Source organism: Gossypium arboreum, chromosome 10 (assembly GCF_025698485.1).
Source record: "Gossypium arboreum isolate Shixiya-1 chromosome 10, ASM2569848v2, whole genome shotgun sequence".
Taxonomy (NCBI): domain Eukaryota; kingdom Viridiplantae; phylum Streptophyta; class Magnoliopsida; order Malvales; family Malvaceae; genus Gossypium; species Gossypium arboreum.
Window position 1 is genome coordinate 20455537 of NC_069079.1, and position 72089 is coordinate 20527625.

The 72089-nt window shown below is 31.1% G+C and overlaps 2 protein-coding genes and 1 pseudogene across 5 annotated transcripts; 1 reads left to right on the forward strand and 2 right to left on the reverse strand.

Moving 5' to 3' along the window:
- The first annotated feature begins 46047 nt into the window (after positions 1 to 46047).
- On the forward strand, positions 46048 to 50307 carry LOC108489001 (U-box domain-containing protein 5-like). 4 transcript variants are annotated; one of them, XM_017793240.2, is made up of 6 exons: positions 46048 to 46890; positions 47325 to 47387; positions 47504 to 47689; positions 47812 to 47919; positions 48010 to 49169; positions 49295 to 50307. In XM_017793240.2, exons 2-6 carry the CDS (start codon positions 47340 to 47342, stop codon positions 50067 to 50069), a joined length of 2277 nt encoding a protein of 758 aa, XP_017648729.1. In that variant the 5' UTR covers positions 46048 to 46890; positions 47325 to 47339; the 3' UTR covers positions 50070 to 50307. The 4 variants fall into 4 exon arrangements, with proteins under 4 accessions (XP_017648729.1, XP_052875710.1, XP_052875709.1 ...); XM_053019750.1 differs by having other exon boundaries at positions 46049 to 46890; positions 47568 to 47689; XM_053019749.1 differs by lacking the exon at positions 46048 to 46890 and adding an exon at positions 47123 to 47207.
- Positions 50308 to 51301: 994 nt separating this feature from the next.
- LOC108489002 (tubby-like F-box protein 2) lies at positions 51302 to 54668 on the reverse strand. Its single transcript, XM_017793242.2, has 5 exons — positions 54112 to 54668; positions 53510 to 53893; positions 52821 to 52908; positions 52389 to 52518; positions 51302 to 52306 (listed from the first exon to the last, which is right to left on the reverse strand). The coding sequence occupies exons 2-5, from the start codon at positions 53852 to 53854 to the stop codon at positions 51640 to 51642; spliced, it is 1230 nt and encodes a 409-aa protein (XP_017648731.1). The 5' UTR covers positions 53855 to 53893; positions 54112 to 54668; the 3' UTR covers positions 51302 to 51639.
- Positions 54669 to 55957: 1289 nt separating this feature from the next.
- LOC108489003 (proton pump-interactor 1-like) lies at positions 55958 to 58901 on the reverse strand (annotated as a pseudogene).
- Between the last annotated feature and the right edge of the window lie 13188 nt (positions 58902 to 72089).

The window sequence follows — 72089 nt, forward strand, 5'->3', positions numbered from 1 at the left end:
CTCTGTTTAATGTGCACAGGTAATCCCCAGACCTAAACGGATCGGGCAGCGGAGGACTCGATGGTGACCACAGTTTTTGGACTTTTACGATTTATAATTTATGATTTATGGTTTTAATTACCGTGGTTTATTTGGATGTAATTTGGGGACTTTTTGGGACTTTTGCTTAAATTTTGTTTTTACTTATTTTTGTGGATTTATAACTGCTAGACGTAGGAAAACTAGGTTTTCAAAAAGGCAAGTTTTCTCTAAACCCACAATTTACTCAAAATGATTTTAAAAGCTTCCGCAATGAATTATGTTTAAAACAATCGATTAAATGGGTAACAATTTTGAAATTAATGAGAGATAAGAAGGGTAATTAAACGGAAATGGATTTATCATAGAAAATTAGTTTTCAAACACCTATCATGTGACATTTCCAGATTCGGCCATAACATTTGGGCTGGGTTTGGGGTGTTACACTACATGTATTACTACTTTTCAGATATACTCTTTGGTTATTTCTAAATCTCGATACCTCATTAGGATAAGAAAAAGACAAAATTTATATGTCCATATGGTACGTTTGCTTACTGAAGAATGCCTTTCTGATTATGTAATGCTCCTGTAACTTTTCAGCGTTGTATATTAGCCATCTTTGATGAACTCGTAGAAGACATCATGGAGGTATTCATGGACGACTTCTCGGTATTCGATGATTATTTCCATTTATGTCTTACGAATTTAAAATGTGTTCTAATGAGATGTAAGGAAACGAAACTTGTGCTTAATTGGAAAAAGTGTCACTTTATGGTTAAATAAGAAATTGTTTTGGGCCATAAAATTTCTAGTAAAGGGATCAAGGTCAATACAGCAAAAATTGAAACCATCGAAAAATTACCTCCTCATAACTCAGCTAAAGCTATCAGAAGTTTCCTATGACATGCTGGGTTCTATAGGAGATTTATTAAAGATTTTTCTAAAATAGCTAAGCCTTTAACTAATTTGCTATAAAAATATGTGTCATTTAATTTCAATCAAGAATGTTTAAAGGCGTTTAATGTTCTTAAGGAAATTTTAATTAATGTCTCGATTATGGTTGCACTTGATTGGAATTTACCCTTTGAATTAATGTCTGATGCGAGTGATTTTGTAGTAGGTGCAATACTTGGACAGTGAAGAGACAAGCATTTTCAGCCAATTTATTATGCTAACAAAACTTTGATAAACACACAAAAGAATTACACCACTATAGAAAAGGAATTGCTAGGTGTGGTTTTTGCATTTTGTAACATCCCGAAATAGGGCCTAAATGGAATAGTGGTTGCGAAACCATAAATTCGAGGTAGAAAAATTTATTTTATTATTATTTTGAGGTTCATGATATGATTGCATGATTGTGTGAAAATTTCGTGATGAAATTCTATGCATAAAGTGCTTAAGTTGAGATTAGGGACTAAATCGAATAATTTACAAAACTTGCATTCTAGAAGTTTTTAGTATGAAATTGCTTTGGAATATTAATTAGGAGGGTTTAAATAAAAATTTGACCAATTTCTAAGTTCATGGACAAAATAGGACATGGATGGAATTTTTGAAAGTTTAATAAGGAAGGGCATTTTGGTCATTTGGATATTAAATGAAATAAAAAGGGAAAAATAACACAAAATTCATCATCTTCTTCATTAGCACGAAATTTCAAGGGTTCTCCATAGCTAGGGTTTGTTTCAAGCTTTCAAGCTCCATAGTAAGTGATTCCAAGCCCCGTTTTTAATGTTCTTTATGTTTTCGGAGTCCCGGTAGCTCGATAAAGCTTATGCTAGCAATAATTTAAGTTAGGGTTCATATTTGGAAAAATACATATAGGTGAAAAGTGTTTATTTTGGTGTTTTATGATAGAATATGAGGTTTTAAATTATGTTAGACAACTTGTGCTACTCGGTTTTAAGTGAAAACGAGTAAAAGGGCTTAATCGGTAAAAATACCTAATAGTCATAAGTACATGTTAGAGTGTGAATTTGATGTTGTCATAGAAGGGAAAAATGATCAGCATGTCATAAAACATAAGCAAATAGGATGAAGTTTAAATTACGAGCCTTGGGGCAAAAGTGCAAATATGTGAAAGTTTAGGGGTAAAAATGTAATTTTTCCAAAGTTTGGGTCAAGGACTGTTTTGATAAATTTGAATATTAAATAAGTTAAATTTTCTATTATAGATCAAGAAGAGCAAAATTCGGGAGTAGATCGGGGAAAAGAAAAAGTAAAGGACTAAATTGTAAAGTTTAGTCACATTTTGTATCAAGGTAAGTTTACAGTAAATAAATGCAATATTCTTTTATTTTACATTATTATTGTCAATTTCCAACATTTATATACTTATTTTTTTGAGAATATTTAAAGTCGAATTAAAGGCGAAGTGACAGAGAAAAAGCATTAGGAAGCCCCGTTTGAACCTTAGGAATGTTAGGATATTGGGGTTGACAGGACAGGACAGGACAAAAATGAGCCATGTAAGTCCATATCAGATATATGGCTTTGGAGACAGGAATGAGCCATGTAAGCCCATATTAGATATATATATATGGCATTGGAGACAGGAATAATTCATGTAAGTCCATGTCGAAGACATGGCATTGGCAGGATATTGATAGATAGGAACGACCCTAGTATCCTTAGTATTCTGAGTGGTTCAACGGGTCATTGTACATGTTAAATTACAGTGAATTATTAGCAAAAAGGGAAGGTAAATTATATTTATGAATAGTGAAAGGTCAGGTAAGAAAGAAGGTAAGTGAGTAAAGAAGAAGGTAGAAAATGAGAATGTAAAGAAAGTTTATGAGGCTAGGTGACATTATGTATATTTATTCATTATGTTGAATGTTGTAATTTATTTGCTTGTAAGCTTACTAAGCCTAGTTCTTACTCTCTTTAATTTATTTTTCTTATAGTTTTTATCAAGCCACTCGGGGATCGAAGGAAACGTCGGAGACCCGATTACACTATCGAAGAAATCACATTGGTATAATTAGACGTTTCGTTTTGTGTATGGCATGTATAGGAACTTGGTTTCTTTTGATATGATATGATCAATGAATGATGTGTAAATACTTGCTAGTGATTAGCTAATAGAATGGCTGATGATATACATGTTTAATAGTATGTATGATTAAGTAGTAACTATCACATGAAAACTATGAAAAATGTGAAAGTAACTTAAAAACGGATTCAAGTATCAGAAATAACGTGACTTTGAAAAATCACAAAAAAAAATTGTAGAGACATGGTTTGATGGTGAATAATATATGAAATTAAATCTCATTGTGTCTATTTTCATATGGAATAATCAAAACAGGTAAAGGTTTTGTATTTTATAAGATATCTGAGTTTTAGTGAAATAGGACCAGAGCGATTTCTAGATCCCCTATTCCAACTTTGGAAATTCACCATAAATTTTAAAAAAATAATTAGGTGGTTTACTTTATATGGTTAGAATCCTTATTGAATCTAGTTTTAATAGAAACAAACGGTATAGTGATATGAATTTTGTACAGGGAGAAAAGTGGTTCGTAGTAAGTAGAGGTTAGTGCAGTCGAATTCTGAAACAGGGGTAACTTTAACTAATAAATTGTACTAATTGGTTAAGTAAAAAAATTCTAGAAAAAAATTATTAGATATATATATATATGACTCTAGTTTCAAGAAAAATTTACGGATCTTAATTTCTAGTTTTGAAACTCGAGAAACGAATTTTTAAGCAACCATGACGCAGAAAAACAGTTTATTCCGAAAATTAAAATAAGTGGTTTAGAGTTGTTTGAAAGGTAAGATAAGTTTAGTAACACCTCAAGCTTGACTCCGGTGACGGTTTCAGGCATGGGGGCGTTACACATTTGATAAATTTAGACCTTATTTAATATTTTCTAAAGTTGCTGTGTACAGTAACTACTCCGTTCTTTGCTACCTTCTTACTAAATCAGATGTAAAACCTCGACTTATAAGGTGGATTTTATTGTTGTAAGAATTCTATTTGGAGATTAAAGATAAGAAAGGAGCTGAAAATCTTGCAGCAGACCACCTCTCAAGGCTCGAGAATCCCCATCTTGAGAAACTTAATGAAAATGAGATAAATGGCTCATTTCCTGAAGAATGACTCTTTGTAGTAACTAATTCTAAAGGCTCTTGGTTTGCAAATTTTGCGAATTAGTTGGTTGCTAACGCCTTACCACAAGGTTTGACTCATCATCAAAAGAAGTGATTCTTTGCTGATATGAAAAATTATTTTTGGGAGGATCCTTTTCTTTTTCGTGTGTGTGCATATCATGTAATTAGAAGGTGTTTTACGATACCAGAAGTGAATAAAATTTTGGACAATTGTTATTTAGGACTGATAGGAGGACATTACAATTGGGATTAGGATAGCACATAAAGTATTCAAATCAGGTTTCTATTGGCCAAACTATTTAAAGATGTTAACAGGTATATTTCTTCTTGGGATAGATTCTAAAGGACAGGTAATATTTCCAAACATGATGAAATCCCTCAAACTTACATGCTTTCTTGTGAAATTTTTAACATTTGGGGTATTGATCTTATGGGACCGTTTCTTAGTTCTTATGGTAATAAATACATACTGGTAGTGGTAGACTATGTGTCGAAATGGATTGAAGCTCAAGCTTTACCAACAAATGATGCTAGGGTGGTAGTTAGATATCATAAGAAATTGATATCTCATTTGGAACACCTCGAGCAATCATTAGTGATAGAGGTCTACATTTTTGTAACGCTCAATTTGATAAGATCCTTAAGAAATACGGTGTACATCATAGAATAACTACCTCTTACCACCCTCAAACTAGTGGGCTAGTTGAAGTATCAAACCGAGAATTGAAACGCATCCTAGAAAAGATTGTAGAGATAAATAGGAAGGATTGTGCATTAAAATTAGATGATGTTTTATGGGCTTATAGGACTGTGTATTAAACACCCATAGGAGAGTCTCCCTATAGACTTGTTTATGGGAAGGGTTGTCACTTACCACTAGAACTCAAACATAAAGTATTTTAGGCAATAAAAATTTTGAATTATAATCCTAAACTTGTAGGTGAAAAGAGACTGTTTCAACTAAATGAGTTAGATGAATGGCGAGTAAATTCTTACGAGAGCTCAAGATTGTACAAAGAAACAACAAAGCGGTGCCATGAAGCTCGTTTAAAGCAGCCCAAACAATTCATAGTTGGAGATCGAGTGCTTTTATATAACCCAAAACCCCGATCTTTTCCCCCCGGTGTAAATAACCACCCTCTTCCTAAGCCACGGTCACCCACAGCAGCCCCATTGTCACACACGACCTTAGTTCTACCGTCGTCCTTCCCTTTGCAACTGTCCTTTCTAATTTGTTAGAACCCTAACTCCGATCACCACTGTCATAACTCATCTCCGCCTCCATCGACCATACCTACCCCAACCACCGTTCGATCCTTTCCATTTTTTCTTTTGTTATTATTTTATTATTATTTTATTTATTTTATTTTATTATTTTATTATTGCTGTTATTTTATTATATTATTATTATTAAATTTAGTTATTACTTTATTGTTATTAGCCATAGAGATAGTAGTATGTATAGTGTTCTTATTTTTACTATTCTACATGTTTGGCTTATTATAGTTTAGACTTTTATCTTTTATTTATTTATTAATTCTTTCTTACCGTTAAAGTTGTGTTAGAATTGATTTGTTGTGAGATACATTGAAATTGGTTTACTGTCATATTTTTCTACATATACTTTCTTACTCTGCTTGGATACTGAAATAGTTGTTTTGTATCATTATTTCAGGTACATCATGACAAACACGATAGGAAAATCTAAGGTTCCTATTCCCACTTCGAAAAAGCATAAAACATCGGGCTCGACTTCATCCTCAGCCTATCATTTAACAAGACATCCGTGTCCCAATCATTCTTGGTCCACATGAGAACCAATATCATCATCTGAAGGCGTAACCATTGGGTTTAGGTCGTTGCCTAGATTGGGAGGCATTAGAGGCGATCCATTTGGCTGACCAGGTTAGGGCCTTCGTTGACATATCTCCATGGGACCGATTTTTCACCATCGTCGAGTCGACTTATTCAGAGCTCACACAGGAGTTATGTTCTACATTCTTCCTTTAGCATGCAATGTCACAGTGGGATGAGTCGCATACTATATCATTTAGACTCAAAGGTGTGACATGCTATTTGAGCGTCCCGAGCTTTGGAGCTGCCTTTGGACTCTATTTCGAAAAGTTCATGAGTATCGAAGAGTTCCCCACATTATACTGTGACATCCATCAGTCACCTTCTATCTATTGGATTAATATTGCTATGACTGCGACACCATACAACCCAAGTTAGTCGAAGACAACTTCTCTACCTTCGGTACTGTACTACATCCATGTCATTTTGGCGCACAAGTTGATCGGTCGAAGGGAGAGCATCGGGGTTGTCAGTACTTATGATTTATACTTTCTTTAGAACATGGCAATGTGACACCCATTTGATCTTGCATACTTCACCACCTTATCTTTTCGCCACTATTCTAACTGCAGTTAGAAGGGTTCTATCTGTTTAGGGCCTTACGTGACTCGCCTAGCGAGGTATTTTCACCTCATTGATACTCCAGAGCAAACACCTTCTTTTACACTGGTTGGACAAATGATCCCACAGGGATTATCAACATATATTGTCTCTTTTTGATCCTCAGGATAAGCACGAGGAGTTTCTAAATGATGATCCTCCTCGCCATGTGGACCTACCTCATTCATCTCCGTCCCCAATTCACCCTATCGATGCTCTTATTGTTACACTCGAGGACTTCTCCGACTGGTTTGACCATTTTGAGCAGCGATGCTTTGATCGGTTCAATAGCATTGAGGCTTATTTGCATCAGGTTTGTTAGCATCTCAATATCTCTCATCCTGATCATGCACCTCACAATCCCGACACTTCTCACGGCACCGATCCATGACATGATTTCACTTTCTGTCTATTTATTTTAATTTTAATTTTCAGTTGTGCTTTTATTTTTAGTTGTTTTTATGTTATTTGTAATACTTCTTAATTTTTATTTTTATTTTTATTTTTATTTTGAATCTTGTTGTTATTTTATTATTTTTATGGTTGTTTTTATTCAAGTTTGTAATCTCTTTATCTTCTTAATTATTTTTGTTTATCTTCTTATTAGTTTGCTTAGAAACATGCACTACATTTAGATTTGCCCACAATTCAGGGCAATTTCAGTTCTCTCCCTCTCTTTTGATGTTGTGCTTATATTTGTGCTTATTCTATCCTCAATGTATATCTTAAGTTTGTGGAGGTTGTTTATATATTTGCAATAAAATCCCTGAATTAGTTGTTGTGTTTAAGTACTTTTCTCATACCCTCCATTAGAGTGAATTTTTTTTTATTTGGAATTCTTATTGATGTTGTTTTAGATTAATTTGTGGATTTTTATGCATTGGTTTATTTATACTTTAAGACAAGAGAGAGTCAAGCATGATAAGTTGTTTTTCAAAAATAAATATTTCAGGTTGTCTCCCTGAATTAAATTATTATCTTGAAATTTTGAAATTACAAATTTGACATCAAAACCATAATTTTTTGTGAGCTTTTGAGCCTATATAGCATATATTTTATTTCGTGCTCATTTTATTTTTTGGTTGTGAGTATGTTAACTTGATTTGTTATTCTAGAAATTGCTTCGATTATGCATGTTGAGACCACATTATTGATTTGATATACTGAGATGATAAAGGCAGGTAAATTTAACCTACTTAACTTGTAAAAAGCTTACCTATTGAATTAACAATTAGTAAACCCCGTTAATCCTAACATATTTTTTTTCTAACCCGTTAATGTTAACCCATAACTTGTATCAATATTGCAAATTATACCTTTTATTAACTCCCTTTTTGTTGAGATTTGATTTGGTTAGTTTCCTCATTATGTTTCATTTTTTTGAATTGCTTAATTTATTTTTTTATTATTGATTGTTCTAAAAAAGGAAAAACATAAAAAAATTTAATTCAGCTTGAATAAATAATGTCATATTAATGATGATTCACTTAACTAACTAAAATCACGACAAAGGCAAGCGCACCTATCTAATAGCAGTATAGTTATGGTGAGTCGAGAATATCGTATTCACAACGACTAAAAGTACTAGTAATTACTATTTTCTATTATCTAGCCCATAAATTGAAGGAATTGTGTTAATCTAAAATTATCTAAACTAATTATTAAGACGCAACAGAGAATTAAGTAAGAAAATATTCGAATGAACCAATGAGAGAGACAATACCCAAGAAAAAATCCACCTAGACTTCACTTATTATTCTGAATTTGAATTAAACGATTTATTCACTTGCCTTGATCTGTAGAAATTCCTAAATTATATTAATATCTCTTTCGAAAGTAAAAAATAACTGACCTAGGTTGGTTAATTGAAATTTCTTTCTAATTAAAACCCCTATTGTCGCATTAACTCGATCTATGGATTCCCCTATTAGATTTGACTCTAATCCGGTAGATTTATGCTGTCCTATTTTCTAGGATTGTATGCAACTCCACTCAATTATGCCAGATCTACTTTTAAACAGGGACTTTTGCTCCACTGAAATAAGCACATCAATCATGAATGAATATCCTAAAAACATGAAAACATGGAATAAGTACACATAATTGAGATCAAGAAATCAAGTATTTATAATGTAATTCAGAAATTAAATAACAAGATTCATCATAGGTTTCATCTTTCCTAGGTATTTAGGGAATTTAATTCATAATTTGGAAGGAAAACATCTCAAAATTAGGAAAACAACAAAACATAAAGAAACTCAAAAACTTCTAAAGAAGTTTACTGGAGATCTTCAATCTTGAAGGAGATCCTGCTTCTTAGTTGAATCCGTTGATGTTCTTCAAGTAAATTCTTTGTTCTTCTCTGCGTGCCCCCTTGGATCTCCTTCTAGTATGTGTCTATAGACTTTAGAATGCTCAGAAACCCTAAAAATTGGCTTTTTTCGTGTGTTTGGGAAACAAGGAGCGATATCGACATGGGCTGGCACATAAGCATGTGACCAGCCCGTGTAGCTCACACGGGAGTGTACTCAGCCCGTGTGGGAATGCCCAGGCCGTGTGGTTCCTAAAAATAGCTCGTTTTGTCATATTTTGGCCTATTTTCCTCTCCTTTTGCTCCCTTATGCTCTCCTAAGTATAGAAACATGAAATTAAAGGATTAGAAGCATCAAATTCACTAAATTAAATAAAAAGTCATCCAAAAACCTATCAAGAATGAGATTAAAACATGTTACTTTTATGGCTTATCACATATTCTGTTGAAAAAAGCTCGTTTCCATTTGGGAGTATTCTTGTTGATGTAGTTTCTTTCAATTCAGTAATTGATTGTTTTTCTAGTTTGGTAACTTATCAACTCGATCTCGAATATAACCAACTTTTTTTTACCTTTCTCATACCCTTAACCTAAGCCCCATTACAACCTTTTATAGACCTCTTGATTTGTGTGTCATCTCATTTTATAGTGATGGAGATTTCAATATCAAGCAAGCTTATAGTAATAGCATTTCTTGTTCAATTATTGAGTACATATTATTTCAAACTTAAACACCTTGAGTGATTTGAGAGATCTTCAGTGCAGATGTCAATTCCTGTGGATTTTTAATTTAAGGAAATTATTTAGATAAAGGGAGACACCTATGGTTTTACGCTTTAAAAATTTCGGCTTGGATTGCTTGAATCTTCAGTGTCCTTTTGGTTGAGTTTCCAATGCATGATTATTTGCAAATTATCTTGAAATATTATTGATGGAATGACAAGTTGGGAAAAGTTAGCTTGAATATGTGTTGAAAATTTTTCTTGAGGACAAGCAAACGCTTAAGTGTATGGATATTTGATAAATGCCAAAAGTAACATGTTTTAGCCTCATTCTTAATGCATTTTTGGATGGTTATTCGATGTAAAATGGTGAATTTTATGCTCCTAATCCTTCAAATTCATGTTTCTAAAAACAAGCGAAAATCAGAAAATTGAAGCGAAGTACAAGGGCCACACGAGCTGGACTCTCCCACACGAGCTGGGCACACAACCGTGTTAGCCATACGGGCTGCAACACAGGCATGTGCCAAACCATGTCAATATCACAAATTGTACTCCAAACATGCAAAAAAACACAACTTTTAGGTTTTCCAGCATTTTAAGACCTATATATGACAAAGATAAGAAGATGGGAGTGAGCCATCATAGGTTACTCAAGAAAATAACTCAAAGAACACCATTAAAGCCGACTCTGAAGCATATTTCCATCGAGATTGAAGATCTCCTTTTGATTTCTTTGAAGTTTATTATGAGTTTCTTTATTTCTTGTGGTTATATAGTCTTTGAGATGTTTTTATTTGCTATCATGAACTAATTTTCCAAATGCCTAGGAAGATCAACCCTAGAATGGATTATGTTATTTGATTTCCATTTTTACACAATAAATACTTGAATCTTGTTCTCAATTATGTGTGCTTAATTCTTGGTTTAATATTTCTAGACTATTAATCCATGTTTGATGTGCTTAAATCAGAAGAGGAATAAACGATATTTAAAAGTAGATCTAGCATAACTGAGTGGAGTTGCATGCAATCTTAGAAATAGGACGACATAAATCTACCAGATTAGGGTCAAATCTAATAGGGGATCCATAGATAGAGTTAATGTGGCAATAAGGGTTTTAATTAGAAAGAAATTTCAATTAATCAACCTCAATTGCTCTTAGTCTTGATGAGAGATATTAGCATAATTTAGGGATTTCTACGGATCAAGATACAAAGTGAAGAAATTGCATAATTTAGATTGATAGTGACAAGTGAAGTTTAGGTGGATTCTTTCCTGCGTATTGTCTCGCTTCTTGGTTGTTAATCATTTATTTTCCTGATTTGTTATTTGTCGTGTTCTTTAGTTAATTAATTTAATTAATTTTAGTTTTAATCAATCACCCCAGTTTGTTGATTAAATAATAGAAAGACAATAATTACTAGTACTTTTAGTCCTAGTGGGAACGATATCTTTGCTCACCATAACTATACTATTAATTGATAGGTGGACTTGTCTTTGTCAAATTTTTAGTTGATTTCATGGACATAAATGTGTGATACAAGTGCGCAAGTTCTAGAGATTTTCACTTAGCCATTTTCGTAAGAAAAGCATAAGCCTTCAAAATAATTTTTCTAGTACAAACCAGACTTTGAATAAAATGATAAAAAAAATATTGATGCACTTGGTTTTATCATGAAAATCTAAGTTCTTTGTCATAATAGTAGTTTATTTATTGTCAGAAAAGATCTTTGTTGCTTTAAATTGCTTCTTATTGAAACATAAAAGAAGTCTCGTTAGTCTAGAAGTCCAGTCAAATCTAGAGTGTCATAGTGGTCACTGAAGTGACTTACTCAAACAATCATTCAATTATGCACATTAAAACATAAAAATTAATCAAAATTCAATTTAATATTGAAATTAAAAATTCAAAAAAATTACTTGAAATCTAAATTTTATCCTTTCGTCCAAAATTTCTAAAATAAACTATTCAAAAATTTTCGTTGAACTAATCTTGAATTGGTGTAAAATCCAATACCAAAAATTTCGAGCATTGCAATTCTCCTCTCCATATAAAAAATATTCCTCGAAATTTTACTCCATTTATCCAAAACCTTTAATAAAAGTAAAATTATAAATAAGAGTTTTTTAAACATTTAATGATTTGTTTAAAAGTATCTGTAAAATATTTAAGAGTTTAAAACGTCTTGAAAAACTTTAAAAAATACTAAATTTTAAAAACGTTATGCAACAAACTTTTAACGATCAGAAATATAATCGTTAGACATCTCGAATCTATTCAGAAATAAGGTAAAGTAGCATTAGAGTCTCACATAGTTCAAATCATCAAAATTCAAGGTTCCTAATTGGCATGTACACAAGTCTCTTTATCTACACGAATTTGATTTAGAGCTATAATTGGCCAAACCTCAAGCTCTAATACCAAAATTTGTAACACTCCAAATCTAACCTAAAAGTTTGGTCAAATCCGAATCATCACAGTGATCATCGAATCAACCAACTCGAACAATCAATCAATTATACACATTAAAACATAAAAACTAATCAAAATTCAAATTACTCTCAAAATTAAAATTCAAATAAATTCATGACCAATAAAAATACTAAAAATGATTCGATCAAGCTGATCCAATTCAAAGGCCATAATAAATATGGACTTAAGTTTTTCTCAAGGCCCAATCATGATATCCAAATCCAAGCAGTTAAAGTCAAACTCAACTTATTCGTTCAAGACTTTATCACAAAAAAAAAATTCAAGAAGAAGAGTTAAAGCTTCAAGACGATGGATTTTGGAGTACAATACGAAGCAAGGATGAATTAGAAGGGACCAATTTTGTTCGTAGGCCTAAAATCTCCATCTATGATGACAAGACCATGTGGAAGATGTTAACAACCTTAGGCGTCACACTTCAAGGACCCCAATCAAGCCCACACGCTTAGCCATGTTATAATCAGTCAACTTGTGGTGCATTTTTTTGAAGGAATTTAGGCATTTCTAGATCCATATGTCTTCATAGTGATTGAATATATGTCTCTTAACTTCGCAATGCACTTTGAATCACTCGATTTCGAGTTCAAGAGCTCAAGTTATGGTCGTTTTAATGAATATTGTGTGATCAAAATTTCTAGACGAGATTATTATGGAACTTACGAGTTTTGGGTTTTTTATTTGAGTTTAAATCATATTCGGTTCGAGTTTCGTGATTAATTTTATATACGAGTAGACCTACTCATGGGCTGGGCTACTCGATTCAAAGGCCCACCCAAAAAGTGGGAGGGTTTCGGTAAAAATATAGGCCCGAAAAATAGGCTTGGGAAAAAAATAATGCATGTTTAAAAAACAGGTCGGGCCTCATGTAAGGCTTTTTTGGTCCCGAGCTCGGCTCGGTCTGACCTGAATATGCAAAAAAATTATTATTATTTTACTGTTTTGTTGCTATTTTCTTGTTGTTTTTCACTATTTTGCTATCATTTCATTATTATGCTGCTATTATTTTGTTGTTATAGCATAACTCTTGTTTTATTGTTAATTTTCTTACTATTTTAAAGGTATTTGCTTGTTAAGTTGCACCTATCTTAGTGTTATTTAAGTATACATATTTTTTAAATTTATTTTCAATTTGTTGGGAAACCTTTATTTTAATATTTTTAGTATTTTTGATGTATTTTTTAAAAATTTATATAAAAATAATATAAAAATTAATCTGACGGTCGAGCTTAGGAAAAATTTTAGGTCCATTTTTCAAGTCAAGCTTGGCCCAAGTCTAGCAAACGGGGCTAAAATTTTGGTTAGACCAGGCCCGGCCCATGAGCACCTCTATATACAAGCTCAATATTGTATTTATTAAGTTTTATTATTTATTTATTACGAGTTTTGGATAATTTTTAAGTATTTTAAGTTATTTAGAAGTTTTATGTCAATAAGAAAGTTTAGCTTTGAAACTACTTCTTGTTTAGGGTAATTAGAGTTTTAATATACTTAAGAGCTTTATTTAGATGTATTTAGCTAGTTTATATAAAGGTCTCTTCATTGTACACAAATCAATTCATGATTATTCAACAACTTCTCTTTGAGTTTTTCTTTTCAAGAATTTTTCTTGAGTTTTCTTGCCAAGTTTTCTTTCTTGGAGGGGAAATTAGAGCCGTTTGAAGGGGGTTGTGGATCCATTTTATTTCCAAGGCTCCTTAGGATATCTACATGCCACATTTCATCTTTTTCATCTATCTTCTTTATTGTTCTGTTTTATTTATCTTAATTATTATTTTAATTGTTTTCTTTATTTTTTTTATTTGACTTGGATTCGTTTATTTTTTAGTGTCAAAATTTAAGTTGTTTTAAATGTCTGGAACCCTAAGTCAAATCCGCAACTTAGACAAACTTACGATCCTCTTTCGCACTCATCCTCTCTCATCCCTATCAAAAAAATCTAAATTCTAACCCTCCATCCAAAATTTTTGAAATAACTTATTCAAAAAAATTTATCAAACTAATCTTAAATTGAAGCAAAATTTGATAATAATAAAAATTCAAGGTGTTACATTCACAAGCTACAAAAGGTGTTGCAACATTCTTTGCCTTTGATATTGGCAAGGCCGCCACTTGTTGCTTTTTTGAATTCCACACAGTTGCTCCATTGCTACTTGCTCAATCACTATCTATAACGCTAGTTATTTGAATTTTGATATTCGGTTGTTTTTTAACATATCTCAAAATTTTCTTTAAAGTTCTAAGGTGAAGCTTGCTGCATAAATCTTGACACAACTTTAACAGAGAAAGCATTGTCTAACCTTATAAGGGACAATTAGTTTATATTACTAACATGATTTCCGCAATTTGTGATATTTACCGTTTCAACACCATTGTCACAACACAACTTCTTACTAATATTCATGAATGTCGCTGTGGCTTTATAATTCACCATATTAAACTTATTCAAAAGATCCACCCAAATCAAACATCTCAAAGCATTCACTTTGTTTTGCAGCTTCTTCAAAGCAAATGGGATCTGAAACATGTAAAGCAACGGTGCAAGAATGTGTACTTTCTTTCCATTCAGCCTGTCTTCTAGAGCTATATATTGGTCTTGAACCTGCAGCCTTATTAGCCTTTTGGGCCTCCTAAGATTTCGTTAAGATTCAAAAGCCTATAGGGTTGGGTATTGTCCACTCCTTCCAGTGTTCATTCTTCATTATCACATGACCCAGCTTTGACTTTCCATTTCTCTGGAGGGATATCCCTTTTCTGAAGTAACTTGGCTTGTAACTTAGCTACTACAGAATAAGAGTAAAGCTGCTTATTTTTAACAAGCTACGTCTAGTTCATGAATGTCAGCTTGTTCTCCACCGTGTTGCATGGATTCTGGATAGGATTTCGGACATGGTTTGCTATGTATTTGACAAAATTTACATTAATTTTGAGGCCCAAACCTCAAAATATAATTTTAACGAACAGTGAAATGTTCAAAGAAATAAGTTTAAAATACTAGAGCTATATTAGGAAAAAAAAAATGAAGAACCCATATGTTATAGCCCATCGAAAGAGGTAGAAATGGAGCAGGTCTAATGGCCAATTATGACCATAATGGTTTATATCTCCAAATTCCCAACAATTAGTAGTCGTTCCCTTTAGCCAAAATAGTGACTTCTAGGAGTTCATGAATGCATATTCGTCGAAGTTATTTATAATATTAATATTGGAGTATTCGTATTCTGGTCTTTGGCAGTTACAAAACGTTGCTTCTGACTTTTCTTTATATATAAATATATTTTCATGTATCGGTATTTGTGATTCATGTTAAATGCGTATCTGAATATAGATATTGGAGACACTTGTTGTAGGTTGCAAAATCTAGAAAAGTTAGAGAGGGATTTGCCGTGCGTATAGGTAAAATTGGATCAACGTCCATGAGTTGCTATCAACATTCAACTTGCATGTTGGCTTTGTCCCGACGTGTAATAGGCAGTGGTTAGTATGTTTTTTGCGTGTCAAAGGACGCGTGTGTTTTGGGGTTTGGTGATGGTTTAGTATGAGGTGTGATAGCATTTGACAAGAAATAGAAGCATTGGAAATCCCTAGTAAAAACCATTTTCAACCATTCAGTTCATACCCACTGAATAAGACACTGAAAGCAAAGCTCAAGTAATTCGGGACGAAATGAGATGGTACTCTCTTATGCCCACAAGAACTCGTTCATTTGACTTAGCTTCTCTGTTTCTGTACTTCATTCTTCGGCTGATGAGGAAACATTTCATAAGCTTCTCATTACTTTAATATGGTATTTGAGTTTTTTTTTGTCTAACTTCATGGTTTTCGATTCTCACATATATATATATATGTATATTATCCTTTCGCTCAAACGAGTATATTCTTGGATCTTCATGTAGCTCTAACTATTTATCTTTTTCAATTAAAACAACACTAACTCTTAGTCACCAAAGCCAATCAATTTGTTTTCTTTATTGCCAGCCAATCATTGACTTCTAGCTATCCGTTCAAAGTGACAAGGTTCATGCTTGATTAACTTTGTAGTGGGTTGAGGGGCTTTGCTTGATGGATATTAAACCACATCTTGGATTCGGTTTTACGCTTTATCATTATAGTGTTCTCAGTTGGAAACTCTTACCCTTTTTTACCATCAATTGTTTGTATTTTTTTTTCATCATCATCAATTTAATATTGTTGTTCTATCAACCATCAAAATTGCGGGAACATAATAATCTAATCTTTTATCCTAATTTGGAATTATTTTAGATTATTATTTTTATTTTTATTTTAAATGTAATTATCTATATTTCTCTCTATAAAGGTTTAATCAATAGCAGGATGATTTAAATCAAACATTTTAAAGTCTAAAATATCATTTCATTGTAATCTTTTAATATAAAACCGGTATATTTATTTACTTTCACTGTTAAATTTATGATTTGACAGTGAAATGTTAAAAATGGACTGTTAGATTATATGTTCTCCAAATAAATACATATATAAATGCTAATCAAGTGTAAAATATAGAAAAATGTTGTTTTTTTACAAAAATATTATCGGGTTAGGTTGGTTTTTTGAAAATTTATAGGACTAGGCAAAAAAAAATTGCTTTCAGCTAGAAGCTTTTTTCATAACGGCTACTCCATCCAATAGCTATTTTTTTTCCTATTTAAGCCCCTTATTCCATTCAAATCTCAATTCATCTCTCTCTCACATTCTCAAATCTCTCTTAAATTTCTCTCAATTCTCTCTTAATTTTTCACTCAATTTTTGTTCTTCTCTAACTCTTTTTTATTATTAAATTTGTATTAAGGTTTTTTAAATTAATTTTTGTATTACAATTTATTTTGTATTTATTGAAATTAGTAATGAAAAATCTCTAATTCATTTGGATAATAAGTACTTTCATTGATTAATTACAAATGGTAAGAAAAAAAGTTTATATTTAATCTAATTTAATTTAAATATTTTCTCGTTATCTTTGAAATTTAATATTTTGTATGCTTTTTTATATACATAGTTGGAAGATAAGATTTTGGAGACATATATTCGTGATCTACCCACTCCTCCATTGTCTTTAATTGAATCATACTTGAGAGATACGGGATTTCTGCACATGGTCCGTATGGGTAGGGGTAGGGGTGTAAATTGGACCCCTTCACTTGTAAGCACGTTGGTGGGAAGATGGAGACTCGAGACACACACATTCCATTTTATACGTGGCGAGTGTACTATCATACTCGAGGACGTGTAGTTACAGCTCGGGTTACCGGTGGATGGACTAGTAGTGATTGGGTCAGTTGTCGTAGCCGTTTGGAGAGATGTATGCGAGCAACTTTTAAAGAAGGTTTCAGACATGATTTATGGAGCCAAGATAGATATGAATTGGTTGAAAAGAAATTTTGGTGGGCTCAATGCAGAACCGAGTGAAGTTGAAAGAGAACAACACGCTCGGGTATACATCCTTATGATCATCGGAGTTCTCCTAATACTTGATAAATCTCAAAATCTTGTCCATTTAACGTGGCTGCTAAAACTTGTAGACTTTAGAGAAGCAAGCTAACTTAGCTGGGGGTCAGTCATGTTGGCAATGTTGTATCGGGAGATGTGTCAAGTGACACAACCACAGAAAATTAAAATCAGTGGTTACATGCTACTACTGCAATCATGGGCATGGTACTAGTTGCCATTTTTACGTCCTCTAGCTGACTACCCTTATACATTCTCACTCTAACAAAGTAAAATTCATTAGATATTGTATTTAACATAGTAAAATTATTTATATTTTAAATTATTGTGTTAACATATTATTTCAATAGGTGGAACCATAGGCAGAGTTATGTGGGACTACTGAAGGAGCTTCAAGATATACGGCTTCTATTAGATCAACGATTGAAGGCGGAGGTATGTATTTTTTAATTTGAATTATATAATATTAACGTAATTTATTTAAAAATTAATAGTATAGATATAATTAAAATTTTATTATTTTAATATAGTTTGAATGGACGTCATACTCCGATCCGAGAATTCAAAAATGCATCTCATTTAAATTCTTGGTAAATCTCAGCATCGAGCACGTGAATATGCCATTGGTAGTGTATGCTACAGTGGAGATGCACGAATTAGATAGAGTTATGTGGAAATTCAGGTTTAGGCAAACGATTTCGTTGGCACCCTAAGACATCGAAGATCTACTCCATATTAACTTGCGAGGGAGAACTGATAAAAATTGGCCTACATTCCACGCGAAATATATCAACATTTGGAACCATAGGTATGACTTTTTACCAAATCGTGAACCCACTATCGCTCGGGAGTTAGCCTATGATTCAAAGTACATGTCGTGGTTTAGACACCATGGCAAGTCATATCTACTAGCGGAAGAGGCAATGGGGGCCTAGGCATCCAAAGTCTGGTGTAGTTGCCGAGATGGGTCTATTATCTACACCAATGCAAGAATAGGCATCGATGGCCACACCACCCCCTAGTCAGTATGGCTTGACTTATTTTGGTGCTTTCATTAACCCTGTCATTTTTACACAAGCACCACATCTTGCATCACATTTTTTTGTTTCTACATCAGGTCCATGTATTATTTTTGGACCACCACCACTGTCCCCAACTTATTACATGTCGATGCTATCGACGTTTCAGACGGCTATGATTTTGACGACTATTTATAGGTTGTTTATGTTTGGGGCAACAGCTGAAAGTTTGACTATTCTACCAACAGTGCATGGGACATAATACGGTTATACACTTACGTCGATGGTGTCGTAAACACTTTCGGAATCATTATTCTACCAAGGTGGACCATCTTCGTAACTACATGTTCCTAGATTAGAGGATACACGATTGCAACCGAGGAGCACTCTGCAATCAACCACGGAGGAAGGCAAAGAAGATGAGAGGTTGAGACCACAACATGTACCCAAGGTAGAGGTGACGATGAAGACGAGGAGGCTGGTATACAACTTGAACGAAGAAGAAATTCAGCTAACAACCGACGACCACTTGTTGTGGCACATATTCTGCTCGACGATATGAATTTTTTTCTGTATTTCTCATGTAATTTTTAATTGTGGTACCGATATTGGATATAAAATGTTTTTAAATAAATATTATTTTTGAATCAAAATTGGTATTCGTTGTCATTTTACATTGTTAAACCAAGTTTAATTCAGTTTGCATGAGAAAAATGGAATAAAGTTGTATATTGTACTGTTCTGTATAGTATAATAAAAACTTATATTTACAAATTACAAAAAAAAAATTGAGTTTGAATGAAAGAAATCAACATATAGATTTCAGTTAAAAAATTAATAAATCAGTTAATGAAATGTTGTCCTTATAGTATCTCGTCGGTGTGGACATGATGGCATTCTATGCCTCGGGTTCCTAAAAAACCCGCATAACCTCGATTGGCTTGTCTTCTCTCGAATATCCATTTTTTCATGTATCCGAGTAAATTTCGATCGACCTTTTGGTTTGCAATATAATGAACTATTGGGTAACAACCTGAATGGAGTGTTCGATATCAGCAACAACATACATTCATTTGGAATCTATGGAAATTCATATCTCCACACGTTATACATGTGCTATAGTTTGTACACTTCATCCACAGAGCTCATGTGATCAAAATGTACGAAGGAACATGCTGAGAGGTTCACATTATGCATGTGGGTCGGAGGTAAGTAAGCCTTGAACTGTAGATCTTCTTCAACATCTTAGCCCGGACCTTCAACGTCTTAACCTCCATATTCTGGTTCAGTTGGAACTAGCTCTGGTTCAAATGGAATTGGCTCTGGTTCAAAAAATATTGCAATTTCTAAACCATCAACCCTATGCTCCCGAATTGGACCAGCATCGGATTTAGTGTCCTCTTCATTCTCAACCCTACCAGCATCTACAGGGTTGGATGTCCTCTCATCGGTGGACGTCGTTAGAAGTATATCGTCCCTTCTTGTATATTTGTCGAAACAACCAAAACCACCTATTGATTGCCATTTGCTGGAATTTGATGTCATTCTCCTATAAGTGTTCCAAACATTGAACATCGACTATTCGAAGTTCAAATCAAAACCATTAAGTGTCATATCGGGGTCTAGTATTCTATGTTACCACAAAACCCTGACTGGTGGAGGTTTTTCTTATTACGGTTGAAATCTAGGGCTGAAACTGATGAGTGTCTTCCCATTAATGATTCTGGGATATCATAATAGGAACTTTCTAACAAAGCAGTGAACCCACCGCACAACTGTGTCGTTCGACTCTCAATTTGTACTTCCATTCCGGCCTCTCGAATTGGAACATATTTCAACTTCCGACTTTCTTCATCTGTGTTTGCAAACTCCGCATATAACTCGATTATTAGTGATCCACTAACAATATGTGTTTGTACCATCACCTTCATCCCCATTGCACGTTTGATATCGAAAACGTCATATTTGACGAGGTCGACCAAAGCATAAAATCTATATTTCAATAACAATACTCTCATATGGTTTAATCTGACAAATTTTCACCTAATTCTTGCATGCAACTCCGAAAATTGTATGTTAGGGTTGAAAGTCAATCGTGTTGTATTCTTCAATAAAAAACGACCCTATTTTTGGTGTCACGACTCCACCATCATAATAAACAACATTAATTCATTCACTCATTTTCAATGAAATAACTTGTTTCACATGGTCAAGAAAAAAACATTATGCAAAAAAATAGAGTTGTAATTATATATGAACAACAAAAATCGAACCTTACTTGATGCAATTACATGTTTACTCCAAATTATGTCTTACGAAATGAAACGCCTTGCGAACTTCCTCTTCTTGCATTCTTCTTGCAATTTTGTTTACTCGAAATTGTCTTATGGCACTCAATGCTGAAAGCCATCCTTTCATAGGCTCAGGGTGAGTGGCAATTGATTCATAAAATTTTTATGGGTGAGTAGGAAGTTTGCACGCGTTGAATTTGGTAGAAGGAAAACACTCCACGTAGGGCGCATTTTCAGTAACATGTCAAAAATATTCACTGAAACCCACCTTACATGGAGCGTTTTCTCACTACCACTTTCAACTCTTATAATTTCTTACTCACCCATCAGATATCCTAGGATTCTCGAGATAATATTTTCTGAAAATTTTTGATCGAGCTCAACCTGTCGTAAGTTACGAGTGATCAAAACTCAGTTGTATTCAGAAAATCGAAAAAAATTACAAAAGTAAAAGTTAATCGAATCGAGTAGTTTATGTTTCAATTTTGAATCGAATTAAATTTTACAATTCGAATATACAACTGGTGTAAATATGATTGTTGTAAATACCCTTATGGTACCTGTCATTTTTGAAAATTACACCAACTTAGGCTCTAAATAATTTCAAATTTTTAAAAATAATGGTTCGTTTGTTTACATGTAAAAAGTTTTACGGAAAATATTTTCTACATTTTCCTGTATTTGTTTTATAGAAAATAGTTTGATCAACCGAAAATGATTTACAAGTCAAAGTAAAATAAGCCATTTTTCCTGTAAAATGACTTACCATCTTGAAAAGCGTAAGTCATTTTTTGGAAAAGAGCTCATTTATAGATAATTTTATTTTTATGTAAAAATTAACTTAAATCAAGCTTAATATTATTATATTGATAATAATTTTATTTTTATTTTAAAAATATTTAAAATACTATATTTTTCAATACTATTAAACATACATATTTAATTATTTATATTTAGTCATATAATAAATTATTAATATAATAAATATAATTTATTATTTGAATAAATTATTTAATATTTTAATTTTATTTTAATAATAAATTTTAAAAATAATAATTTTAAACAATATTATTCACATAGTATTGAAAATATTCAATATTAATATTTTAATAATAAATATTTATTACAATTATAAATATATTAATAATAAATATTTTGTAGTATAAAGGTTAAAATATGTCATAAGTCTATGTACACTTCACAAATTTGTAATTTAGTCTTTGTACTTTTATTTTCAAGAATTTAGTCCCTTTACTTTTCAAAATTGAAAATCAAGTTCAATTGTTGACATCGTTAATTTTTTTCTCAATTTTGTTGATGTCACATTTTCAAATAAAAATACTCACTTAGTAGTCATGTAATTAAAAAATGACGTTGCAATGAATTTGAATTTAACATAATATTTTTAATATATGCAAAAACAATGTAAACTATAAAATTATAGATAAAAATAAATTCAATTAAACAATGAAAAATAAGAAAATCTCAAATGTATGTTTGTTTAATTGAAAACAACTTTTATAAAATATTTTAAAGAAATCTACCAAACAACAGAAAATATTTTACACAGATTCATCTAAACACCAGAAAATATTAACTTTTCCAAAAAAGTAAATCATTTTCCAAAAATCATTTTTCAAAAGTCATTTTTTGTGAAACAAACGGAGCCTAATATTAACTTTTTAACTCAAAAAATTATAAAAAAATCTAAAGATAATATAAAAATTTAAAAATAAAAAAATCCTAAACTCATAAACCCTAAAACCACAAAATCTTAAGCTTACCTTAACTAAAATCAAAATCCTAATCTTAAAATAAAATAACCCTAGTAGAAGGAAAACGCTTCCAGCACTTTATTGCTACATTTGCTGGAAATGCTTCCAGTGGGAAGTATTTTTTTTTTTTCAGCCTAATCCTATAATTTTTCAAATAATCGGCTTAATCCAATGTTGATCATGGTTTAAATAACTATTCAACCAGCTGGCAATGGTTGACCGTTTAGAGCATTAATTCAATTCTTACAATATTGAAAAATCACATCTATAAAAATATTATGTGTTGCTTGATAAATTGAAAAATAAAATATTAAAAAATTAAATATTAAAAATTAAGTATTAAATTTAAATTATAAAATATATTCGGTCTATCGTAAGAATATAATCAGAATGTAAATTTTAAATTATCAACATTTTATTTTTTATCGTTATTTTTATAAATATTTTACCTTAAAGAAATTTCAATTTTAAATGTAAAGTTTTTAAAAGATAATATAATATTATAAAAAATACATTAAGTGATAAGTAACTTATTATTTACTTTCATTGTTCACACTTTTTTTTAAAAATATGATCTTTTAATTTTTATTATGAATTATCAAATGTATTTAAAAATTAAATCATTAAAAATATTAATTTTAAATTGACTTACTTTTTTTCTAACTACTTATCAAAGTCTTACTCTTTCTTAAAAGAATATTTTCTTTTTAAAATTATTTTTTATAAAATTCAATTTATTACCTTTTAATTTATAATATATAATATGGAAATAATTTGCATTAAGATAATTCTAAAATATATAATTTTAGAAATAAATTAAATAATATTACATCATCAATTTTAAAAACATATAAATATTATTATACATATATAACATATCCATCCATGTATAATACATTTTTTAATTTAATTTAACTTTTATTAATACTTAAAAACAATATATTTTAAAATAATATTAATATAAATTATTCTTATATAATATTATTTAAGAGGATACATCATATTATGTGAACCTTCTAAAGCGTCACGTTTAATTAAATCTGATCACTTGCATAATGTATAAGGTTTTATGTTATTATCTGTTTTCACTATACTTAAATTTAATTATAAAAATATTAAAATTTTATATAAAATTTAGGAATATTTTTATTTATTTGCAATATAAGAATTACTGATGCTAATCGATACAACACCTATCATAAAAACCACCTAAAGGCAAATTGTAGTGGTAGCCTAAATTTTGGAAAATTTTCATTTTTTCGTTAAATTTTTTAGAAAATTTTAATTAGATCCCCTTAAATTTTTGAAATTTCTCATTGATCTCACAAAAATTTTAATTAGACCCCAATTTTTTTAAAAATTCTTATTAACTCCTAAAAGTTTTGAAAATTTTACTAGACCCCCCCCCAAATTTAATTCTAGGATCTACCTCTAAAACCACCAGTCCTCGTTACTGCCCATCCCTTACTCCCCATCTCTATTGTTCCTCACTTAATTGCCTCACACCATAAGAACCACCTTACATGACTACTTCTCCAACATGGACGATACAGTTATCCTATGGACTTGGTTACGACAGCAACCGGATTTTGTTGATTGGACTCATCTTTGCTCATCGGATAACCAGATGACTACCCTTTGTAAGTCAAATAACCAAACAACATCGTTGACTGGAGAAGCAGTTGGGTATCATTCCTAACCGCATTTTGGGATTCTTCATCAACTTCACCATTTGAATAAGCACGAGGCATTATACTTGAACTTCTGCTAATAGAGATATTCGCATATTAAGAAACTAATATTGGATCAAACAAAGGAAACGTAACTGTTGAAGAAAGTAAAAAGCCAGAGATTTGGAGGAAACAAAGAATTCATGTTTATAACCATACTTGCAACAAAAGAAATGCCTAAGAAAAGGAAGATCTGCTAAGATCCGAGGAGGAGGAGGAAAAGCAAGCCTTCCAACACAACCATGGACGCAAAGGCCCATAAATTGAAGAGCTTTACCTGTCATAAAAAATGAAAACTTTTATCTGATTGTGAAAGACTGTGAAAGCGACAATGAAGAACAAAAAAGATGTAATGTATAACATTATAAAACAAGGACTAGAACAAAGAAAAGATGCTGCCAATGATACCTATATCCATTTCTTAAATTCATCGGATAATTGCATCATCCATGTTGGAGAAACAATCGTGTAAGGTGGTTCTTATTGTATGAGAGCGGAGGAGTAAAGAGTGATAGAGATAGGGGAACAAGGGATGGGATTGGTAGTTTTTAGGGTGGGTGTTGGAGGATGATGAAGATCAGCAATTCTTATGTTGCAAATAAAAAAAAAATATTTTTTTTTGATTAATTCTAAAGAGTTCGCTAGCTTTAGTTAAAAGTCAAAAAATATCACGTCAGTAATCTATTAGTAGATTAACAAAATTTTTAACAGTAGTGATCAATTTGAGCAATTATCTTAATTAGAGTGACTAAATTGACAAAAAAGACTAAAATAAAAATAATACTATTTTAGAGTGACCTACAATATAATTTACCCTAAAATCTAATACAAGTAGATACTCATATAGAGATTTAAGCTTAAGATATCATCATACTCAATACATTAACTTTACCATTTTGATTTCATATTCAATACATTAACTTTACCATTTTAATCAAAGCTTCATTTGGACTTATGTAAACTTTTTATAAATTTGTTTCATAAATTTTTCACCCTATAATGGATGTGTCAAAATTTATTTTATACTGAAACTATATAATCTAATGAAAATATATTTTTATATATAAAATTGGGTAAACTATCAAAATAATCACTTGTATTTACCTCATGTTACATTTTAATCACTTGCGTTAACGTGTTGTAACATTTTAGTCATTGAATCGTTAATTGTTGTTAACAATGTAAAGGTAAGTTAATCTGACATGTTAAATCATCATTTCAAATAAATATTTTAGATTAAATTATACAATTGGTCTCTATATTTTTTTTATTTTTAGCAATTTAATAATTTTCTTTTATGTTCTTTTAACTTTATTTTCTATTCTATTCTCTTCTACTTCTCCCTCTTTTTGATTGATTTTCCCAATTTAAATTGTTCAAAAAAAAGAATAAAAGTATATGGACTAGTTTTAACAAATGAAAAAAATATAAAAATTACGTTAAAAAAATGGAGAAGGGAGAAAAGCAGAGGGAGAAGGAGAAGAGAAAGAAAAAAAAAAAAAAAAAAAGGAAAGTTCAAAGAACATAAAGGAAAAAAAAGCTCAAAATGAAAAAATATAGGGACCAATTGTGTAATTTAACCTAAAATTTTCTTTTGAAATGATGATTTAACGTGCTACATCAACTTACCGTTACACCGTTAATGGCAATTAATGCTCGGTGACTAAAATGTTGCAACACGATAACATAAGTGATTAAAACGTAATATTTCAAACATAAATGACTAAAATGTAACCAGAGAGAAATAAAAGTGATTATTTTTACATTTTACCCATAAAAATTTTATGCGATTAAGGGTGATAAATTGATTTTTTAAAAATGATGATAAGTTATTGAAGGATTGTTTAATTAAAATATTTTAATTGGTTTTCTAATAAAAAACCGTATAAAAATTTTAAATGATGTTATTTTTATCACAATTTATACTTATATTAAGTTCTTGATTGAGTTGGTATTATGAGTTAACTGAACACTAATTCAGTTGAAAATGATTAAAATATATTTTTATATACAAAGTAACAAATATTAATACGAGAGTGTTTTTGCCCGTTCATGTTTTTCAATAAAAATACTATGAGGAGATTTAAACTTGGGATAGATGAGTTTTAAATTTTTAAGTTAGGGTTTGTGTTTATTTACATGTAAAAAATTTTATGGAAAATATTTTCTGTATTTTTCTGTATTTGTAGAATAAATCCTTTTAAAAACGTAAGTAATCTTCGGAAAAGAGCTCCTCTATACGTAATTTTATTTTTATATAAAATTAACTTAAGTCGAGCTTAATATTATTATATTGATAATAAATTTTATTTTATTTTTATAAATATTTATATTTATTAAAATATTAATATAAAATATTATATTTTTCAATATTATTAAACATCCCTATTTAATTATTTATATTTAGTCATATAATAAATTATTAATATAATTAATATAATCTATTATTTTAATAATTTATTTAATATTTCAATTTTATTTTAATAATAAAATTTGAAAATAATAATTTTAAATAATATTATTTACGTATTATTGAAAATATTCAATATTAATATTTTAATAATAAATATTTATTACAATTATAAATATATTAACAATAAATATTTTGTAATATAAAGGTTAAATATGTCATAAGTCTATGTACTCTTCACAAATTTACAATAGTCTTTGTACTTTTATTTTCAAGAATTAGTCCCTCTACTTTTTCAGATTTGAAAATCAAATCCAATTGTTGACATTGTTAAAATTTTTGTCAATTTTGTTTATGTCACATTTTTAAATAAAAATACTCACTTGGTAGTTATGTAACTAAAAAATAACGTAGTAATGAACCTGAATTTAACAAAATATTTTTAATAAATGCAAAAAATAATGTAAAATATAAATTTATAGACATAAAATAAACTCAATTAAACATTGAAAAGATCGGAAAAACTCAAATGTATGTTTGTTTCATTGAAAATAGGTTTTATGAAATATTTTTAAGAAATTTGTTAAACAATAGAAAATATTTTACACAAATTTATCCAAACACCAAAAATATTAACTTTTCCGAAAAAAAAGAAGTTATTTTTCGAAATTATTTTCCGAAGTCTTTTCAAATGAAACAAATAGACTTTTAATCAACTCAACCAAAGTCTCCCTTGATTTTAATATAATTTTTTTATAAAGATTATTTTTCAACCAAATTTAGTATTTATTAAAATTTTTAAAAACTTAGTCTTTCTTAATTGATTTGATATTGAATTAAGGTATGATATTAATTTAGTTAAGATTTTATTTAAGTATAGATGTTAAAATTGTGTTTAAAGTTGAAGATTTAATAATAAAAATGTGTTTAAAATATTTAATATATAAATTTTAACATATTAAAAGTTTGTGTTATGTAAACTTGATATTCATACATTTAAACTATATTTATGTTATTTTATTATAATATTAAATATTATATAAATGGCATGTATCCTCCATTGTTAATGCTGAATTTTTGTCGGTTTTCTCACATGAAGAAGACTGCGTTTAGCCTTAAATATGCTAAAATGTTTCAGAGATTCTACATGTATTCTCTTCATTATTTCTTTTTTGAAAGTAATTCTCCATTGTTAAATATGCTTAAGTTAGAGGAAACATTTTTTTCATTGCATCTGATTTAAAGGTTTCTATTGTCAAGGCAACAATAATTTGGATAGAGACTTCACGTTAAAATTTTGTTTACTTTAGAGTGTATAAAAATATGCATTAAAACTAGATTTTATTATGAACCAGGTCACCCGTTCAAGCTTGAAAATCTGTTTAAAAAATGAGAAGGTTTAGATAAAAATGTAGGTCTAAAAAATAAACTTAGAAAAAAATTATAATAAGATCTTTTTTCTTAATCGGTTCGGCTTTGGATAGGATTTTTTTTTCCTAGACCCAACCTGACCAAATCAGTTGTTTTGTTGTTATTTTACTGTCATTTTGCTACTACTTTGTTGCCATTTCTCTTTTATATTGTTACTATTTTATTGTTATTATTTAGATATTGTAGAACTCTTGTTTTCTTGTTTTATTGTTAATTTTGCTGCTATTTTAAAAGGCATTTGTTTGCTAAGTTACAACTATCTTAGTGTTATCTAAGTATAAAGTTTTTTTATTGTATTTTCAATTTGTTAAAGAAACATTTATTTTAATATTTTTAGTGTATTTGATGTATTATTTTTAAAATTTATTTTTATATAAAAATAATCTAAAAAATTAATACTGAATAGGTCCAATCAAGATTAGATTTTCGTATTTTTAATATGAACTCATTTTTTAGCCAAACTAAACCCAAACCCTAAAAGAAGCCTAAAATTTTACATCAATAGAAACCTTTTCTTACTCTCAACTTATCAATACAGAAGGTGGTAGAGCGATAAGGTTATTAATGTTTCTAAACTTGATATTGTAAGTTAATTTTAAAAATAGAAGAAAAAAACTACAGTTATGTTTAGCAGCAGGGGCAAAGCTAGAATAATTTTTTAGGGGCTGAATAAAATTTTAATTTTTTATAGTCTATATTGTTATAATTTTTAAAGAATTAAATCAAATTTTTATAATTTTATAAGGTCAAAGTGTAATTTTACTTTTATTAAATTTAAATTTTTAAAATTTTTAAATAACCTAAATACTAAATAGTAATTTTCTATTTTAGAGGAGCTGGATAGAGGTGAGCATGGAATGGGCCACCTGGCCCAGCCTAAAGACCCTCCCGAAATGTGGGAGGGTTTGAACAAAAATATAGACCCAAAAAATGGGCTTGGACAAAAAAAAAGGCCCGTTTAAAAAATGGGTTGGGCCTCTGATAAGGCATTTTGGCCCTAGCTCGACCCGAATTCACTAAAGGACAAAAAAATATACTTTTTTTAATATTATTTTCTTATTATTTTCTCTATTTTGCTACCATTTTACTATTATGTTGTTAATATTTTTTGTTATTGTTTGGATATTGTATAAAACTTATTTTATTATTAATTTTGTTATTATTTTAAAGGCAATTGTTAATTTTGTTATGATTTTAGAGACATTTGCTTATTAAGTTGCATATATCTTATTGTTATTTAAGTATACATAATTTTTAAAATTTATTTTCAATTTGTTGAGAAATATTTATTTTGATGTTTTTAGTGTTTTTAATATATTATATATTTTTCAAAATTATATAAAATAATATAAAAATTAATATGGATGGACCGAATTAAGTCCGGATTTTAGCATTTTATTTCGGTTAAATTTAAGTAAAATTTTAAACTTATTTTTTAGGCCGAACCGAACTCGGATCCAACAAACCTGAATTTTTAGTCCAACCTAGTCATACTCAGCTCTAGAGCCGGACACACACCAGCTGGCCTAGATTCTCCTCTGTTTAGCAGTCTGATGAATCACATCAAAATTACCTTTTTATCAATAATGCTTTGGCCTTTAGCCTTTAGATCAGCCAATCACCAAATAACGGTAGGAGAAAAGTATTTGTTTTTAAAGTAAACCATTAAATAACTATTTCTTTTTATCAGACAATACCAAATAAAATGGTTATGGTTGTTTAAAATAATTCTGTCTACATTTGAAATAATGAGCGGCAATAAACCTTTTCATTTTAAATTCTTCGTCCACCAAATAAACAGTCTCTAACAGCTATTTCATAGGGTAATATATAAAAATAGTTATTTTTATTTATCTCATGTTACATTTTAGTTATTTATATTTAAAATATTACGTTTTAATCACTTATGTTATTATTTTATTACGAAGTGATCACTTTACTGTTAAGTCCCGTCATCTCTCTAACGGTAATTCTACGTGGTAGTCCAACTAGATTTTAGGTGCCAACTTAGATTTCTAAATGGGATGAAAATAGATTTTTAATTAAAAATTTTAATTAATTAAAATTTTTAAACCTAAACCTTAACTAAAAAAACTGTTCATCTCCTCTTTTTTTTATTTTTCTTCCGTCTCTTCTTTTTTTCAATGTTTGTTTTTTATTTGGCTGAAAAAATTATTATTAAGATCAAAATAGTTGAAATCAAATTGACTGTTTTATAAAAACGGAATCAATGAAGGGTTTAGATATGTTTTCATTGAGCTCAGTTCAAAAATCCAAGTACTAAGCAGATAAAACTAATAACATAAAGATATAATTTAAAGAAAACAAAAGCTACTAGCCAATTAGCTCTGAACCAAAACTTACCCAAGTCCAGCAAAAAAAAAAAAAGAGATTGCAAGATAATTCAGCACAAAATCAGCAGCAAGAAAGAATAATCTAGAATACCCACAAAGAGATTGTGAACATACAAGTTGATTCAGATCAGAAAAATTTTGATTGAGAAACCAATTATTCAAGAACTGTGAAAGAACTAGAAAATATAATAATTAGGAACAAAAACAGTGAATGTAACAACCCTTTTTCTGAAAAATTTACAATTAGCTTGAATGAAACAGGTTCATGAAAACATGTTTTTGGTTACATTTTATGGTATGTCTACCAACGCACAAACAATTTCAAAAAGTAGAAGAAAATATCAAGAATTTTAATTTAGGGTTTTCATTAAATAATAAAAAATCTAATCTTTTGTTTTTCAGCATTGAATAAAAAAGATAGAGGAATGCAGAGAAGACATACCTAAACCCTCCATTGAATCCATCTTTACGAAGCAGTCAATTTGATTTCAACTATTTTGATCTTAATAATAGTTTTTCCACTCAAATGGAAAAAAGAAAAAAAAACATTGAAAAAAGGAAGAATGAACAATTTTTTTAGTTAAGGTTTAGATTTAAAAATTTTAATTAATTAATTTTTTTAATTAAAAATCTATTTTCATCCCATTTAAAAATCCAAGTAGGCACCTAAAATCTAATTGGATTGCCATGTAGGATTACCGTTAGAGAGATGATGGAACTTAACAGTAGAGTGATCACTTCGTAATAAAATAATAACATAAGTGACTAAAATGTAACATTTCAAACATAAGTGACTAAAATATAACTTGGAACAAACAAAAGTGACTATTTTTATAAATTACCCCTCTTTCATAATCATGCCCAATAAAGAAGAGTCGTCACTTACCATGAATTAGCAACACAAATTTGGATTAGTTACATCAAATGAAACAAATTATCTCTTTCTTTCTTTTTTTTATATAGTTTTTAATTATATAAGTTATGCTCATGACTATTTTAAATAAGGTTTGTCTTATTTTATCATTTTAAAATTTTTTTCTAATTTAATTATTCGTCCTATTAAATGATTGACTCGTGACATTTTTTTACTTTTCATTAAAATTAAATACCTCTTTATAATTAACCCAAAATACTTCTATTTATTTTTAAATAAGTGATTAATATTTTCATTCTTCCTTCTAATCGTTACTTAAAAGAAAATATTTGTAACACCCCGAACCCGAGACTGTTGCCAGAGTAGAGTACGAGGTGTTAACGGACTTAATTCATTAATTAAACAGCTCAAACAATTTATTTTAGAACTTCCAGACAAGCTGGCTAACTGCCTCACAGTCTCTTAAAAATTCATATCTCGAGTTACGAAACTCAAAATCTAATTCCGTAAATTTTTCCTGAAACTAGACTCATATATCTATCAACTAATTTTTTTCTAGAATTTTTGGTAAAGCAACTAGTACAGTTTATTAGTTAAAGTCTCCCCTGTTTCAGGGTTCGACTACTCTGACCCCTGTGTATTACGAATTAAATATCTCCCTGTACAGAGTTTCAATTATTATTCCGTTTGTTTCTCATAAAAGTAGACTCAATAAGGAATCTTTACATGTAAAGAATGACTTCTAATTATATTTGTATAATTTTTGGTGAATTTCCAAAATCAGAACAGGGGATCCAGAAATCGCTCTGACCCTATTTCACAAAAATTTAAATATCTCACAAAATATAACTCATATACCTGTTTTGTTCCATCCATATGAAAATAGACTCATCAAGCTTTAATTCTATATCTCATTCACTATCTAAATCTATTTTTACTGTTTTTAGTGATTTTCCAAATTCACATTATTATTGTTGTCCAATACTGTTTTAAAGCTAATTTCACCTTTTTCATGATTTCCATGGAATAACTAGCATTTAGGCATACATAACACCAAACATGTCCTTGATTAGCCATTCCAACAGCTAATCATTATCAAGCATTTACATACCATTCATCAGCCATATCATAAGATCATACACACAAAATGGCTACGATGCTATACATGCCCTACTCAAAATGAAACGTCTAGCTATACCAAAATAATCCTCGTGATAGTGTGCCCGGACCTCCAACGTACTTTACGATCCCCGAGTTAGCTTGACAAAACTATAAAAAGAAGGAAAATAAAGAGGGTAAGCATTAAGCTTAGTAAGTTTGCATGCAAATAAATAACAACATTCATAAGAATTATCTTACTACTTGGCACAATACTACTTATTGCAACTTCATTAATTGTCATAGACATATTTTAAACTTCTTCACTTAGTCACTTAATTAAATACTTACTTACTTAATCAAATTTATTAATACATTTTACTTACCTTTTTCCTTATCAAACATACATCAACATTATGTACTTACCTTTGCTCTTCTAGCATGAACTTGTCGTACCTTTTTAGTATAACTCGTCTTACCTTACCTTACATTGATATTCTCTTTAAATTTTCCCGTTGAACCACTTAGAATACTAAGGATACGTGGGTACCTTACCATTTCCATGACTTTTCATGGTCTTACGTGGTATCCTTTTGAAACTTACCATTGCCATGTCTTGACATGGTCTTACATGGTATCCTTGCCTTATAAACTCACCAATGCCATGCCTTGGCATGGTCTTACATGGGACCTTTGCTTTATGGTAACTTATCAATGCCATGTTTTGACATGGTCTTACATGATTTCCTTGCCTTAGAAACCTTACCAATTGTCATGCCTTGGCATGGTCTTACATGGTATCCTTAAACCCTAATGTCATGACATTTGTATCCTACACATTCCTAAGGTTCAACCGAGACTTTCTGAAATTACTTTTCCGTCAATTCATGCTTGAGTCTTCTTTGAATAATTTCATAAAATAAATATACACATGCTGGAAATTAACAAAATTAACATAAAATAATAGAATATTGCATTTATTTACATAAACTTACCTCGAAACAAAATACGATCAACTATATCGATTTAGTCCACTATCTTTTTCTTTCCCCGGTCTAACTCCGGATTTTGTTCTTCTTGATCTATAATAAAAAAATTTAGCTTATTTAATACTAACATTTATTAAAACAGTCCTTGACCCAAACTTGGCAAAATTACATTTTTGCCCCTAAACTTTTACATATTTACACTTTTTCCCCAAGGCTCGAAAATTAAACTTCATCCTATTTTCTTATGTTTTATGACATGCTGATAATTTTTACCTTCTATGACAACATCAAATTCTCACTCTAACATGTACTTATGACTATTAGGTATTTTTACCGATTAAGCCCTTTTACTCGTTTTACTTAAAACCGAGTAGCACAAGTTGTCTAACATAATTTAAAACCTCATATTCTATCATAAAACACCAAAATACACAAATTTCACCTATGGTTATTTTTCCAGATATGAACCCTAGGATGAATTATTGCTAGAATAAGCTTAATCAAGTTATAGGGACTCAAAAAACGTAAAGAACATTAAAAACGGGGCTTGGTATCACTTACTATGGAGCTTGGAAGCTTGGAACAAACCCTAGCTATTGAGAAACCTTGAAATTTCGGCCTAATGAAGAAGATGGACAAAAATTGGCTTTTAATTTTGTTTTTAATTCATTTTAATAACTAAATGACCAAAATGCCCTTAATTAAAAACTATGGTGTTTTATTTTCCTTTAGGTATTTTTGTCCAAACTAGTATAATGGTCTAATTACTATCCAATGACCTCCACTTTAAAAACCCATTACTCACAAGTACTTAATACCTTTGTGAACTAGAACACATATTTTACAACTTTTGCAATATAGTCCTAAATATCAAATTGGACCCTCTATCGATAAAATTTCTAAACGAAATTTTCACACAATCATGCAATCATGACATAGACCTTAAAATGATAATAAAACAAATTTTTATACCTCAAATTTGTGGTTTCACAACCACTATTCCGTTTAGGCCCTATTTCGGAATGTTACAATATTCACCACTTATAACTAGAAAAGAAAAAGAGTTAAAAAACCTTAATTGTTTTGTTGAAGTTCTTTTGACTTCACTTGGCTCTGTACTTTGAGATCCTCTCTTGTCTCTCTTCTGTGTTGTAACGTCCCACTCTGAACTCTGATTTCTCCATGTACGTGTTTTCCATTGTACAAGGGGATGAGATTAACCTTTAGGTGTTATCAACGTTTCTCATACTCTAAAGCCAATCAAATAATCAAACAAAAACATATAAGATTCCTTTAAATAGAAAATTATTACCAAATCATTCAAAATAATAAAGAACGGAGTAAAAAAAAAGGGGACTATATTGTTTGGACTTAAAGAATTTGAGTTCATAGATATGTATTGACTCGATTTTTGTCAATTTTATTTGTTTCTGTTGTGAATACAATCGTCGAGAGCAAAATTATAACTGATAATTTGAGAGAATAACAATGAGAATAAAGAATACAGATTTTATGTGAAAAAACCCTTAATTAAAACACCACGGACAAGGATAGAAGAATTTCACTATGAGAAAAATAGGAGTTACAACTTCTCTCACTTTAACAAGGAGAAAACAATGAAAATTCTCTTTTGATAAAAGAAGAAACAACACTCTTTAAAACTTTCTAACTTCTCTGGCCGTGGAATGGTTTTGAGATTGAGATGATTTTAAATGCTAAAATGGTTAGGCTATTTATAGTTGAGCTTTAGGGACCAAACTATAAATAACCTATTAATGTAAAAGACTAATACAAGAATTAACCCTTTAATAATTTTCCAACTTTCAACTACTAGCTTAATTTGGTAGGTTTTTTTTATGGCTTTCAAAGCAACCAACTTTGACTTGGTATTAATCAACAACAGTCTTCCACTTGAAAATTTGATTGGGATAATCAGTATTGATTACCTTTGTCATGAAATCTGCTATGTTGTTTTTTATATGAATTTTTTGTATATCTACCATTCCTTTTTCCACTTTCTCATGAATGAAGTGATACTGGAGCTGAATATGTTTCGTTCTTGAGTGAAAAACAAGATCCCTTGCAAGATGCAAGACACTCTGACTGTCACAAAATAAAGAGACGTACTTTTTCGTGCTCGAATTCTTCCAATACTATTTTCAACCATATTGCTTCTTTATTGGCTTGTGTAACTGCTACATATTCCACCTCTGTTGTTGAGGTAGATACAATCGACAACAGATTAAAAAACCCAACTTATAGCTCCACCAACAACTGTAAACATATAACCTATGGTAGATTTGTTTTATCCAAATATCTTGCATAATAAAAATCAATATACCCGCTAATAAGAAAGTCTAATCCTCCGTAACATAATGAAAAATTTAAAGTCCTATTGATATATCTTAGGATCCTTTTTATAGCATTCCAATGCTCTTTGCCTAGATTTGCTATGTACCGACTAACCACTTCCACTTCTTGTACAATGTATGGTCTTGTACTCGAGACATTAAACTTCCCAATGTTGATGCATACAGTACTTGAAACATCTCCATCCTCTTTTCTTCACTGCAAGGACTTATACTAGAGGATAATATGAAGTTAATAGGAAGAATGATAGAAATTGGCTTACAATCTTGCATGTTAAATCGTGACAAGATCTTCTTCAAGTAATTCTTTTATGAAAGCCAAATCTTTCTATTACTTCTGCCTCGATGTAATTGCATCCTTAAAATCTTGTTTGCTAGTCTCAAGTAGAGGTGTGCATGGGCCGGGCTACCCGGCCCAGCCCGAAGGCCCGCCCGAAATGTGGGAAGGTTTGGGCAAAAATATAGGCCCGAAAAATAGGCTTGAACAAAAAATAAGGCCCGTTTAAAAAATGGGCCAGGCCTCGAGTAAGATATTTTTAGCCCGAGCCTTGGCCGGCCCAGCCCGAATCACTAAAGGACAAAAAAATATGCATATTTTTTTTTAATGTTATTTTCTTGTTGTTTTCTCCCTATTTTGTTACCATTTTACTATTATGTTGCTATTATTTTGTTGTTATTGTTTGGATATTGTATAAAATTTATTTTATTGTTAATTTTCTTATTATTTTAAAGGCATTTGTTAATTTTTTATTATTTTAGAAGCATTTGCTTGTTAAGTTGCATTTATCTTAGTGTTATTTAAGTCTACATATTTTTAAATTTTTTTAATTTGTTGGGACATATTTATTTTGATATTTTTGTATTTTTGATGTATTATATATATTTAAAAATAATATAAAAAATTAATCTGGTAATTTGGTCAGGGCGGGTTTTAGTATTTTTATCCGGGTCAGGCTTGGACAAAATTTTAAGCCCATTTTTTAGGCCCGACCCGGCCCATGAACACCTCTAGTCTCAAGTCCATTTCAAATTCCCTAGTTAATAGTGCCTTTAATTCTTCAATATGATCTTTGTTGGGGTTTGCAACCAACATGTCATCTACATACAATAGCAATATAAGAAAATCTTTTTCATTAAGCCTATTGAAATAAGCACAATGATCTCCATTAAGCCTATTGTATCCAAGGCTCATGATGAAGGAATCAAATCTAACCAACACCTCGGCATTTGTTTTAAACCGTACAGAGATTTATTCAACCTACAAACCAAGTTCTCCTTTTTTTTTTCAAATCCTACAGGCTAAATGTAACACTCCAAACCCAGCCTAAATGTTATAGCCAAATTCGATAATGTTACGATAAAGGGTTTTGTCATTACGATAAATCATACCAGCTTATAACTCATATTTGTTTATGTATGTTGTCAAAAATGTTTTGAATTATTTCTATTACCAAAACACAATTTACAGTGGAAGTCAAATAAAACCGTTTTATTTTGGAAATCTAATTCGTAATTTTAAAAAAAACCTTTTCTTTAAATAAAACTGTCGTTTTCATAAACGTTTTGTTAAACCATGCGAATAAACAAACAAACAAAACCAAAACCAAAAGTTTAAAAAACCGTCCAATCTAGATAGTCCCAAAAACTACAAACTCTTAATTTAGTTTGAAATTTAAATAAAAACCATAATTACTAAGTATAATCAGTTCCCAGACGAGTGGTCACTGCTCAGTCTCCATCGTACCAATCCGCCTAAGTCTGAGGATTACTTGGATAGAATAGACAAATAGATATGAGTTTTCATAAACTCAGTGTGTAACCCAACAGACATAAACATGCTATACATACAAAAACACACATACACAATTAGATTCAGATTCAGATTCAGATTCAGACTCAGACTCATGTCTATTTCAGATACCGATAACAGTTACAGATATGCAGATCAGATATACAGAATCCTACTCCCATCCTCTACACACCAACTACGACCATCCTATCACACCATGTGGGGTTAACCACTCATCCCTACATACCATATCGTGCCATTACGACACATATCAGATAAAGTGCAATCAAGCTACCAGAATATGAGTGAATGTTGCCTTTCAAAACATTTCCTCCATATATACAATCTCACCCCAAAAACAGATACAAAATATAGATACAGATACAGATACAGATATAACATGCTTATCATACTTGTATACAGATATCAGATATACATATAGCAGAATAGTCAGACATGCATAAAAATATCCTACTTAAAGCATACTATCAGAATATCAAATCACATAATCTAGGATTTGGTTAGCCCTTATTGACCTTACGGTAGGCCCACAGTCGATCGAAGCAATCCGTGCGACCCTAGGGAAAATTTCATAAATATGGGCCTACATGCTCATGTGGCCCACACGCCCAGATTGGCCTTGCTCATGTGGCCCACACGGCCTGGCTTAAAATCTACATGGTCATGTCTTGCGCACGGTCATGCCCTTGTTAAACACACGGCCCTGTCTCGCACACGGCCACCCACACCCCCGTGTGGCGTCGATAATAGGCAATTTCAGCTTTCGTCGAAGCCTCATTTTTTGCGATTTGAGAACACACATGTTATAGTTTTGATGCGAAACTAGCCCTGAGACCACCAGCACCTAAAAATAGAATCCCAATTCCCAATTAGTAATAATTAACAAATTCAACAAACCTAAAATCGAGCAACGCTCAAAACTTACCACCACAAAGACGTCCACACACGAAAGTTAAACCATCAAAGTGAAAACCACAGATTCACCACCTTCAACTACCCAACCATTCGCTGAATTCAGATTCCTACAATAATCGCTACACTACTACAACGAAATAGAATTGAGAGGCTTACCAAAGCCGTGCGAATAACAGTAATAATGAAAAAAGAAAATCGAATGGAACAGAGAAGCAAAAATTACCCTAGAAAGAGGAAGAACAAAAATAAAATTGACAGAAACGTTGAAAAGAAGCAGAAACCGACATCAATTTTGAAAAAAAATGAGAAAAACTAATTAAATTTTGAAAAGAAGAAAATAAAAAATATGCTAACAAAATCCCATATTTTTTTGTCACTAAACCACTACTCACAACTCACTCAAAATTTTAACTCAATCGAAATTCTATCAAACTCCCGAGCAAAAATAGCACCCTCACTAACACAAAGATTCGAACACAGAACCTCTAACACAACAGATCCCCTGACCACTCGAACCAGCAAACTCATTTTGATAAAGATTAATAGAAAATGTTACATAAGCCCACTCGGCAAAGGTAAGGCTAGGATTAGAAAAATAACAAAATTTGGCAAAGGTGAGACTTGAACCCAAGACCTCACACACACACCTAAAACACTTAACTATTAAAACAAATACTCATTTATGTCAAATATTTACAGAAACATAAATAAATTAAGCTAGGTGTTACACTAAAGCATATAAATTTCTTTTTCAAGATCTCCATAAAGAAAAGAAGTTTTAGCATTTACCTCTTTTGGATGCAAGTTAAATGTAGCATGCATTGCCAAGGCTCCTCGAACTATTGTCAATCATACCACAGAAGAACATATTTCATTAAAATCAATCCCTTCTTTCTGAGCATATCCTTTTATCACCAGTCTTGCATGATACCTCTCTATTTGATTGTCTTCATTTCGTTTGATTTTGAAGACCCACTTGTTACCAATTGGCTTCCTTCCTTGTAGTGGAGTCACAAGTTCTCAAGTATTATTTCTATGAAGAGCTTCAATTTCTTCCTACATTGCTGCCATCCATTGAGAAGCATTTGAGTTGTTCATTGCCTCCCAAAAAGTTGATGACTCTCCATTCTTTGTTAAAAGACAATATGCAATATTGTCTTTCATAACATAATCTGAGTGCCAATTAGGACGTCTTTTGTACATGATTTGAATGGTGAATTGTTGGAGCTTTAGAATTTTCTAGTTCTAATTCCTCGTACTCAAGTTCTACTTCAAAAGAATCATTTTCTTCAAACTCATTTTCCACTTGTATCATTGTAGCCTATGACTTTTCTTTTGAAGTGCTATCATCTTCTTTTTTTCTTTGTAGCTTATCTTCTAAAAAGATAACATCCCTACTTATTATAACTTTGCGGGCAGTGAAATCCCACAAGTGATACCCCCTTTACTCTATCAGCATACCCCAAGATTTTATATTTTTTGGATTTTAGATCCATCTTTGTAATTTCTTAGGTATTGTACATCATGTACACAATACTTCCAAATATATGTAGGTTTGAATAATCAACTGGTTTACTAGTACATCTCTATTGGTGTCTTAAACTCAATTGTAGTTGATAAAGCCCGATTCACCAAATAATAAGCGGTATTGACTGCTTCTACCCAAAAAGCTTTTCTCTAAGCCCGTAACTTCCAACATTGCCCTTGTTCTTTCTAACAAATTTATGTTCTAACAAAGTTTTGTTCATCTACTTTGCCATTCTATTTTGTTGAGGAGTGTATGCTACTGTGAACTATCATTTGATGCATTCTTTCCTACAAAAGTCATCAAATTCATCACTTGTATATTCTCCTCCATTTTCTGTTCTGAAACACTTGATCTTATTTTCAGGATCAAGTTTCACTCGCGCTTTGAAAGTTTTGAAGGTCGAAACATATTTGACTTCCTCTTGATAAGGTGAACCCAACATCTCCTAGAGTAATCATCAATGAATGAGATAAAATACTTTGCTCCGCCTAGGGATGAAACTGGTTCTTGCCATACATCAGAATAAACTAGTTCTAGAACAGTCTTGCTTTAGAATTTGATGTGTTGAAACTTAAACGATGCTGCTTACTTGTAATACAATGTTCACACAAAGGAAGTGATTCATTTGTTAGACCTAAAAGTAGTTTTTGTTCCACTGGGATTTTCATTCATTGTTTTGACATGTGTCTAAGTTTTTGATGTCATAGTATTATAAAATTTAAACTACACGAGGCAACAAATGCTTCTACTTTTTGCGAAGTCTCTCCCTTCAACATATATAAATTTCTAGTTATCTTTTCTCCTTTCATTACCACAAACGCTCCATGAAACACTTTCATGACTCCTTTCACACTTTCAATTTTACTAGCACTAGTATCCCACAATCTATAGGATAATAGATTTTTCTTTAGGCTTTTCACATGTCGCACTTCTCAAACAGTTTGAATTGTTTCGTCATACATTTTTAATTTGATGGTCTCAATTCCAATAATCTCCAAAACGTGGTCATTGCAACTGTACATAGATCCTTTTGAGAAAGGTTCATAATGATGGAACCATTCTCTTCTAGAGATCATGTAATATGTGGTCCCAAGTTAATAAGTCATATCTGCAAATCTTTTTCTACCGTTCATAGTCATTGATGTTTCACAACTGAAAGCATTTCCATCATTTAAATTGTTTGCAATATTTCCTTGAGGAATGGAATTTTTAAGTAAACTCTAACAATCCCTCTTCAAGTTACCGCCTTCTTGCCATAATTATAGCACTTTAAAATTTTCTTACTTCTCGACTTTGATCTATCATGATTGTGACTCCCATTTTGGCCACGTTTTATTGATCTTCCTCTCATCATCGTTAAAGCCTCTGCTTGTTGTGGATTTGCTTGGCTGTCTTCCTTGTTTTTGAACTGATTTTCTTCTTCTAGAATAGCAACTGTAACATTATCGAAGACTAGATAATCTGTAAGGATGTTGTTTGTCAAGTTGATGATTAGTTGATCTTACGAACCAGGTAGACTTTAAAGTAGAAGTTCAGCACATTCTAGTGACTCTATTTTATACCAATTAACTGATAAATCAACACAATGAATAATAACTAACAAGTTGTTGGTACAATGATAAGGTACATCGTATTTTTAGTGAGAGTTTAAGTTCGAATCTAATAAATGACATTGTTAAAAGGGGCAACTACAATCCTCGGAAAGATTAATCAGACCATAAAACAAACATTGAATGATACCTTTGTTCTAAAAAAAGATTTTACAATAATACAAATGGTATTCTCAATCATAATAACAATACAAATGTTTAAATATGTTCCAAGCACTTGTATTCTTCATATATTTGGAATTTGGTTCATCTATTTTTTGGATTTAAAAATGCATGTCCAATTGTTAACACTGTTAAAATTCTTTTGTAAAATTTAGGTTCATTATAACATCATTTTTCTATTATATAGATATCAAGTGAGTCTTTTTATTTTTTTGTTTCAAGGTGTACGCGAATTTAATGGAAAAGTTGTAATGACTAACAATTGGATTTGAATTTTGAAATTTGAAAAATTCTAAATTCTTCAAAATAAAAGTAGAGCAACTAAATTTTAAATCTACGAAGAATATAGGGACTTGGAGAAAATTTAACCTAATATAGATTTAGATAGATAATAATGGATAGATTAAGACATTTTGATTTTAACTTCTTCATGAGCTGAGCTTAAGTTTGTATTTTTAACTTCGGCCCGACTTTGCCCATTTTATTATTTATAAAAACTAATTTTATATTAAGATTTTTATTTTTATAATTAAATTTAAATAAAAATAATTAATTTATTATTTTAAAGAGTACATTGAGTCATTAGGACAAATCAAACTCAAATTCATGCTTAATTTTTTCTTTTCTAAAATTATACCTCAATTTAGTTCAACTCATTTCATAAACACTTTTCTTTTGACATCATTTTAATTTGTAATTTAAAATTATAAATAAATAAAATCCTCAGAAATTGAGAGCATAATTTTATGAAAAGGTAGTGTTTTTGTTCTGAGAGGTAAACACAATTTAAAAATTTTAGATATTTGGTTATACATAGTAGAGTGTGGGTTATGTGGACAGAAGAGAAGCTGCTTCGGAATAGTAGGATATCTTGGTATGATTCTTCTTTACTAAATCTCTAATTTTTCTTTAAATTAATAAATTTTAATTGAATAAAGTATAAATATTATATCCATCATGTTATTTTGTTAGCTTGGCCATTTATTTGATGTTGAATGCTAATTGGTTTTGGTATGAATTATATTTAAAATTTACACGTCAAATTGTAAATATATACTTATCACCAACATGTTGGATATATATATATATATATATATATATATATATATAATATTAAACCCTTGTTAAAAAGTGCACTCAATTGAGTTTTTAAGTAATGGTTTATACTCAATTAAATTCATTTTTCTGTCAAAGAGCTTAATTGATTTTTTATTATTTTACTGACAGCTTAATTGATTTTTTGGATTTAATTGATCATTTAATTCTAATTTTAAAAAAAATTATAAAATTACAAAAAGTATTGACATGTGATTAAATATTATAAATTATTAAAAATACAGAAAAACTACAATTAAATTAGAGAAATTTAATAGAATTACAAAAACTAGTAAATTTCATTAAAAGTTTATAAAATAAAAATTTTAAAATTTATTAAAACTTATAAAATTATAAAAAAATTGTTATTCTATTGATTTGGTGTTTTTGGTTTTGTAATAAAGAAATTAGGAGATTGAAGTGCGAAAATGGTCAGACTTGTGAGAGTGTCGAGTGAGTTGTTTGAGCAATGATGAGTTCTATATTTGATGACATAAGGTGAGTGATGGGTAAAAGTGTTCGTTGGCCGATTCAATTTACTTTGCAAAAAATAAAAAAAATGTAATAATTTTATATTATTATAATGTATTTTTATAAGTAAATTTAAATGAACAATTATTTTTTAATATAGTGGAAGCAATCATTTCAAGAAGCCAAGCCTAATTAGGCTCAGCTTGAAATTCTTTTTAAGCTCAACTCAACTCATGAATATCTATAGTGATGGATAATGTGAGGAAAGTTGATAAGGATGATTTGATGTATGATGTAAAACAATGTAAGATAGAAAACAAAATGTCCAGTAATTTTAATTTTATAATATTTTTTAATTTATTATAATATTTGAATTTTTGAATTTTTTATATTTTTCTTAAAATCTTATGAAATTTAAATTTTCTATAATTTTATAATAATTTTTTATGATTTTTATAATTTATATTTTTTTAAAATTAGAAATTTTAGAATTCTAGTAAATTTTTTGCTTAAATAATCAATTAAACCCTCGTAAAAATAAAAAAATCAATTAAATCTTTAAAAAAATCAATAAGCATTCCATGTTGTCACTTGTCCACATCAACTAGCCATGTTAGTTACCATATCATATTTTCTATTTAAACAACCACGTTAGTTGTCATATTAGCACTTAACAATCCGTCGAGCTTCAATAAGGAAAATGAATTTAATAGGCTTAATCGGTACAAATTATTATTCAAATGAATCAAATAAATGCATTTTCCCACAAAAATTTAATTGATTTTTAAATTATTTTAAGAGTGTATTTGGCATTTTAGCCAAAAATAATTTTGTTAAAATATAAAATTTAAAACATAATAGAGTTTTGTTGTGTATATTTTACTTTTGATGTTAACAAATATTTTAATTATTTTGAATTTTTGCATCTCATATTTCACATTTTTTAAAAATTTTAAAATTAAATTATCACACATTAATAAAAATAATATAATATTAGTTTCATAAAAAAAGTATGATTTGATTGTCCAAGGGTATATTCTAGTATAACACCACTCATTAATCATTAATATATCATTTTAGAGTTTATATTTGTGCATCTATACAATCTGCCCTTAACCTCATTCTTTGAATTTTCTTAAAACTAGGACTGCAATAATACAGATTATAATTAAAAATCAATTTAATATAATTTATTATTAAAGTAAATCTAATCAGAACTCATGTTTAATAAAATATAAATTCATAATAAATTAAAGAGATTATTTATGCTTGACAAAACTCGAACTTATGAGTGCATTTAATTAAATTCAAATTTTATATATCAATAACTAAATAAATTGACGAAACACTCGTAACTAAATAAATCCAACTAATTCTAGTGTTAAAACTAAATTAGCGAATTTATTAGATTTGGTTCAATAATTTTTAATTTTTATATTTTACACCTTTTAAGATTATAAAATAAAATAAAGAATAACCAAATTATAAATCATAAATTTTATTGTTATATAATTGTTGATTGAATTATTTATTGTTTGATTATACTAAATAAAAGGGTTAATATGTAAATTTGTCACTATACTTTAAGTTAATATTGAAATTTGTCACTATACTTTATTTTTATTAATATTTATCATTATGCTTTTAAGCTAAAGATAAATTTGTGATTATATTTTAATTTTATCTTGAATTTTACAATTTTATTTTTGTTTAATTGAATTTCGTCACTAAAATTCAATTCTTGATTGAGTTTTACTCTTTAACTTTAATTTAGAAGACAAATTTAATAAAAATAAATATTAAAATAATAAATTAATATAGCATCAACAATTGATAAAACTTTTACTAATAAAATAAACTTAATATTTTTATTTTTCAAATCTTTCTTTTATAAAATAAAAATTCTTTTAATATTTTATAAATTAATTTATTGTTAACTACTAAAGTAAAATATTATTTTCAAATCATGAAAATTAATATTAAACGGTAAATTTTAATTAAAAATCAAGAATTCAAAGTGAAAGTTAATTAGATCATATTCTAAAAATATTAATTAAAAGAAAGCATAGGTAAAATAAGAAGGCAAGAAATTTGGGAAAAGACATGTATTATCGGATTAAGATAAAATTATTATATTAAATAATTGATAAGTGAGAAAAGTTTGATATCAATTTAATTAATTAGGAAATTGTGTAGGGTTGATGTAATCTTATTTTAATTTTGGATTCTGCGTTTAGGTAGTTAAGTTGGGGTATTAGGAAAATGATCCCGCGTTGCGGGATGATTTACTTATATCATCAAATTAATTTTTTTGTGTTTAATTAAATTGGATAATAAAATGTGTTGGGTTTTCTCTCATCCGCAACTCTTGGTCAAATCAAGACTGCGTGTCCGGACTCGGCCGCTTATCCTTCAATCAACCATCGATTCATGATCATCCAACGGTATCCAATGATCACAGACATCACAGACGTGTGAGTCAATCCGAGTAGAGTTAGAGAGCATCACTGTCTTAACCTGTCATTGGCTTAAAGCCGACCAAGAACAACCTGATTCTTGATAGCATTGCCATAGACTACTCCTTTTATTTTATTTTATTATTATTTTTTAAATCTAAAAATAAAAAATAAAAAACAAGAAACTTTCCTTTTCTTTCGACTCTAACCAGTTCTTATTCGCAAAAAGACTTTCATTGTCCAAAGAAACGAAATCAACAGCTTCTTTATTGGCAACTTCTGCTTTCCTGATATAAAGATTTTCTTAATTTCCATCTCTGGTTTTTGGTTTTCTTAGTTCCCTACAAGTTCTAATTGTCACTCACTTCTCTTGCTGGTTTATTGGAGGAATTTTCTGTTTTCATTTCTGGGAATCTCTTACTTCTTTTTTTTTTTTTAACCACTGTTTTCATCCATGGTGGTAAACATGGTTTTTTGAGTGTTGGGGTTGTCATCAAGAGCAAAAAAAAGCGGCTTCTTTTTCTTTTTTGGTGATCAAGAAGACCATGCAATCCATTTGGTCATCTTTAAAGCTTCTTCTGAACTATTGTTTCCTTTTCACCCTGCTTATCTATGGAAGAGCTGCAAGACAACTACTTTTGATGCCTTGAATTCTACACACTTTCTGCTAGTGAGAGTCTCTGTTTTCTTTTTCGTTTTTTTTTTCTGGGGGCTAAATGATATATTCTCTAAAGTGCTTACTTATCTGAGTCGCCAAGTATTTAGTTGTAGCTATTTTGCTTTACAAAAACCTAGTCTTTGGCACCGGTGGTTCAATTTCTCTATATTTGGTGTTGGTCTATAGCTTCACAAATAAACATACAGCGAAAACAAGCAGCATCTCTTTATCATTGCTCTAGCTTCCACTTGCACTAAGGTGAGTTTTCTCTTCCCCTTCCCTCCTAACCTGGTTTCCCCCTTCCCGTATCATGATCAAGTTCAAAATTAATATAAAAAAGAACAAAAAAATCCTACATCTTTATGAAAGAAAATTCAAAAGCATACTTAAAATAAGTCTAATTATGCATAATCTTTTTCTTTTTGGTGGTGTGTGGGGTACATAGAAAAGTCTGGTCGATATGTTTTGCATATCTTTCTTCTTTGACTGCAAGTTTCACGGTGATGCCACTATAAAAAAAAAAAACCCTTTTCATCCCTTAATTGTTCTTTTTTTATTATCTTAATTGACCTCTGGTAAATCGTTTCTAACCATTTATATCATTGTGATAAGTTTCTACGTAAACCCGTGCTGTTTTGCTTTTTCTATATCTTAATTGACCTGCTTGACTTAATTTCTGTTTCTTTAATCAGGTTACTATCTGTTGAATGGGGACTGAAGCAGTGGAGACTTCATCGTATCCTTGTTCCTTTCAGGTAAAATGGTAAATTTTGTCGATCAGTTTTCATATAAAGGATCATAACATCATCCCATGTCACTGCTTTAAGGTGTCTGATATGCTTAATATTGCTGCACCGCTGAATGATTGTAGGTGCATCGCTTGATGTGCACAGAACTTAGGAAGTTTGTTGATAGGATTATGAATATATTTCCAGAAATTGAAGCTGCTCGACCAAGATGCTCCTTAGGAATAAAGGCACTCTGCTCATTGAACAGTGCAATTGAGAGAGCAAAGTTACTTCTTCAGTACTGCAGTGAATCCAGCAAACTTTATCTGGTGCCCCTTTTTTTTTTTTTAAATTAATCACATACTTTTGTGATTATTGCAATGATTGTGTGTTTATGATCCTTTTTTTCCTTTTCATCTATTTTGTCTCACTCATTTGGTTTACTTTTCAGGCTATAACCACTGATTCCATGGTTGCAAGATTTCAAAAAATGAAGAATTTGTTGGAACAAGGTTTATGCCAAATTCAGAATATGGTTCCAGTTACGCTGGTTGCTGAGGTTCGTAAAATCCCATGTGCTTTTCAATAGCTTGTTCTTGATAAAATCATAACTTATTTTCTACAAGCTTATGTTGAAATGTTATTGCAGATATGTCAAATTGTCGATGATCTGCAAGCTGCAAATTTTGTCCCTGATAAATTTGATGAAGAGGCCGGGAAAGTTGTGCGCGAATTACTCCATCGAGGTGCTGCGGCATCTGATTCAATGGAATACGCCGAAATGAAAGCTCTTCAATCTGCAGCATCACGACTTCATATTACATCTCCGAAAGCTATCTTGATAGAGAAAAGATCTATAAAGAAGTTGCTGGAGAAAGTCAGTGACTGTGACCAACCAAAGAAAAAGATCTTAAAATATCTTTACTACCTGTTAAGGAAGTATGCTAACTTGATTATTGGAGCTCAAACAGACAATGAAAGAGCCTTTGCAGTTAAAAGCCCGAGTACCAGTTTTACACATACTCGCTCTGCCGATGTCGAACCTCATACAGAGTATAAGCAGTCTGATGTTCAAGCTGATACGTTAAATAAAGCTATACCTCCTGAGGAATTTAAGTGCCCCATATCTTCAAGGCTGATGTATGATCCTGTTGTCATTGCTTCTGGACAAACATTTGAAAGGACATGGATCCAGAAGTGGTTTGATGATGGTAACGATACGTGCCCGAAAACTAAGATGAAACTGGACCATCTGTCATTGACCCCAAATGCTGCCATGAAGGATCTGATATCAAAATGGTGTATGAAGTATAAAATCACCATTCAGGACCCAAGCATGCAACCAGATGTGCTTCAATCATTGGAAACTTCTTCTGCTTCCATAGCTAGTTTTGGCAGTTCTATGAATGATCTGTGCTTTCCGGTAGACATCAGCAGTATATCAATTGGATCTTTAGATACGAGTTATACTTCGGACAGATCTCATAACAGGATTGCAGGTGGCTTAAGTTTGATGCCTGAGCAAAATGGTGATGATTGTTTGCAACAACAATCGGTCAGCAGCACAAGAAGTAAGATTGATTTGGAGTGTCTATCTAGCCTTGCAATGCTCGATCGAGAAGCACAATACAAGATGGTTAAAGACAAGAAAAACCTTTTGAAATGTGATGATCTAGATTGTGTTTCTTTGTCATCCAAGAATTTCATTGAGCCTCTGCTTAAGTTTTTGAGCGGTGCTCATGATTCACATGATATAAGAGCACAGAAAGCTGGAATTCAGTTGTTATCAACCTTTCTGAGCAAAAACAGGTAATTGTCGTTCCATGTGCAGCTGGATTTCATTATATTTTACTTGACCTTATTTATGATCATGGATATTCTGAAATAGAGGACTTAATGCTGGCCTTTTTCCTTGTTTTTTGAGCTTCTTGCAGGGATGGTATACGATACTTGGACGAAGATGCATATAGTATGCTATCGTTGTTTATAGACTCGGAAGTAACTAGAGAGGTTCTTGACATCATGGAAGTATTGTCTGAACATAGCAGCTGTAAATCTAAGATTTCAGCATCTGGTGCTTTTGTTTCCATGTTAAACATTCTCGATTCGAACATCAAAGATTTCCAGGATCAAATCATCAAAATTTTGAGCAATCTGTCCTCTTCGAGCACCGATATTTGTTCCGATTTGGTGTCTCCAAAATGCATCCCTAAACTTATTCCGTATTTACAAGACACCACTCTTTCTAAACACTGCATAGTGGTGCTGAGAAACTTGTGTAGTAATCAAGAGGGTAGGACTTGGATCACTGAAACACCTGGCTGCATTGCTTCGATTGCTATGTTACTCGAGAGTGGTGGTTTTGAGGATCAAGAGAATGCACTGGCTATTCTCCTTACATTGTGCTCGCAAAGTATCGAATACTGTCACTTAGTTATGGATGAGTGTTGCATATTTCCTGTCCTTTTTGATGTATCCGTTAAGGGAAGTGAGAAAGGAAAGGCAAGTGCACTGGAATTGCTACGGCTCCTTAGGGATACCAAACATGATGCTGATGATGATGTTGATAAACAAGAATGCTCAAACTCCAATGCTGTCGAATCCGAAGATGCTAACAACTATTCCAAAGACAAGATGTCTCATAAGACATTGTTTGGAGTGAAATTACCAAAGTTCTCAAGATCCACGGCACCAAAAAAGAAGAAATGAAACTTGGAATTATCTGCTTTCTCTATCAATTGTGCTTATCTAATGGGATTTGGCAAAGATATCTTCATACTGTAAGTAAATGTAGTTAGGAAATGATTTTGTCCGGTCCCAACACTTATTTTCATGATCTATTTTTCTTAGAATGATATATCTGCAGCCATTTTCTGTATTCTATGTTGCTTCTGACTCTTTTCTTTTTTGTTGGAGTTTTTAAGTAAAGGAAAGAAGAAAATAAAAATATTTGCATATGCAAATCTTTCATCCAATTCAACAACTAAAATTTAGAATTAAGCAGCTACATTACACGTGATTTCACGATCAACAAAGAAGAACCTAATTCAAACCAACAATACAAGACCCCTAACAATCCTAAAAGTCCAATAAAACCAACATATGGTCTTAAATCATGCCCTAAGACATCAAACCAGCACGATCCCAAAGCAGGACATATCCGCAACCACGATGAATCGGCGCAAACACAGCCAAACAACCAACCTTTCTGAGTCCAGTAAGGAATTTCCATCACCCACTCCAACTAAGAGAAAACAATCCTCCTAGATGTCCATGTGAAATCGATTTCAACCAATTTCTTAATAATATCCTCTTCATTCCTGATCACCCTCAAACCCAATTTTTTTCGAGCTCCCAAGCCTCGTAAGCTTCTTTCCACAAAACTTTCTTCCGATTTCACCCAAAAAAACATGAGAAAAACTAGCAAACTTGCTTTGACTTTTCTTTCTACAGTAGCTAAGGCAATTTTCCAAGATTATGTTCGAGCTCGAGTAACAAAGTTTATAGCTTTCCACCCTAATCTTCAAGAGTCTTGTATATGCCATATAAAACTACACAAATCTAGTTTATGTTCCGTAAGAATGCAGAAAAGAAATTTTCAGCCCCCATAGAGCAGGCTATGTAACCTTTCCTTTTACCCTATGTTGCATAAACATTCTATCACTTTCACCTCACTTTCGGAGCTCAATGCGTCCTTATGAAATAATTATAAAGCTACATACGTTCAACTTCTCACACATGATATTCATGTGTGATATGTAATGGGACATAGGTATGAAGTTGATTTCTCTTTCAAGTTCTCATATATGCTATTCATGAGTGATATATTGTCGGACATAAGTAGAAGTTCCAATCGTCAAAAGATTCTTTGAATACAACTTACCGAACATAAGGATGCACCATATAGCATTTGGGTTCAGCAACTAAACTTTAATAGGCAATTTGCTGTTAATTCAGTTTTGATTCTAATTAAGATGACCAAACAACATACAAGTCAGATTACATGACGCACTGAAAAGCTAGAAATCAGCCGAGCAAAGTCCTTACAAGAAACGCTTCCATCCGAATACAAACACTAGGAATTGGAATAAAGGAAGCATTCGATCTGAGAAAGATGTGCATCTCCCATCTACAACCTGCTACCATTTACATGCCAGCCGGTTTGCCGGTTAGGCATAAAGCTGCTCTGGTAGGTTGAGACTTACAATGGCTTGCAAAATGAAAACGAGGAATAATGGCACTAATCCATGGCACATCAATGGATCTCCTTCCGGTGGCATCATTCACAAGCTGGTTTGGTGTCAAAGCTGCTTAGACAGATTGCAAAGGCTTGGAACGCAGAAACAGGGTATTGATAATCCATGGTGAAGATGTCCTTACCAATTTTCCCAAACTGCAAGATTACCTTCTCTTGATCTTCAGGTGATACATTATGTTCTGGCTCAACAGCTGCTACAAGCTGGAAATTCTTAACAGAGGCCACCGTCACACGACCCTTGAAGTTAAGGCACCAGCACTGTAATTGTTCATGCCATCTAGGAGCCTTGTTTTTAAGGGTTAATGGCTCTCCTGAGCCTGGCGAAAATAAAGGTGTGACTGCCGGGCTCAGGGAGCTGGTGTCCATCAGCGGTTGCTTTCCTTTTGAACTAGGTAAAGGAGAAAGTTGCTCATCAAAGAATTGCGGTAATGCCAACGGCGTTGGGGCAGTGCCTCCTTCCTGAATAGCAGAGACAGGAATTGAATGCAAAACGCAATGCATTCTCCTGGGTCCTCGGGTTCGCAGAACATTGAGCTCATAGGTAATGCTACCTATGCTGTAGTTGCATGCAGGTAATCTCGGAGATACCTGCTTAGAGTGGAATCTTCGGTGGGTAGTCAATGGGATCATGGAGTCACATGGAGGTTGACTATCATATACGGTGAACTTGGTACCTAAAAAGTTAGACCTGAAAAAGAACCAAATATGTCATCATTGACATGAAGCAACTGTAATCAGGGACACATAAAATATCGAATCACAAGACTTGCCTTTGTTTACCAACATACGTATAGCTGGCCCTAGCAAAATCATCGGCAGCCAAAGATATAACAAAGTCAGTGCATGTTGCCCTTCTGACCTTTCTAGCTGCCAAGAGCAATTTATCGCCCTCCCCCTCAGCTGCATATCAAAGAAGCAACACAAGTCATTACATCTCAAAACATAAGGAAACTTCATATTCAACGTATTTGGAGGCTCCTTGAGAAGCCATATCATATCCCCATACTCATATTCGAATGTGTCAGATATGAATAATTCAAGAAAAATGAAGAGTAGAAGCAACACAACACAAAACCTTCAAAAATCAATAATAAGTTCAAAATAACACAATGACTGGAAAGATTATTTTTCAGATAATAATGAGAAGTATAAATTTATCATGAATTGCAGAAAATAAGGACGTATAATGGAGACAAACTTACAAGGTACCAGACCATAGAACAAAAGATATGTAGACGTTGCTCTGTCCCTTCTAATATAGCACTGAATCGGAGACTCGCGAGGACCAGGCTGTTCATGGGCACAAACAAAAGATATAAGCTTTTTAAGTTGAGAAACAAGAAAATAGTAATTCCCATTATTTATACAGACATGAGACTAATCGTCAAATGCCAACTTACACAGCAGGAAACGAAAATTTAGATTTAGCTTTATGTGCTGCATTTGAAAGTTTTTATCATGCAACTATCACCCCAATGATCATTTCATGATAGAAATGCCAGAGCAAGACATATTAAATAACAAAAAATTAGTAAGTTCTTGACATAGATGCATATTGTTGATGGTCTTTTGGAAAGATTGTACAAACAATAGAGGAAAGTCGATGGGCACTGGAGTGAATAATCCGAAACATGATCTAATGCTCAAGTCCGCAAATATTGGAAGGAGCACTTTCCCGATATCCGCTGACTTAAATCAGAGCACGCCCGGGAACCAACTCCGGCAACCCTCCTAACTTTCTTCAACCTTTTGCAGCTTCGTTTATCCTTTATTCGAAGGGACCAAAACACATATAGGAGTGTTTCTTTTCCGTCCCCTTAATATAAATTACCTACAAATCCTGTAGTTTGGAATCAAAATGGAAAAATTTTCAATAGGAAAAGTGTATAACCTGCTTCAGTGAGATTGGAAATGTGAGCCTCCCACATTGCTCGGGAGTCTTCACAATCTCCTTTGTAATTTCCCTCCAAGACCTACAAACTGCAGCACAAAAAACAACAGCAGCTCGAGCAGGCCAAGCTGTTTCACTCTCTTCCACTCTGTGGATGATATCTAAGAGTAATTCCGGGGGCAGATTCGACCAAGGGCTTTGCTCGGCACATTCCTGTGGCTGGTCCGGAACGACATGGGAACGTGTCCGGCTTCGCCAAAGCTTGCTTTCTCCACCTCTCTTTGATATGTTCCCAATCCCATCTTTCATTTCCTTCAACTCTCGCATCATAATCTTCAGTGACATCTTTTATAAGCATACCAAGGCCAATCTCTATATAATCAACTGCGTATATATAACAAGAGAAAACCAAAAAGATAAAATTTTCTGAATTATTTTATATCTCAGCTCAACTAAAAGCAAATTTCTATCAAATCAAACTCCATAGATCAAAATTTTGCAACTTTGGTAACAATAACACCCAGAAAACAGAGAGAACTGAAACCCAAAGATCAAAACACCAATAATGACATAAAAGTACACATAAACGAATCTCCTTTTACCTGAATCATCAACCCAAAAAGATAAAAGCTTGAGAATAAAGAAATGTGGAAACCAGTTCTAAGCCCACCGGTTCAAATCAATCAACCCAAAACAGAAACAGCTCAGATACATCCCCACACGGCCCACAGTATAATCAATACGTCAAACCAATAGGAATATATATATATATATATAGCAGTGAAATAAATTGTTATAAATGGTAAAAAAAAATGCCAACTTTTCTTCTTCCTTTTAATTTTTTTATCAGTGGGAATCATGAGATGGCTAGGTCATTGCAAGCCCCTGCGCCACCCTTCAACCACCGTCAGAGCCCGCGTTCCAACAACCTGCGCGACCACCTCAACCACCAGCTTTCTCCGAGATCAGACAGTCAAAGTGCTGTGTCTCTCTCTCACTTTTCAGTTACTTAAAAGCAGATCCATAGTTTTTTTTCTTTTAGGGTTTAGAATAATAATAATAATAGTATTATTTTGGATGAGTTTTTGATTGATTGTTGCAATGGAGATGATATGTCAGTCTTATCACTCACACTGACCATTTTTTAAGAGTTAAAAATATGATGTTAAACACGTGGCAATGAATAATCAAGTGTTGATAATAATTCTTCCAATCGGATCAGTATGTGATGGGACATCTTCTTTGAAAAAAAAAAAAGCTTTCAAATCAATGTTTTCCTCCTTCCCTAAATTCATTTTTCAAATTTATTAAAATAGAAGAAAATCTCTTTTCTCAAAATATCACTTAGCTAGTATTTACTATTTCGACTGTTTTAGATTTGGATATGATTTTTTAAAATTATGTAAATCAATTGATAATGCACATAAATTAATTTATGCAGATTAAGTTTTATCTGGATCGGTATTAATATTGTATCCAATATAAGAGCACATAAATTTAAATGTATTAAAGCGCATTATCTGTGAACTTTTTAAATTTTTAACCATTAATCAATTAAAATTTATATGGTTTTGATCGGTTGGTTAAAAAATATCAAACATATAAAAATAAATTATCTTCATTTGACTAAATTAAAACTAAATATAATTTGTATTATTAATTATGAAGTTTAGTTAATTAGTTAATTACTTGATTTTAAATCGAATTAACCGATTACCGACCGTCCTAACAAATATTAACGGACCTTCGATCGAATTAGATTGATTAACTAAATTAGATCAGTTTAATCGATTAATTTAATTTTAATCGTTATTTAAACACTCTTAAATAGACCTAACAACTTAAGCTTAAATTTGGAATAGAAAAATTTCTTAAGGGTACGTTTGGTTCACTGTAATGGAATAGAGCTGTAATTGAATAGAGCTGTAATGGAATAGAGCTGTAATGGAATAAAACTGTAATAAGTAATTCAATTGTTTGGTTGGATGGAATGGAATAGAACTGTAATAGAATTCTTGTGTTTGGTTGGAATGGAATGACGTTGTAATAGAATAAGAAAAAAAAACTAAAATGACCAGAATACCCTTAGTTGAATTTTTTTTAAGTAGATGATTATTGTTATTATTATTAAATTTTAATAAGATTATTATTAAAAATAATTTAATAAAATAATAAATAATTTAATCATATTTTACTATAATTATTACTAAATATAATTTAATAAAATTCTTAATATAATTATTATTATATGAATTAAAAAATCATAATATAATTTATGAGTTAAGTAATAATTTTAATCGATACTTTGTTACATATAACAAACAATATAATGTTGCTTTCCTTTGAGATGCATCTTTCTTTGTATAATAATGTATCATACTTGTTGAGTAATTGCTACTTTCTAGGAAAATAGTAGACCAGAACAATAAACCCATTGAACACCTGGCATTCTATCTATTGGAATCATATTAATTTAGGATTAATATCAAATATTGAAATGCATGAAGGATTCTCATGACATTCTCAAATTGATGGAAGTCAAAATTTCTAAAATACAACCAATTAAACCAGAATTGCTTAGTTTTGGCCTCAGTAAGCATTGCAACTGAACAACCAGCAACATTATGACATTTTTAGTCCATCCTCAATGGATGCAAATAACTTTTGCAGCTATGGACCTAGCTATTAGCATGTTGTTCAACCAAAACTCTCAATTCCATTCAAGTTAACTTCTTCAGACAAGATAATAGTAACCTAATGCTAGAAGTATCAGCACCACTAGTGCAGCAGGTGCGGCCCATGTCCAGTAGTTGGTTGACTTCTTACATCTTAGGATGGCTCTTGAAAGCACCTCAGGTCCTTTAGTTCGATTTTTGTACCGAATAGCATTCCCCTTTTGTGCTTTATCCTTCACTGAAATAGGAGCAGGAACAGGTGCTTCAGCACTAGCATCAACTTTCTCTGATTCTGAAGCTTCAGCCATGGGTTCAGTTGGTTCCTCGGGATTTATAGTAGTCGTAGATGCTGCTGCTTTCTTCTTTGCTTTCTTCTCACGCTCCTGAAAGGAAAAAAACATCAAAAGAATTTTAGTTTTAACCCGCACCACTTATAAAGAAGCAAAACAAGAGAAGAAGTAAATAATTTCCTTGAGCTTCTTTTCAGCTTCCTTTTGAGCTCTTATAGCTGCTTTGGTAGCTGCTTTTTCAGCCTGCTTCTTCTTCCTTTCTAAAGCTTGCTTTGCTTTTGCAATTTCCTCTTCTCTCTTCATTTCTTTCTGTTTTGCAGCATCAACTTCCTTGTTTGAAGATCCAGAGATCTTGTCTGCTACAACATTCTCTAGAGAGGATTTTGACTCCATTGCTTTGGTCTCAGCATCTTTCTGGCCCTTTTTGGTGTTTAGTACCTGGTTGGGGAGAGGATTTGGCTTCTTCCTTTGGTTGTTTCGCACCAGGTTTTGGAAGTGCTTCAGTTCCCGTATGTACTGTTATCTCTGGTAGAACTAATGGCTTCTCATCAGGATTCCTTATCCGACCATCCCTGCTTAATAGTCGAGTGTCCAGGGATTTCAGAATTCTTATAGGCAGCATAGGCCAAAATGTTGCCTTCAATTCTTTATAGATATTAGCCGAGGATTCAAAACGCAAGAACCCCAAAACTACATAATATATACTGTTCTAGATTGCAGCCCAAACTGTTTGATCAAAGATAACTTTTGCTGGAACCACCCACCAGTCATCGAAAGGAAACAGAGCCTGGAACTCAAAGTGTTTCATTGCTCCATGGAAAAAAAATGACTCAAAGCAGCAAAACATATAAACTATGAACCACAAGTATTACCTCTCAAAACTGGTAATAATAATGAGAAAGGGATCTATGAAGAGTAAATCCAACAAGGCCCGATCTGAAGGCTTTCCTTCATAACACTACACACAGGTTATACAATATGAGCTGAATGCAATATATGTTTACGTTTAAAGGATTAATAGAGAGGGTGGAGAAGAGAGAGAAACTACTTGTGCAATCTAATTTCCTATTGAATAGACTATCCCACTTATTGCCATTTTGGCTATCACTAGTTTGGCTTTAAGAACTTGTTCGTATGCAATCCAATTATGTTCTGGAACATATTAGAGTACCTCATAAAGTGTCCATCCCTGTTAATCATTCATAAGAATCAAATAAATACTGAGATAGGAAAAAAATAATATTGTAGCATTTAGATTTCACTTCATTTTATTTTGAGGACTCCAGCTTTCACTTGGTTTTTGAAAGCTAATCTGCATAAACCTCAAATTTCCAGGAAAGCACAAATCATAAATAAAGACCCCCTTTTTCTTTTACAAGCAATGTTTCAGATTTCATGGTTAGTTTAGAAAGTTATAAACACCTCAACAATTTTCAAGATTAAAATCATAAAATGACGAATGAAAGAGATTAACCAACTCTAGCACAGAGAGAAGTGAAACCAAGGAAAACTACTACCAAGCAAAAATACCCTTCTCAAAACAAGAGCATACCAAAAGAAAGCTCTTTTGAAACGAATCATTATTCAACTCTAAGTAAAACAGGAAATAGAATTAAAATGCAAAAAAAAAAAAAATTGAAAAACCTAGGAGATAACTTGCATGCCAATAATCATGATCAATTGTAAGCAACTTGGATACAACAAACGTGTCAAATCCAAGAACGATAGAGGCATTGATTGCTCTACTACTCAACTTCTCGACATCATCATGGCTATCACCATCATCATCGTGACCACCTCCAACCTCTGAAAAAGAAGCCTTCAAAGTTTTGAAGCCATTTGGGAACAAAAGTTTCTTAGGTTTATGGGAATGACTGTTCTTCTTTGAAGCCAATTCTTTGTCCTCTGTGACTGATTGAATGACCTAATCTGCGCTTCTTGGTACCTTTCTTTGGAGCCCAGAAATTAATAAGCAAACAAAACTCTGCAGAAGAGAAATTGGAAAAGAAAAGTACCAAGAAGCGCTCGTGCCAAGTCAATTTGCTACCCTGTAGTTGAAACTGCAGAAAGGAGATAGATGATGAAACAATGAAAGAAGATGATGTGAAGGAAGAAGAAGCAAAAATGTTTACCTGACCTTGGATGAAGGGGAGGAATGCCGGAGTCGAAGGGTATGTGAAATGGCTGCTGATTGAGAGTGTTTTTGACGTGAAATTTTGGTAAGGGTAGAATAGGTTTCTTCAAGCAACGAATAGGTAAACGGTGAAGAAGGCACGGAATAAAAATCCCCAAAAATCTCTGTTTAAGCCGGAATGGAATCCACGCGTAATAGTGTATTACGTTAAACCAAACGCCAGTTTAAGTGGGCCTGAAGAATAGGTTAGTAATAGGCATGTAATGGTTTAGCTATTACCTTCAACCAAACATGCTGTAAGATTCGAACTTTCGTCCAACTCAAAAACACCTCTACATCCAATTTAGATAAATAAAAAAAAAAACAAACCTGGTTGTTTGACCTTGCTTTTACGTCTAAAAGCGATGCTTAGGCCTTAATGCGAAAGGACACAAAATTTTAGTTTTCTTGTTTATATTTTTATAAATCCATAAATTAAAATTACTTTGTTAAATAATCTCCTTATACTTTTGTTGTACCCAAATAAACCCTTAGTATTTTGATTTAATTTAGCTTTATTTTTAAACAAAATATTGGTTTTATTTAAGAATAAAATAAAGATGAATTTAAGGGATTACTTAGATAAAAGTTAAAAATTAAAAGGTTTATTTGGATTCTAATTAAAGTTGAAAGCTTAATTAAGTGTAATATAATGATTTATTTATCTATATTATCTTTTAAGTGTTTGATTGAGGTAATGTTATAAGTCAATTGAACATCAATTTAAGGTGTATTTGTTAAAGCATTAAAATTTTCAATATTTAATATTTTAAATGTGTTTGATAATCATTCTAATTTTTTATACTTAATATAATATTTCTAACAAAAAATTATAAATAGGAGGTAGCTACCTATTAGAAAATATTAAGTTGATTTTATTTTATTTTATTTTATTTAAAAATTGAGATATTTAAATTACCATATTTATATTTTATCCAAAATAATATCATATATTATATTAATGAGTTTAAAATTAAAAATTAAATAAATTTTCACTTTTATCAAACAATATAATTATATTCGGTACTTATATTTACTAGTTTACCAAAAAAATTCTAATATAAATTTAGGACTTATAAAATTTAACAATAAAATTTCAATACTTAATTTTTCAGTTTATCAAACACACCCTTAATTGGAGAATAATTTACATTAACAAGATTTTTATACATTTTATATAAAATCAATAAGAGTTAATTCAAACTAGAATACCCACACATAATGGAACTTAATCTTAGGTACATCATAATCTTCAAAGTCTCAATTTTATCATTCAAACTAAAATCTCATTTGTTTTTCATATTATTTATTTTTAAGTATATATTTGTTAAAAAGAATTAACTACTAGAATCTAATTTAAATATATCAACAGAATTTAATGAATAATTTATTATATTATCCATTTTTATTTAAATACACAAAACATTTATTTAACTCAAATTTTAAAAACACAAACTATCATCCATGCCCCTAAAATTATGCTAAGCCAGATGTTATTGTTGGAGTTCGACTCGTATAAATAACGAACAAGTAAAATAGAGAAAATTAAATAAACAAATATTTACATAAAAAGCCTTCGATTAGGGAAAAAATCTTCTTTGATAAGTCGTCGAACGTCTTCTTAAATAACTACAAAACCTCTTAAAAATATGAAGCACACCCTATAATTATAGTTTTTTTAAAAAAAAAAAAAGAAACCGAAAAATGATGCCATTATTTAAATAATGCATAATTTAAAATTTCAATTTCGAATACTTACCACAAGACCTAAAACAAAAGTTCAAATTGACATCTACAAATACAAACAATGTAAAAAAATGAAAAAGAAAAATCTTAAAATCCCAATAATTTCTGTGATCTTGTCTTGAAATAAACTTAAACAATCGAAAATGTGTGGTTGGTTTATGGAACCAAATCCAAGCCTTGCCCCATTGATAGGAGACAATGGTGTAATCTAGCCCTGGCCTAGCCACCCCACCCCACCCTTTGGTGAATTCATGGCAGCCAGAGCCCCGGCCCCATCAGCCAGCCTTGAGGATGAACCCTGGCTCAACAACCATAACCAGTGGTGGACCACCTTTTTGTAAAAGCCAACACTTTATCCCTTCACAAGTTTCTAAGAACGTGTTTTTATATGATCGGATCCGTATTTAAACACAATTTTTTATTCATATTTCTTATTAAAAAGAGTCTGGGTTTTAATTCAACTTTAATTGATTCTTGAATTATATTTTGGTCAACTACATTTTAATTCATTAAATTTACGTTTTAATCACTTAATTTTAAAAAATTATAAAATGATTATAGAATTATTTAAAAGTTTTCATTTAAGTCACTAAATTATTCAAAAGTTTTATTTAAATAATTTGATTATTACTTTTAAAAAAACTCAGGGTAACGAGTTCCATGAGGATTGATATGGTAGATTAATACCTATTAGCTATTACAAGAACTTCCCAATCATGGTCCTAACCGATCAAGTAATCTATATAATATACAAAAAGAATTCCAGATATTTGATATCTTTCTCTTTAAATGAGATATCAATTCCAACAACGGTTTCATTAGATATCTTACAACTAAAATCCCTCTTTTTTTCGATTCAGTTTCTCCACCATCGCGAACCCTGATTAGATTCAGATATGATACAGTTTTTAGTTATTGGGAGAACCCAAGTACACTCTTTCAGTTCCAAGAAACAATTTTCAGAGATCTTTTTTTTTTTCCTTTTTGAAGATACAAGAGCAAAACAATCAACCTCTAGATATTGGAAGACTCAAAAGATTCAAGTTGATCTGAAGGTTAGTGTTAAAGATTAGAGAAGAAAGTTGATTAAATTTTAATTCGCAGAATTGTGACATTCAAAGTTGTTTCATGAAAAAAAAAACTAAATTGTAGAAGAGAAAGGAATGAGAGCTTTCGATTGGTGTAAGCGGTGTGAACAAAGTCGTATGGTAACGATTTTAACAGTCCTCTGATTTAAACGAAAACTTTCAAATAGTTCAACAATGATTTTTTATATTTTTAAAGTTAATTAGTGACATTTTTTTTAAAGTTTTTGTGACGTTTGTGAAACATCACTAAGGATCATTTCTACAACGAAAGTCTTGCAAAAAGAAAATATATTTTTGACCAATATTTTTCTTTTATTAAATAATTTTTATTTTATTTTTGAAAATAAAAATATGTTGGCAAAGTCTTGGGTGCACTACTCAATCAAATACAAGAAATTTAAGGCAAAAAACGAGGCATGTAATTAGAGTGAAGACCGAAAAGATTAATTGTAACTAGTGGGTGTAGAAGATGTCTCCATGCATGATTGTATGTGTGGGGATTTGAATGTTTAAACACACTTCGATTCAAAGTAATATTATTTTAAGGGTATGTGAAACGATTCATTATTCTTCAATTTCTCTCAAGTTGCATTGCACAAGTATTGTTAGAACCTTATTTATATTGTTTTCTTTAAACATTTATTCACTTTTCAAAGTTGTCGCTAAAAGTGTACTTTTTCGTATTCCGACCTAAGACCTCCTTATAAATCGAAAAAGAGACTTTTATATAGGCAGGTTCAAGAGTTTGAACTTGAAGAGATGTGCCATTGGGTAACAACGGTGGACACTTGAAGACAACAATGTGTCATTAATTATATCACATCTTTTAATCTTTAAGAACTTGCCATTTGGGTCTTCTATCATATATAAAATTTGTAATTTTAACTAAAAGTAAGTTATCTTAAGAGTGATAAATTTAGTTCGAGGAGATGAGATGTTGTTGGGGATCGATCTATATAAACAATGAAATAAAAAAAATAGAGAAGATCGAATACACAAATATTTACGTGGAAAACTCCTTCGAAAAAATCACGAGCAAAGGAGGCTTCGGCTTTTTATTAATTGAGTAAACAAACGAGAGTACAATATAGAAAAAAAAATAAACCTAAATGTACTAAACTTACCAACCCAAACCCCAAAATGAAGTCCTAACTCGGGAACAAAATTTTCTCCATAGCTATCACGAAAACTCTCACCAAAACTCATCTGTAACTACACTTTATTGGCCCCAAAAGAAAAGTCCTGTAGTACTACATCTTTAATTGCCCTTCAATTAGTCTCTTAAAATAGAAATACAAGACCCCTTTAAATAGGTTAAGTGTAGAAGTCTAATCATACTAAAATATTTTTAGAGTAATCAGAGTTTAACTGATAAAAGATAACAAAATTCAACTAAGAGAAAAAACCCGACTTAATAGAAAATACATTGCCACGTCACAACGTTGAGAAATTTATTGTCGTAATGTTGTTGTCTATTTTGACCGAAAATATGAGTCACACCCGCAGTTGTCCAAATTAAGTTTTTCATGCTGATGGGTTCTCTCAAATATATAATTTAAGAAAAAATAATTGAATGAAAGGGGGACTACTCAATGGTTCAAGCTCCAACTCTCCTCATTTTGTGTGTGAATTTGGATTAGCTTTTTTCGATAAGGTTAGGTACCCATTCCCACCATTCTATTATATTCATGCGCTGAATTCCAAAAAAATAAAAATAAAAATAAAAATCATATTCATGCCCTATGGTCATGGGCACATCTTCAATTGGGAGATGAATTTTGAAACTTGTGATCACATTCTTATAATATTAAAATTTTTAAAAATAATAATTTATTAATCATTAAAATCAATCATTAAATTGAATAATATAAATAATTTATGTAAAATTTAAAAATTCGAAACCTGTCACTAAATCAATTATGAATACAATAAAATAAAATTTCACTTTATGCCATCATTTAAAAGAAATAGTGTGTTTATTGTGAGAATCATATATAACAAAGTTTTAGGGAAACAAACTTAGTTTTGCAAAAAGGCAACAAAAGAAATGTCTCAAATGCAATCTCTTTAAATTAATGGCTATGGATTAAGGAGGAACTAAAATCTTTTGCTTGATTAATTGAGGTTTTATATAATTAATTCACAATTTAATCTATATTTTTGTCACATTAATATTTAATTTTTTTATCTAATTTAGTACTTTAAAGTACCATTTGGTCCAATTTAACGCAATGTGGCATTTTAGTTAAAAATACAAAATTATTTTATTTAAATATATATAAATTTTAAAATTTATAAAAATAGAAACAAAAATATCAAAAGGTAGATAAATAGAAAATTTTAAAAATTATAAAATATTTATAACCTCTAAATCTATATGAAGTAATTAAAGTTTTTAACCAAAAAATTAAAATGTAAATACTTTATGGGTTTTGAACCCAAATCTGAAATTTGGTACACACTTTTGCATATCAAATATCACAATCCATAGAAAAAGCTATTAATCAACGAAATTTTGAAATGGTTTTAATTATTTAGAAAATGTCAAAAAAAATATCTATTAATTCAACATTGAGCTCAAAGTTTCAAAAATGTTATTGTTGTTCTTTAAGCTTCTTAGGAAGCAAATAAGAAAACATGGGTGTCCATCCAGAACACGCATTATGCTTTTCTTCGTCGCTCAAATCAAGAGAGGGAGATGAAATGTATTTCAACTTGCAGTTTAAACCCAAGATCAATCTTGTTAGGATTTGGGAACCGACAGTCCAAGTAATTGATAGGATTCGGACCTCCGACTCGAAAGAAGAATGCAATATATTCACAGAGAGAGCTCACATAAGCTTCGCACAAATGAGGTCACAAGAGGAGAGCTCGCGTAAACCTCACAGGGATGAGGTCGCGAGCCCTGTCTGCGAAGAGAATCCCCGCTCTTGACTGACAAGTGCGAGGTTTGCTGGGAGAGTTAGTCCCAGGGTCAAAAAGGACCGTGTGTTCTATAGGCAAGCATCCAATAACCTAAAGGAAACCCAGAGAATGTAAGTACCAGGGAGAAGAAATGTCAATGCCCTCGACCCAAAGACCAAAACAAAATAATGGCCCTTATTGTGAGCTGTAATAATAACAGTAAGAATGTGTATAAATACCCATGTATTTCTCTTAATATAATACAAGAGAATATTACTCAACAAATCACAAATTTAAAAACCTTCACCGTTGAAGCAGAGTGAGAGAAGAAGATGATTTTAAAATAATATTAGTGATATGGAAAAGGGACGTTGGGAACTTGGGATAGATAGAATTTGAATTTCGATTAATTAAATTTAATATTTTTAGAAATGGAAAGTTAAAGATAGTTAGTACGATATAATTGTTCAGAATTTTTAGAAAATAATATTTTAAATACTAAATTGAAATTAAAAATATTTAAATACGAAAGTGAACAAATGAGTATATTTTAAAAATCAAATAGTGAATAAAGCTCAATGTAAATGGAATTTAAGGAATTCAAGCCTTAGTTTACCTTAACATTTATTTTCTTATTAAAAGATTATTTATTCGATAAATAAAGTTTAAAATGACACATTTTTTAAAGTGTAATAAAAATATACAGTATAAAAAACATGTTACTTTAAGTTGTTTGTTTGCTTAAAATAATAAATATAGTGGAAGTGCTCGACTGCAATAGTTACTACGACTTGGCACTGCTAAAAACTATGCAAACAAAATAGAAATAACACAAAAGTTTGTTTACGCAATTCGATTTTTCTATGTTTGTGAAGTCTAATTCAGTAAATAATTTCACTATCTTTTCTCACGAATACAACAACTAATTCGCAGTCTATCACTCTCCAAGTATAGAGATATCACATTTGTACCTAAAGACTAAAACATTCATCTAACAACCCAAAAGTTAGAAATGTCAAAAAATGCGGTTTCGGAACCCCATTTCCAATGATCAAGAGGTTAAAATAAAAATATATTGAAGTTTGGTCCTTTAATTTTGTTAAATGGGTAGTTAATTAAGATATAAGGACTAAATTTTAAAATTGGTGAAAGTTAATCGCTAAAGATTATTTTATTAATTGATTGAAGGACTAATTGAGTAAATAGGCCACTATTATTTAGTGGAACGGTGTTGGATAACAACAAACAGCCACCAAATATTGTTAATTAAGCTTAAGTTAATTTAATAAGGTTTAATTAAATTAATTATAATTAATTATATGTTAAACTAAGTATATAAGTTAAAATTAAAAGAAAAACATAAGCCATTTGTATGTTCGTTTTCTTCCCACGAAACTAAAAGAAAAAAAACAAGGGTTTTAAGTGTTCAACGTTCGACCAACAATTTCTAGTCTATTTCTTGTAATATTTATGTTTTTGAGGTCTCAAGAGTTTGATTTAGCTAACTCGAGTATCAATTTCTAAAATTTTTAAAGCTTCTAAAAGTTTCTATTGATGAATTCTTGAAGAAATTGGTATTAATTTGTTAGATTTTAAGCTTAGAAGTGAAAAAGGACTAGTTTGTAAAATTTAATTGTTAGTTTTGAACATAAGGACTAAAGTGTAAATATTTTAAAATTGGTATGAATTTATGTAATTATGGATAGTAGAAGGATGTAATTGAGATTGATTTCAAAATTGAAGCTCAAATTTGAAAGATATTGTAACTTCAATTTTAGGGACTAAATTAAATAAAATGTAAAATTTTAAGGGCATTGAATAATGAAATTGAATTGATATATGTTTATAATAGGATGATATAATATTTATATAATTGATAAATTGAATTGAAATATTATCTAGATCGGGATTTGAACCAAAACGACGATAATCGGGGAAAAGGTAAAATTACTAATTAGTCTTTGCGATTCAATTTGTTTGCTAATTTAATAAGGTAAATTCATATGGTATGTCTGTGTTAAATTGTTATGTATTTAAAATTATGAACGATATATGTTTAATTGAAATTTGGATTGTTTACGATTTGGTAAAAAGGTGAAATATAGACTATATCATAAAGAAATGATAAATTGACTGATAAATTGAATATAATGGACTACAATATGACATGTTATGTGATGAATTGATGATTTGAACTATGAATTGAATTGATGAATTATGAATTTAACGAAATGATGATTTAAATAAATTGTTACCCTGTTAACTGTTCGAGTAAAGTCAGATATAGTTGGCATGCCATAGGATAGATAGAGTACGGGTTACTTTGACTACATGTCAATGAGTATCGGACACAAATTTTACTCTGGTTATACCAAAGATCACTGGGTGCGAACTATTTACATCGACATTGTCTGATGAGACACTAGGTGTCAAATTGGTGTGTTGGTTGGATCCGTGTATCCATTCGAGTTCTAGTTATTTTAATAGGGGTAAAAAATTTAAATTGGATAAATGATATACGAACTGAGTTGATATTATGATTTGATGATACAAATACATACTGCAATATACAAATATCGATAGTATGTGAAAGATCATATGAACCTATTATACAAGCTCGGAGATTTGATATGGAAATGTGACGAAGCAATGAATTCGATTTGGAATTTGAATAACGAAACAAATTAGTGATTGACATTAATTTTAAATTGGATGTATTGTTGATAAATAGATGGAATGATATGAATTGATAGTGAATTTGTCATACCCCAAATTTAGCAGATCGAAAAGAAGGCATGTAGATGTTAAAGTTATCTGTTTGGCGTACTATAGTAGCATAGTCTGCCAAATTACAAACTTCTGGTGAACTAAAGTTTGACGTAAATTATCTACTGTAGAATATGATAGTGAATTTGTCACACCCAATATTTAATGGATCGAGAAAAAGGCGTGTAAATGTGAAGTTATCTATTTGGCATACTATAGCAGCATAATCTGCCAAATTACAGGCTTCTAACGAAATAAAGTTTGGCGTAAAGTATCCACTGTAGAAGTATCTAAGGATTTATTTTCATATTATACTTGAATTGAAGAAAGAGTACGACAAGCGAAGAGTACCCCTCAGAGTTTTTGTTGAGCATGATACACCTACTAAGTATATGTTAAAGTTGTAAGCGACTATAATGTCTTTAAGGACATGCCATATACAAGTTACCACCATAGGTATGGTACGTCGGTTTGCTCGATCGATGTGCAAGATGGATTCTTTAACATGATCGGTTGGGAGTCAACTAAATAGATTGATTGGTCAAATAGCATCAACATTTAATTTTCTTTTATATTTTTTTCGATTTTTGTAGGACATTCAAGGGAAAATTTTTATATGCATTTGAAACTTGTTAAGATCCACTAAAAGGTACTAGGTATATATATGGTAAGAAAGGGACGTTTGGATGGTTTTCTTCTCTCTATTTTACACTTTAGTTTTTCATAAGATTAAATATTCTCTTCTTTTTCGTTAATTGGAAGCTGAAGTTTCTGGGGTAATCAATGGATATTTCAACCTTCTATTAAGTCTGGTAACTTTGCATGTTAGGATTTTGAAAGAGTAAGGATGTTAAGAAGTATATGAATAGTAAGATATGAATAAGAGGCCCTGCATGGGGGTCGTATATAATCGAGATGATAGTAAATTGTCTGTAAATAGGTTTTTAATGGTGATTCAATGTTCTTTTACACAGTTTTTACTACTAGTTCGAGAAGGACGATCGAATTTGGAACTTCAAGTTACAGTAAATGTGAGTTTCAAGTGAGCTTTCATCTTGACTCATGCATATTAATTTACAATGGAAAAATCATATGTTGATGTCATTTCGAATGTTTGGTGAGTGTAAGTGTGTGTGAAGCATCATAAAGTTGTTGCATGTTTACAAATGAAATATATCAGTTACTGCATGAATAAGGAGATGTGTGGTATTTATGCATATGAAATCAAGCATGAGAGAGTATGAATTAGTCAGGTGAGTGAACAAATCTGGCTAAGTGGATTCAGTGCTAAGTAAGTAAAACATTCATTTGTGATACCTCCGGTAGGGCAGGTATATTGCTAATCAGATAGGTAAATCACGGTGACAACGAAAACAATCATGGTGCCGATGAGATGTAAATCGGACTGACAGAACACAACATGAGAATATGTAAGACCATGTGGCTAAGACCCATGACACTGATGTCAATGAAAATATTCATGGCGGTGCCTCTGTTGAGATGTAAATCGGGCTGACAGATCATAATATGAAGATATGGATAAGCCCATGAGGGAGAAACCCATGGCATCCTTTGAGTTAGTTTGTCGGGATAGTAAACACGTAACTCTCTATGAAACCTTTTTGTCACATTCTGTAACGCCTTTGTGACTTATTTAGTAACACCTTTATGGCATATATTGTAACACTTTTGTGTGGTATATTCTATAACGCCTTTGTGGCATTTATTATAATGCCTTTGTGTGGCATATTTTATAATGCTTGGCATATTCTGTAATGCCTTTGAGGCCAAATATGGATAACTACTCTTGGGGAAACGATCTGAGTAAGTTTGAGGATATCTCGGTTGGATAACCTTATGATGAAATTTTATATTGACCTAAGGTATTTCCTAAAATAGTTCTCAGCTGTGTTTCTGAAGAGTGAATCTGCCATAGTAGCCAGTAGTATAGAGAATTTGGTGTATACGTAAATGATTTAAGTGCTCACTAGATCTGGATTTGTCTACACTGTGAATGCAGGTTATCAAAATTCTATGGTATTCGCCAATCTGAGTATTTTCATGTTACGTATAGTGCTTATCTAGAATCTAAGTTGTCCACCAAGATAGGTGCTCTCGTGATATATATAACATGGTTGTCTGGAATTCTTGTAGATGACTTAGATCGTTTCAATCATCAGAATAGGTTATGATTTGGGGTTGTTTCAAGAAATAATTTGATTGGTATTCTGATAGTTGCCAACTACAATATGAGAGTTCGCCAAAGGTAAGACCCGTATGAAGGTCAACTTAAAAGATCAATTAGTATATGTATTCGCGAAGAATAATATTTGTGAGAACATCATCCTGAAAGATCTATGAGAACACCTTCTTGGGTGAAGTATTCTACATCTGCTTGAATGAGAATCCGCCAAAGGTATGTTCTGTATTGATATCCTTCTGGGAAGTACATTTGTCTTTCAAAGAAGGAAATGAGATTTGTATCAATTGGTGAAATTTGGAAGTAGCTCAAAGAATGACTTGTGGGTGGATTGGTCAAGTATAGAAGTTGGTGTATATGTATACATCCAATATTAGGAACGTATTCGCCAAAGACAGATGTGAAATCCAAAAACTTCAAGCTGTGGAATTTAACCAGAAATGCTTCAAGGTAATCTAGGTTAAAACTCACTAAGTTCGTTTGAACTTACAAATGTTTGTTTATGTTTCAGGTTCTGCTGTAAAAAGTGGGTATGCCAAGAGGGGCCAAGCTAGGATTGCACTATGGTAGCAGTGTAAGTTGCAATATTATGTATACAGAGGGCATCATAGGAGTATGGCGTATAGTACATTACGCCAAGAAGAGTCTGCTATTAACAAAGTTTTATGTTGTAATGTTGCACGTTGTTTAAAACTTTAAGTACGTTTTAAAATAGTTGTACGCTGGTTGTAAAATTTTTTGTTAAGAGCTTATGTGTTGTAACATCCAATATCTAGATTCGGTTCGGGTCGGGTAGAGGATGTTACAGAATTGGTTAAGTGTTGATTGATTAAGTGAACTAGAATGTTATATGTTTGAATTACTATATGGTATGATAAATTTTGAACTCACCTTGTTAATTTGTGGTTGCCATGTTAGGCAAACTTGATAAGCTTGTAGTTTAACATATTAAATCATAAACTGAGGCAAGTTGTTGTTTGATGCCTATGAACTTACTAAGCATTCGATATACTTACCCCGTTATTCTCCATTTCCCTATAGATTACCAACTTGCTGAGTGTGTCAAGCGAATCATCAAGAAGCTTACACTATCACGTTATTGGTTTGGTAGTATTTTAATCGTTTCAAAACTTGGTTTTGTGGCATGTATATAGATATTGGTATAGTTTGAAACCTTTAATGCTTGGTTTTGGTAAGGTTAATGCCTATATGAAATGGTGTGCTTTGGTAATATGATTAGGTTATGTTTGACATTTTAAATAGCGTGAATGCTTATAGATTAATATGAAATAAAATTTGATTTTTGGATGATTAAATGGTTGGATAAATGATGTATAATTGAATAAGTTAAAATAGTATGCTTTGTGCAAAAGTAAAGCTATGTTGAATTTGTTGACTGGGAATGAATAAATGGTTTAAATTGGTTTGATTGGGTGTCAAATTGTGGCACATTGGATGGAATGTTGTGAAATTGGATTGGTTTTGTTTTGTTGGCATGAGAAAGATACCAAAATGCAAGATTTTAACATTTGGCACAGAGGTATCGATACTTTAAAAGGGGTATCAATACATTAATGTTTTTTTTTTTTTCATTTTTAAACATTGAACCTAAAAATGGTATTGGTACAGAGATAAGGTATCAATACCTTGACAAAGGTATTGGTACTTTATGCTTGATATTGATACATTTGTTCTTAATTCAATTTTTCTAAAACATCAAAGTTTAAAATGGTATTAGTACCTATATGGGTATCAATACCTATTTTGGAAATTTTGGAAATTTTGTAATTTTATCCTATTTCATGTTTGGAATAGCAATTGAGCTTTTGCAATCTCGATTAAGGCTCGAGTTTAATTCTATATCATATTATGAATGTGTTTATGACATGATGAAATGTTTGAATGATTTATTTACGGTGTACTTGACAATATTTGTTGCGACAACGAATATGACATCTTATAGTTTAGACTTGGTGATCGTGTCAGGCAATAGGTGTTACAATTAACCTCCAAATCCTCCCACTAAAAACTTAGGCAGTTAACACTCAACAATGTTTACAGTTCAATTTGCACTCTCTCACAAAATAGTTCCTCAAATAAACATATTAGAATACACTCAATAAACTCTTTTACAAAACTTATACAAGCCCCAAAAGTATATATCAATTTCGGTTACTAACGTAAAATCTAAGTTAATACAAAGTAACTTCTTGAAAATAGCTATTACATCAATGACAATCAAAATAAAATCACTCGAAGATATGCTCTCCAAAATCACCACTACTATCTCGATCACATCTCCGCATTTTAAGGACTTAATTGATTCACACAAATCCAATTTAAATGCTAAGGATTAATTTTCATAAATAGACCAAGAATATCTTCAATAAAACAATACATAATCAAGTCCAAAAATTTTCTTCATAAAATTATCAAACCAAATAAAATAAAATTTTAACTATTTCGATGGTTGTAAATAACATTGTGGAATGTCATTCAACAACTTTCTAACTCATTTTACTTCAACAAACACTAATAATTTTAAATCATACTTTCAATTTTCTTTTTATTCTTAAACCACGTGTTTGTTTTCTAAAATTATGTGATTCTTGACATCAAATATGTTTGTTTTATATGATATAGTATTCAATGTCCTTGTGTCTACATATTTTTATGCCCTGTCTATTTTTGGGTTGGTCGATTGCAAAAGGAAAAGAAACTTCATTGAAAAAGTTACA

Excerpts from the sequence above, each read along its gene's own strand:
- LOC108489001 (XM_017793240.2), top strand. The coding sequence starts at position 47,340 with ATGGGGACTGAAGCAGTGGAGACTTCATCGTATCCTTGTTCCTTTCAG. Across the intron at positions 47,690-47,811 it reads AATCCAGCAAACTTTATCTG|GCTATAACCACTGATTCCAT; the intron begins GTGCCCCTTTTT and ends TTTACTTTTCAG. Across the intron at positions 49,170-49,294 it reads ACCTTTCTGAGCAAAAACAG|GGATGGTATACGATACTTGG; the intron begins GTAATTGTCGTT and ends AGCTTCTTGCAG.
- LOC108489002 (XM_017793242.2), bottom strand. The coding sequence starts at position 53,854 with ATGTCACTGAAGATTATGATGCGAGAGTTGAAGGAAATGAAAGATGGG. Across the intron at positions 52,909-53,509 it reads TTCCAATCTCACTGAAGCAG|CCTGGTCCTCGCGAGTCTCC; the intron begins GTTATACACTTT and ends GCCCATGAACAG. Across the intron at positions 52,519-52,820 it reads GTTCTATGGTCTGGTACCTT|CTGAGGGGGAGGGCGATAAA; the intron begins GTAAGTTTGTCT and ends TTTGATATGCAG.